This window comes from Sinohyriopsis cumingii, unplaced genomic scaffold, assembly GCF_028554795.1.
Source record: "Sinohyriopsis cumingii isolate HCF-2022 unplaced genomic scaffold, ASM2855479v2 utg002914l, whole genome shotgun sequence".
Taxonomy (NCBI): domain Eukaryota; kingdom Metazoa; phylum Mollusca; class Bivalvia; order Unionida; family Unionidae; genus Sinohyriopsis; species Sinohyriopsis cumingii.
The window spans coordinates 1-54281 of NW_028316335.1; the positions used below are offsets into that span (position 1 = coordinate 1).

General features: G+C 35.8%; 7 non-coding genes across 7 annotated transcripts; all 7 read left to right on the forward strand.

Annotated features, from left to right (window-relative positions):
* Window positions 1-3136: 3136 nt before the first annotated feature.
* On the forward strand, window positions 3137-3218 carry Trnas-gcu (transfer RNA serine (anticodon GCU)). The gene has a single exon. It is a non-coding gene; the product is annotated as a tRNA-Ser (tRNA).
* A 7664-nt stretch (window positions 3219-10882) lies between these two features.
* On the forward strand, window positions 10883-10964 carry Trnas-gcu (transfer RNA serine (anticodon GCU)). The gene has a single exon. It is a non-coding gene; the product is annotated as a tRNA-Ser (tRNA).
* A 7660-nt stretch (window positions 10965-18624) lies between these two features.
* Trnas-gcu (transfer RNA serine (anticodon GCU)) lies at window positions 18625-18706 on the forward strand. Its single transcript has one exon. It is a non-coding gene; the product is annotated as a tRNA-Ser (tRNA).
* Window positions 18707-26456: 7750 nt separating this feature from the next.
* Window positions 26457-26538, forward strand: Trnas-gcu (transfer RNA serine (anticodon GCU)). Its single transcript has one exon. It is a non-coding gene; the product is annotated as a tRNA-Ser (tRNA).
* Window positions 26539-34158: 7620 nt separating this feature from the next.
* Trnas-gcu (transfer RNA serine (anticodon GCU)) lies at window positions 34159-34240 on the forward strand. Its single transcript has one exon. It is a non-coding gene; the product is annotated as a tRNA-Ser (tRNA).
* A 7631-nt stretch (window positions 34241-41871) lies between these two features.
* On the forward strand, window positions 41872-41953 carry Trnas-gcu (transfer RNA serine (anticodon GCU)). The gene has a single exon. It is a non-coding gene; the product is annotated as a tRNA-Ser (tRNA).
* Window positions 41954-49591: 7638 nt separating this feature from the next.
* On the forward strand, window positions 49592-49673 carry Trnas-gcu (transfer RNA serine (anticodon GCU)). Its single transcript has one exon. It is a non-coding gene; the product is annotated as a tRNA-Ser (tRNA).
* Window positions 49674-54281: the final 4608 nt, after the last annotated feature.

The following is a 54281-nucleotide window of genomic DNA, read 5'->3' on the forward strand; positions in this document are numbered from 1 at the left end:
TGTAGTATCTATCCTGAATGGGAGATAGGAATTCCACTCCGTATTCTCTTATCTTGATACCTATCTCTTCGTCGGAAACGTGTGCAGGTAGGCGACGTATTTATACAATAATAGTGTCAGAATATGAGGAAGTACAGTCATAGTTATCACTGCCAATTCCACTTTAGATTATACTCTTTATTTGGCAACGTAACCTCATACAAATTTGAAACTTTCGGCACAACTACATAGAAAGACATTTTGTTTTTTCGTTGACTGATTGGATCGTGAAAGTTGTTATGTCCTAAGCATAGGTAGGGCGTATTTCTAAAGCTAGTCACATGATCACATCTATTCATTCCGCGCTGACGTAGATTTCTTGTGACCAGAGATTCATACTCCAAAACTCTCTTCAGTCAGTTTGTCTTTCGATGTCAATGCGTCTCACAAATAACTGAATGTCCAATTTGCCGTAATTATAGACAGGGTAGCTTGAATCGAACAACACATTGCAGATAGCTCTCGATCGGATTATGCAAAGTCACATATTGTTTCATTGAGAAAGACACATTTCCTTGTTTAAAATAATCCGATATCGAGTAGTAGAAAATAATTGATACATCTTATTTATGACAATGATATATGGGCGTGTTTGGGATTTAAGGCAGTCATAAAGTCTAGTACACCCCGGTAAAACATTTTATGGAAACAACAACACTAACCTCTTAGCTGCATTAGTTGACTACCTAATCAATTGTTTATAATGAACGTTCTAGTTCCATTAGTTGCCTCCCTTGGTTCGACAAAAGAAAAACGATTGACCCCCTCCTGCAACAATTGAATAAATGGCGAATCCGAAAGGAGGATTGCGTTTTACTAAGGAGCATATATCAGATGGGACTTTCACAACCAAATGTGCATTTCTTCTTAATTTATTATTCTTTCACAACCAAATGTGCCATTCTTCTTAATTTATTATTATTATTATTATTATTATTATTATTATTATTATTATTATTCTTATACCCTTGATAACTGTTTATCTACTGTTCTAAATATGAAGTTGAAAGGGACTTATTTTTCATGTCCTTAAATAAGCAGCACTTAAATGTCCTCCATATGTTTCACAGACAAATGTTTTTGTGCATGGGAACACATTAGATATAATGTCAACATGAATATCGATGTTTCTGGCTGTATTTGAACAACCTCTCATTTTAAATTCTGATAATTCATGTGGTTGGAAAATATTCATGTTCACATAACTTATAAAGGCAGGAATTGTTTGTGTTTAGGACGTTGTTTGTGAATCAAATCCTGAGATCAAAGCGAAAAATACAGAAAACTTACAATTGTATAATAGAAAGTATACCTTTAGAATGACACAAAAGAATCAAACCCCACCGTGACCAATTGAAGAAATACTATGTATCCCAAAATTGATAGCAAATTGTATGACCTCTATTCATATACACCACAATTATTTTACAGGCTCATCTAAAGTTTAATTTTCGAGAACCAGCCTCCGTTTCCTTCCGGAGCAGGATGTCAAGTTTGGAAACATGTAATCACTGGAAATGTGTAAATTTGCCTTTTAAGAGCACATATTGTACGGATTAACGAAAAATTGAAACAAAATAAATTCCATTTTTAATATGGCAATGTCATGTCAGAGGTCAAAACTTTTCGGCACTTTTGGGTGGGATCGCAGGGGTGGTTCAGTATGTATTTTTCACAGGGAGCGCAAAGAAGACCGCAAGCTGACTGTGGGATTTAGCAGCTAGTGAGGGCCAGGGAGACAAACACTCATTTTTGTCTGGGGGTGGGGAAGGGTGATGCCGGCGGTGGGGTGGGAAACACGGGGAGGCTTGTCCACCTGATCACTGTCGAACGTTCCAATGCTATATCATTACATGCCACATTGTTTTTCTTTTGCTTGTATCATGTCCTTGACAAATTGTTTTCTGTACCTTTAAATTCTCTACAATAATTGATACAGTGCCAAAGAAAAGAACTTAATATTTTACATGCATGTATCAACTTCTATATAGGATCTCAACAAAATACATGGCTTAAGGGTGAAAGTAATGTTACCTTGACCTTTTGTTATATTTCACTTTAGCTGCATGTACATTTGACATTTTATTATTGCTAGAACGGTGTAGAAGGTCCAAATTCGCACCAAAAAAGCCGTCATTGAAGCGTGAAAAGTAAATTACATTGACCCACATTTTATATATGAAATCAGATACATATTTACTGAATGTGCCTTTTATTTATATTTTTGTGCCTGAAGATAAATGATAATTTGATGTTATGAATTTAAAATTAAAAACAAAAAACAAAAACCAAATAAAAGTGATTAGCAGAGCGTGGTTTCGATCCACGGACCTCTGGGTTATGGGCCCAGCACGCTTCCACTGCGCCACTCTGCTGTTAGTTGTTATTGTTGTTGTTATAGGGTTTAACGCCATTTTTCAGCACAAGATAGGCTATACATGGCGGCCAGTATTAATGGTGGAGGAAGAACCCGGGAAAACCCCGGAAAGAACCACCGACCCACGAGAAGCTACCGGCAAGCTTTCTCACATGTCCACATTGGCCGAGCCCGAGACTCGAACCCACGCAGACAGAGGTGAGATGGCAGTGATCCGTGACGGAGAGCGCTTTAGACCACTCGGCCACTCGGCTCTGCTGTTAGAAAACATTGATTTTTATAACTTTAAAAAAAAATGGAACTGATATTCACTTATCTGATGTAATACTTACCGAAGTGATGAATACAACGACTGTTCGTACGAGTTTTTTCCCTTGCCTAACAATCCATTGATATGAACATGCTTGCTCACTAAGGGACCGACCATGTATTTGTTTCTGTTTATTGGGTGGGTAGGTGGGTAATGTTGAGTTTTCTCCCAGTCAGGAGATTTGTTTTAATTTACCTGAAGATATATATTTCTTCTTTGAAAGAATATCATGCACTAGGTTCTTTATGTGCACATCAGTTAGAGCTAGGATGGTTCGACGGTTAGAATTTTTTTCTGTCTGAAAAAGACATATATTGAATCGTGAATATCAGACAAAAGTTGTGTGTGGTTTAGGCCAGGTAGCTATAGATCACTCCCTACATAAATAGTGTACTCATCAAAATACACCGGACGAGGTGGCCGAGTGGTTAAGGCGATGGACTGCTAATCCATTGGGGTCTCCCCGCGTGGGTTCGAATCCCATCTTCGTCGATATACATTTTATCTGATGTGTAGAACTTTTAGTTATGACTACAAACCGTATTCATCAATATTGTAATGTGATATCGTCACGTCAGAAAGAAAACACGCCTAATGATGTCTCCATGATTTTTTTTGGTGGTTTGTGTCTTGAATGGACTGACGTTTTGTGCATGTTTGTGACAGGTTTGTGTATTGACCTGTTCCGGCTGCATCTTTATAATCGAGTTGTACTTTTTGTGCGTGTGGAACATTTTATCTCCCACAGGAGAAAAAAAAAACAACAACATTTCTTGGCATTGAAATAAAGTCCCAGTAGTGCTAACATGCATGCGGGAAGTGTAGCCAAATATCAATGCCGCGAATCGGCCGATTAGCAGAAACATTTAAGGTTGCGAGCAAGGCAAAAGGGATCAAGCTAAGGTTTGGGAGGGTAAGGGGTGAGGTGTTTCCAAAATTCCAAAACGGCACCAAAGCACACGCGTATGTGTCTGTTTACTAGAAGTGTGTGTAATACCCATTAAAACGATGGTCAAATTTTAAGTAACAGGAGACTGTACGTTTGTATACTCGGATAGTCTTGGACAACAATCTACAATTGCGGTTAATGTTATGAAGATCAAATAAACTGATGTTATCAGAAGTGTAGAAGAAATGACGGGGAAAATGTTCGTTTATGTAGCTGTCCTTTCACCTGTTCATACTTTAAGTACCTGTGTACCAAACTGATTAAAATCAGATCTCCGCTGTTACCAAATGAAGATCTGACAGCCATCGCTTAGAAGGCATATTCTGGTACCTATGCTATTACCATAATTGCTAATTTTATCAACCAGTCAGATGAGGTCTAATATCTTTGCGTTTTGAGAAAGAGCACCGTGGGTGAAAAGGATGAATGTGTATCGAACGATTTGATTCACTTTCAGATTTTTTGAAAGTTGCATTTCCATTGGCTAATTTAATGGTCACCTGAATGTCATTCTTCAGTGGTCGTCGTCACATCTTCACGTAGGACAGCGGAGATCTGATTTTATCAGATTGGTGTCTATGTTGACCGGGGTATAGATATTCCTCTTCATATTCTTTCTAATTTCTACTTATTTCTTCTTCTAAAAGGTACACAGGTACATCAAGTATGAACATGTGAACGTAATACCTTCCAGATGTATAGCGCACAAGCAATGGACTCTCTCCAGTTCACTTATATTCTGAGGGCTAGGGTTAAATTAAGTTTCACAATAATACAACGTTCATGGAATCGCGGTAGTTTCATGGAAAATATAATTTGTGAGCCGACTAATTCCATACCTGTGTACTCCAATATTAATAAAACCAATAACGTACTTGCAAGTTTATCTTTAACCTCTTTAAGTTTTGTATATAATCTGCTATACTTAGACACGTTAACACCAAAATGTCTACATAACTGCTGTTTCTGGAGCACTCTCAAAATCCAAGAACCATTTTCACTTGTTTCGTTTGTAGTCAGACGACTTTTCGGTGAACACAACGATCTTAGGTTTCTAGAAGTTATATCCAAATGCCGACTTTATGGAGTGCACGTTGCATATAAAACAGTATCTGATCCACTAATACCGTGTGCAACAATTGTGGAGACCAATACGAGTTATAGCACTACCTTGGTAGGTGGTTACAATAGCTGCAATTGATCAGCATAACAAACACATACGTATCGATGATATTGCTATTCGAGAGCTTCATAATTACAGTTGATAGCAATATTTACGATCTTTGGAGATCAAGAGAGAATGGTACTATGCGAACTATGGCAGTGCAGGATGGATTATATCTTAAATTCCTCCAAATTATATATTGGTATGCAAAATATTTTGTTATGCATGTACATCATTATGAGATCGATCCTAAAATAACTACATGCAACGAAGAAATTAGGCACTTACTTAAATTAGATAATGTTTGTAATGATGAATAGGTATGTAGAGTGAAATCTATTATTATTGAGGGAAAGAGTAAAATATTTTAGTGAACAACTCACTTAGTGGATAATGCAAAATATAAAAGTAAGAATTCTCGCTCCTATACAGTACGAAGAGAAAGAAAGAAAGTTTCCAAGAATTGTATAGATGTCAAGACAAAATGATTCTATTTTCTGTAAAATTTACCGCTAAAGATTCATTTGATATCAATACATAGGAAGAACTCGAACAACAATGAAGTGACTAAGAAATAAAATTGTTTTGAGGTGTTATACCGAGATTTTAATCCAGTTTGGTGATTGAAAGTGACGCAAATAGCAAATACTTTCCAAATCCTGAAAAATATCAACAAAAGCGAAATGTTATTAATGAATCCATTGATGACTTTGGCTCACTTGTTTCAAATGAAAATCAAATATTAAAATGCATTTATAAGTTTTATTGTATTTTGTAATTATCGAACACAGTTGATGAGAGTTGTAAAGAATCAGTTTTAATCTTGGTAAATTCATCCGTACCTGCTGATGATACGTATTTGAGTAGGGTCATACAAGGGTTGATAAAATACATGCAGCTATAAATATAATGTCTAAAATTAGATATTTTGGTCTGGTTAAATCGATAAAGTAGTTGTATTTTACAACGTTTTAAATTATGAATATGATAACCTGTTAGAGATTTTTTCTTCTTCAGATCGTTAACAAGGAATCAATTACGTCATGGACAGTGAGATTTGATACAATATCATTTTTTACAACACCAAGAGCGACTAAAGAAGCTGGAAATATTGGCGACCTATGAGACTATTTAATGTAGATGATACTATTTTGACGAGGGTTATGGCTCATGGTTTGAAATGGGTATTACCCAAAATTATGCCTCTAATTCAGACATGCTCTATAATTTGAAGGGATATTGCTGATACAGCATTCACTGTAGGAGATGTCATTGCTATGACCTAGAGGGACAACATCGAGGGATATACCTTAAAAATTGATAAAAGCAACGTTTTTGACAGAGTCAAAAGTTTGTCTCATTCACATAAATTTTGGATTTGGTCAAATTTTTATTCAGCCGATATTAAAGACAGTGTTAAATGCAGTGTGCATCTAACACCATTCTTTCCGATTAAAACTTCTCTCTGATAAGGCTGTTCTCTATCGGTAATGCTATATATAATACCAGTTGAACGTTAAGGGTGATACTAGAGTGGCAAATGTATTTTTTCTAGTGAGTAAATGTTTCCAAAACAAAATACCCTACTCCAAAAGGAAACAGCGGCTGGTTTACGGACAATCAAGCTACTTAAAAGCGAGTAAAACATTTGTGCTATACATGAACAGAAGTCATACAATTTAGTATCACCTCTGTGTAATAAGTTTTAATTTTAGACAAAGTGTTATTCTAACTGAGCTCCAGCACTAGTTCCCAAAATTAAGATAACGTGATCACAATGTTGAAATTGGAGCTGTCTGCAGAATTCAACAGAGACTGCTTGATGAATTAAATAAAAGTTCCGTTTGTTTTCTTTATTCCCTTTTGAACCAGATCCTTTACAATATAAACCAAGTACAATAAATGATTGATTAATAGATTCTTTCTTTGCTAATGTCATGGTTGTACCATCGGCATGTTGAAAGACTTTACTTGTACTGCTAGACAATAGAAATAGAGCAACATTGACATAATAATTTATAATTATAGCGAGCCCTAAATGTTCCGCTTCAAATAAATATAGTATAGTTAGTATAGGGCAACTTTGGAGGACTGAATGTTTAATTGAAAAGGCTTTCATTAAATGCATTTAACACTGTTTCTAATTTCAATATAAAATATTTGTATCCATTAAATAAAACTGTCACCAAACCCGAATTGTCGTTAAAGAGATACCAGTATGAATGGTTGACTCTGTGAAAAGCTTTTTCTTGATCAGTTTCATCACCTCTTTCTTCACCATCTGCACCCTGTATTACTTCATCAACCTCGTGTTCATCATCTTCTACAACTTGAATCCCCAATCTATCTTCCTTTGTGGCAACGTCAGCAATTCGGTAATTAATTTCTTCAATTTAATCATTTAGCATGTAACATCTTTAGGCAGTTGTATTTCTTAAGTCATATTTCCCACATGAACACAAATAAAGAAAATTTCCACAATTGTCAGAGCTTTGCCTTTTGTACTTCCTAGGAACATGACGCTGTTTCCAACACTTGTGGCACACGAAATCTGTGCAATCTGTCATCATGCGACCCGGGTCAAGACAAAAAGAGCGCACCTTTACTTGATTATCATGCAATAACTTAACGAACTAATGGTCACTTACAGTTTGATGCTTCCGACTGTAGGGCTAAGATTTTATCTCTTTTGGAAAACTGTATTTTACATAATATTACAAATCTATGTTCTTAACCTAAGTAATAGAAAAGATGTAAAACCAGCAAGTATTGTAAAATGTAACAAATAATTTCTCTAGAATACGAAATAAAACATGAAATAACAAATAATAAATATTTAAAAAATAACAAACAATCAAAATTAAATATCCAAAACAAAAATGCGTCACGTCTGTCACACGATTTCTAGGGTAGTATCTATCCTGAATGGGAGATAGGAATTCCACTCCGTATTCTCTTATCTTGATACCTATCTCTTCGTCGGAAACGTGTGCAGGTAGGCGACGTATTTATACAATAATAGTGTCAGAATATGAGGAAGTACAGTCATAGTTATCACTGCCAATTCCACTTTAGATTATACTCTTTATTTGGCAACGTAACCTCATACAAATTTGAAACTTTCGGCACAACTACATAGAAAGACATTTTGTTTTTTCGTTGACTGATTGGATCGTGAAAGTTGTTATGTCCTAAGCATAGGTAGGGCGTATTTCTAAAGCTAGTCACATGATCACATCTATTCATTCCGCGCTGACGTAGATTTCTTGTGACCAGAGATTCATACTCCAAAACTCTCTTCAGTCAGTTTGTCTTTCGATGTCAATGCGTCTCACAAATAACTGAATGTCCAATTTGCCGTAATTATAGACAGGGTAGCTTGAATCGAACAACACATTGCAGATAGCTCTCGATCGGATTATGCAAAGTCACATATTGTTTCATTGAGAAAGACACATTTCCTTGTTTAAAATAATCCGATATCGAGTAGTAGAAAATAATTGATACATCTTATTTATGACAATGATATATGGGCGTGTTTGGGATTTAAGGCAGTCATAAAGTCTAGTACACCCCGGTAAAACATTTTATGGAAACAACAACACTAACCTCTTAGCTGCATTAGTTGACTACCTAATCAATTGTTTATAATGAACGTTCTAGTTCCATTAGTTGCCTCCCTTGGTTCGACAAAAGAAAAACGATTGACCCCCTCCTGCAACAATTGAATAAATGGCGAATCCGAAAGGAGGATTGCGTTTTACTAAGGAGCATATATCAGATGGGACTTTCACAACCAAATGTGCATTTCTTCTTAATTTATTATTCTTTCACAACCAAATGTGCCATTCTTCTTAATTTATTATTATTATTATTATTATTATTATTATTATTATTATTATTATTCTTATACCCTTGATAACTGTTTATCTACTGTTCTAAATATGAAGTTGAAAGGGACTTATTTTTCATGTCCTTAAATAAGCAGCACTTAAATGTCCTCCATATGTTTCACAGACAAATGTTTTTGTGCATGGGAACACATTTGATATAATGTCAACATGAATATCGATGTTTCTGGCTGTATTTGAACAACCTCTCATTTTAAATTCTGATAATTCATGTGGTTGGAAAATATTCATGTTCACATAACTTATAAAGGCAGGAATTGTTTGTGTTTAGGACGTTGTTTGTGAATCAAATCCTGAGATCAAAGCGAAAAATACAGAAAACTTACAATTGTATAATAGAAAGTATACCTTTAGAATGACACAAAAGAATCAAACCCCACCGTGACCAATTGAAGAAATACTATGTATCCCAAAATTGATAGCAAATTGTATGACCTCTATTCATATACACCACAATTATTTTACAGGCTCATCTAAAGTTTAATTTTCGAGAACCAGCCTCCGTTTCCTTCCGGAGCAGGATATCAAGTTTGGAAACATGTAATCACTGAAAATGTGTAAATTTGCCTTTTAAGAGCACATATTGTACGGATTAACGAAAAATTGAAACAAAATAAATCCATTTTTAATATGGCAATGTCATGTCAGAGGTCAAAACTTTTCGGCACTTTTGGGTGGGATCGCAGGGGTGGTTCAGTATGTATTTTTCACAGGGAGCGCAAAGAAGACCGCAAGCTGACTGTGGGATTTAGCAGCTAGTGAGGGCCAGGGAGACAAACACTCATTTTTGTCTGGGGGTGGGGAAGGGTGATGCCGGCGGTGGGGTGGGAAACACGGGGAGGCTTGTCCACCTGATCACTGTCGAACGTTCCAATGCTATATCATTACATGCCACATTGTTTTTCTTTTGCTTGTATCATGTCCTTGACAAATTGTTTTCTGTACCTTTAAATTCTCTACAATAATTGATACAGTGCCAAAGAAAAGAACTTAATATTTTACATGCATGTATCAACTTCTATATAGGATCTCAACAAAATACATGGCTTAAGGGTGAAAGTAATGTTACCTTGACCTTTTGTTATATTTCACTTTAGCTGCATGTACATTTGACATTTTATTATTGCTAGAACGGTGTAGAAGGTCCAAATTCGCACCAAAAAAGCCGTCATTGAAGCGTGAAAAATAAATTACATTGACCCACATTTTATATATGAAATCAGATACATATTTACTGAATGTGCCTTTTATTTATATTTTTGTGCCTGAAGATAAATGATAATTTGATGTTATGAATTTAAAATTAAAAACAAAAAACAAAAACCAAATAAAAGTGATTAGCAGAGCGTGGTTTCGATCCACGGACCTCTGGGTTATGGGCCCAGCACGCTTCCACTGCGCCACTCTGCTGTTAGTTGTTATTGTTGTTGTTATAGGGTTTAACGCCATTTTTCAACACAAGATAGGCTATACATGGCGGCCAGTATTAATGGTGGAGGAAGAACCCGGGAAAACCCCGGAAAGAACCACCGACCCACGAGAAGCTACCGGCAAGCTTTCTCACATGTCCACATTGGCCGAGCCCGAGACTCGAACCCACGCAGACAGAGGTGAGATGGCAGTGATCCGTGACGGAGAGCGCTTTAGACCACTCGGCCACTCGGCTCTGCTGTTAGAAAACATTGATTTTTATAACTTTAAAAAAAATGGAACTGATATTCACTTATCTGATGTAATACTTACCGAAGTGATGAATACAACGAATGTTCGTACGAGTTTTTTCCCTTGCCTAACAATCCATTGATATGAACATGCTTGCTCACTAAGGGACCGACCATGTATTTGTTTCTGTTTATTGGGTGGGTAGGTGGGTAATGTTGAGTTTTCTCCCAGCCAGGAGAATTGTTTTAATTTACCTGAAGATATATATTTCTTCTTTGAAAGAATATCATGCACTAGGTTCTTTATGTGCACATCAGTTAGAGCTAGGATGGTTCGACGGTTAGAATTTTTTTCTGTCTGAAAAAGACATATATTGAATCGTGAATATCAGACAAAAGTTGTGTGTGGTTTAGGCCAGGTAGCTATAGATCACTCCCTACATAAATAGTGTACTCATCAAAATACACCGGACGAGGTGGCCGAGTGGTTAAGGCGATGGACTGCTAATCCATTGGGGTCTCCCCGCGTGGGTTCGAATCCCATCTTCGTCGATATACATTTTATCTGATGTGTAGAACTTTTAGTTATGACTACAAACCGTATTCATCAATATTGTAATGTGATATCGTCACGTCAGAAAGAAAACACGCCTAATGATGTCTCCATGATTTTTTTTGGTGGTTTGTGTCTTGAATGGACTGACGTTTTGTGCATGTTTGTGACAGGTTTGTGTATTGACCTGTTCCGGCTGCATCTTTATAATCGAGTTGTACTTTTTGTGCGTGTGGAACATTTTATCTCCCACAGGAGAAAAAAAAAAACAACAACATTTCTTGGCATTGAAATAAAGTCCCAGTAGTGCTAACATGCATGCGGGAAGTGTAGCCAAATATCAATGCCGCGAATCGGCCGATTAGCAGAAACATTTAAGGTTGCGAGCAAGGCAAAAGGGATCAAGCTAAGGTTTGGGAGGGTAAGGGGTGAGGTGTTTCCAAAATTCCAAAACGGCACCAAAGCACACGCGTATGTGTCTGTTTACTAGAAGTGTGTGTAATACCCATTAAAACGATGGTCAAATTTTAAGTAACAGGAGACTGTACGTTTGTATACTCGGATAGTCTTGGACAACAATCTACAATTGCGGTTAATGTTATGAAGGTCAAATAAACTGATGTTATCAGAAGTGTAGAAGAAATGACGGGGAAAATGTACGTTTATGTAGCTGTCCTTTCACCTGTTCATACTTTAAGTACCTGTGTACCAAACTGATTAAAATCAGATCTCCGCTGTTACCAAATGAAGATCTGACAGCCATCGCTTAGAAGGCATATTCTGGTACCTATGCTATTACCATAATTGCTAATTTTATCAACCAGTCAGATGAGGTCTAATATCTTTGCGTTTTGAGAAAGAGCACCGTGGGTGAAAAGGATGAATGTGTATCGAACGATTTGATTCACTTTCAGATTTTTTGAAAGTTGCATTTCCATTGGCTAATTTAATGGTCACCTGAATGTCATTCTTCAGTGGTCGTCGTCACATCTTCACGTAGGACAGCGGAGATCTGATTTTATCAGATTGGTGTCTATGTTGACCGGGGTATAGATATTCCTCTTCATATTCTTTCTAATTTCTACTTATTTCTTCTTCTAAAAGGTACACAGGTACATCAAGTATGAACATGTGAACGTAATACCTTCCAGATGTATAGCGCACAAGCAATGGACTCTCTCCAGTTCACTTATATTCTGAGGGCTAGGGTTAAATTAAGTTTCACAATAATACAACGTTCATGGAATCGCGGTAGTTTCATGGAAAATATAATTTGTGAGCCGACTAATTCCATACCTGTGTACTCCAATATTAATAAAACCAATAACGTACTTGCAAGTTTATCTTTAACCTCTTTAAGTTTTGTATATAATCTGCTATACTTAGACACGTTAACACCAAAATGTCTACATAACTGCTGTTTCTGGAGCACTCTCAAAATCCAAGAACCATTTTCACTTGTTTCGTTTGTAGTCAGACGACTTTTCGGTGAACACAACGATCTTAGGTTTCTAGAAGTTATATCCAAAGGCCGACTTTATGGAGTGCACGTTGCATATAAAACAGTATCTGATCCACTAATACCGTGTGCAACAATTGTGGAGACCAATACGAGTTATAGCACTACCTTGGTAGGTGGTTACAATAGCTGCAATTGATCAGCATAACAAACACATACGTATCGATGATATTGCTATTCGAGAGCTTCATAATTACAGTTGATAGCAATATTTACGATCTTTGGAGATCAAGAGAGAATGGTACTATGCGAACTATGGCAGTGCAGGATGGATTATATCTTAAATTCCTCCAAATTATATATTGGTATGCAAAATATTTTGTTATGCATGTACATCATTATGAGATCGATCCTAAAATAACTACATGCAACGAAGAAATTAGGCACTTACTTAAATTAGATAATGTTTGTAATGATGAATAGGTATGTAGAGTGAAATCTATTATTATTGAGGGAAAGAGTAAAATATTTTAGTGAACAACTCACTTAGTGGATAATGCAAAATATAAAAGTAAGAATTCTCGCTCCTATACAGTACGAAGAGAAAGAAAGAAAGTTTCCAAGAATTGTATAGATGTCAAGACAAAATGATTCTATTTTCTGTAAAATTTACCGCTAAAGATTCATTTGATATCAATACATAGGAAGAACTCGAACAACAATGAAGTGACTAAGAAATAAAATTGTTTTGAGGTGTTATACCGAGATTTTAATCCAGTTTGGTGATTGAAAGTGACGCAAATAGCAAATACTTTCCAAATCCTGAAAAATATCAACAAAAGCGAAATGTTATTAATGAATCCATTGATGACTTTGGCACACTTGTTTCAAATGAAAATCAAATATTAAAATGCATTTATAAGTTTTATTGTATTTTGTAATTATCGAACACAGTTGATGAGAGTTGTAAAGAATCAGTTTTAATCTTGGTAAATTCATCCGTACCTGCTGATGATACGTATTTGAGTAGGGTCATACAAGGGTTGATAAAATACATGCAGCTATAAATATAATGTCTAAAATTAGATATTTTGGTCTGGTTAAATCGATAAAGTAGTTGTATTTTACAACGTTTTAAATTATGAATATGATAACCTGTTAGAGATTTTTTCTTCTTCAGATCGTTAACAAGGAATCAATTACGTCATGGACAGTGAGATTTGATACAATATCATTTTTTACAACACCAAGAGCGACTAAAGAAGCTGGAAATATTGGCGACCTATGAGACTATTTAATGTAGATGATACTATTTTGACGAGGGTTATGGCTCATGGTTTGAAATGGGTATTACCCAAAATTATGCCTCTAATTCAGACATGCTCTATAATTTGAAGGGATATTGCTGATACAGCATTCACTGTAGGAGATGTCATTGCTATGACCTAGAGGGACAACATCGAGGGATATACCTTAAAAATTGATAAAAGCAACGTTTTTGACAGAGTCAAAAGTTTGTCTCATTCACATAAATTTTGGATTTGGTCAAATTTTTATTCAGCCGATATTAAAGACAGTGTTAAATGCAGTGTGCATCTAACACCATTCTTTCCGATTAAAACTTCTCTCTGATAAGGCTGTTCTCTATCGGTAATGCTATATATAATACCAGTTGAACGTTAAGGGTGATACTAGAGTGGCAAATGTATTTTTTCTAGTGAGTAAATGTTTCCAAAACAAAATACCCTACTCCAAAAGGAAACAGCGGCTGGTTTACGGACAATCAAGCTACTTAAAAGCGAGTAAAACATTTGTGCTATACATGAACAGAAGTCATACAATTTAGTATCACCTCTGTGTAATAAGTTTTAATTTTAGACAAAGTGTTATTCTAACTGAGCTCCAGCACTAGTTCCCAAAATTAAGATAACGTGATCACAATGTTGAAATTGGAGCTGTCTGCAGAATTCAACAGAGACTGCTTGATGAATTAAATAAAAGTTCCGTTTGTTTTCTTTATTCCCTTTTGAACCAGATCCTTTACAATATAAACCAAGTACAATAAATGATTGATTAATAGATTCTTTCTTTGCTAATGTCATGGTTGTACCATCGGCATGTTGAAAGACTTTACTTGTACTGCTAGACAATAGAAATAGAGCAACATTGACATAATAATTTATAATTATAGCGAGCCCTAAATGTTCCGCTTCAAATAAATATAGTATAGTTAGTATAGGGCAACTTTGGAGGACTGAATGTTTAATTGAAAAGGCTTTCATTAAATGCATTTAACACTGTTTCTAATTTCAATATAAAATATTTGTATCCATTAAATAAAACTGTCACCAAACCCGAATTGTCGTTAAAGAGATACCAGTATGAATGGTTGACTCTGTGAAAAGCTTTTTCTTGATCAGTTTCATCACCTCTTTCTTCACCATCTGCACCCTGTATTACTTCATCAACCTCGTGTTCATCATCTTCTACAACTTGAATCCCCAATCTATCTTCCTTTGTGGCAACGTCAGCAATTCGGTAATTAATTTCTTCAATTTAATCATTTAGCATGTAACATCTTTAGGCAGTTGTATTTCTTAAGTCATATTTCCCACATGAACACAAATAAAGAAAATTTCCACAATTGTCAGAGCTTTGCCTTTTGTACTTCCTAGGAACATGACGCTGTTTCCAACACTTGTGGCACACGAAATCTGTGCAATCTGTCATCATGCGACCCGGGTCAAGACAAAAAGAGCGCACCTTTACTTGATTATCATGCAATAACTTAACGAACTAATGGTCACTTACAGTTTGATGCTTCCGACTGTAGGGCTAAGATTTTATCTCTTTTGGAAAACTGTATTTTACATAATATTACAAATCTATGTTCTTAACCTAAGTAATAGAAAAGATGTAAAACCAGCAAGTATTGTAAAATGTAACAAATAATTTCTCTAGAATACGAAATAAAACATGAAATAACAAATAATAAATATTTAAAAAATAACAAACAATCAAAATTAAATATCCAAAACAAAAATGCGTCACGTCTGTCACACGATTTCTAGGGTAGTATCTATCCTGAATGGGAGATAGGAATTCCACTCCGTATTCTCTTATCTTGATACCTATCTCTTCGTCGGAAACGTGTGCAGGTAGGCGACGTATTTATACAATAATAGTGTCAGAATATGAGGAAGTACAGTCATAGTTTTCACTGCCAATTCCACTTTAGATTATACTCTTTATTTGGCAACGTAACCTCATACAAATTTGAAACTTTCGGCACAACTACATAGAAAGACATTTTGTTTTTTCGTTGACTGATTGGATCGTGAAAGTTGTTATGTCCTAAGCATAGGTAGGGCGTATTTCTAAAGCTAGTCACATGATCACATCTATTCATTCCGCGCTGACGTAGATTTCTTGTGACCAGAGATTCATACTCCAAAACTCTCTTCAGTCAGTTTGTCTTTCGATGTCAATGCGTCTCACAAATAACTGAATGTCCAATTTGCCGTAATTATAGACAGGGTAGCTTGAATCGAACAACACATTGCAGATAGCTCTCGATCGGATTATGCAAAGTCACATATTGTTTCATTGAGAAAGACACATTTCCTTGTTTAAAATAATCCGATATCGAGTAGTAGAAAATAATTGATACATCTTATTTATGACAATGATATATGGGCGTGTTTGGGATTTAAGGCAGTCATAAAGTCTAGTACACCCCGGTAAAACATTTTATGGAAACAACAACACTAACCTCTTAGCTGCATTAGTTGACTACCTAATCAATTGTTTATAATGAACGTTCTAGTTCCATTAGTTGCCTCCCTTGGTTCGACAAAAGAAAAACGATTGACCCCCTCCTGCAACAATTGAATAAATGGCGAATCCGAAAGGAGGATTGCGTTTTACTAAGGAGCATATATCAGATGGGACTTTCACAACCAAATGTGCCATTCTTCTTAATTTATTATTCTTTCACAACCAAATGTGCCATTCTTCTTAATTTATTATTATTATTATTATTATTATTATTATTATTATTATTATTATACCCTTGATAACTGTTTATCTACTGTTCTAAATATGAAGTTGAAAGGGACTTATTTTTCATGTCCTTAAATAAGCAGCACTTAAATGTCCTCCATATGTTTCACAGACAAATGTTTTTGTGCATGGGAACACATTTGATATAATGTCAACATGAATATCGATGTTTCTGGCTGTATTTGAACAACCTCTCATTTTAAATTCTGATAATTCATGTGGTTGGAAAATATTCATGTTCACATAACTTATAAAGGCAGGAATTGTTTGTGTTTAGGACGTTGTTTGTGAATCAAATCCTGAGATCAAAGCGAAAAATACAGAAAACTTACAATTGTATAATAGAAAGTATACCTTTAGAATGACACAAAAGAATCAAACCCCACCGTGACCAATTGAAGAAATACTATGTATCCCAAAATTGATAGCAAATTGTATGACCTCTATTCATATACACCACAATTATTTTACAGGCTCATCTAAAGTTTAATTTTCGAGAACCAGCCTCCGTTTCCTTCCGGAGCAGGATATCAAGTTTGGAAACATGTAATCACTGGAAATGTGTAAATTTGCCTTTTAAGTGCACATATTGTACGGATTAACGAAAAATTGAAACAAAATAAATTCCATTTTTAATATGGCAATGTCATGTCAGAGGTCAAAACTTTTCGGCACTTTTGGGTGGGATCGCAGGGGTGGTTCAGTATGTATTTTTCACAGGGAGCGCAAAGAAGACCGCAAGCTGACTGTGGGATTTAGCAGCTAGTGAGGGCCAGGGAGACAAACACTCATTTTTGTCTGGGGGTGGGGAAGGGTGATGCCGGCGGTGGGGTGGGAAACACGGGGAGGCTTGTCCACCTGATCACTGTCGAACGTTCCAATGCTATATCATTACATGCCACATTGTTTTTCTTTTGCTTGTATCATGTCCTTGACAAATTGTTTTCTGTACCTTTAAATTCTCTACAATAATTGATACAGTGCCAAAGAAAAGAACTTAATATTTTACATGCATGTATCAACTTCTATATAGGATCTCAACAAAATACATGGCTTAAGGGTGAAAGTAATGTTACCTTGACCTTTTGTTATATTTCACTTTAGCTGCATGTACATTTGACATTTTATTATTGCTAGAACGGTGTAGAAGGTCCAAATTCGCACCAAAAAAGCCGTCATTGAAGCGTGAAAAATAAATTACATTGACCCACATTTTATATATGAAATCAGATACATATTTACTGAATGTGCCTTTTATTTATATTTTTGTGCCTGAAGATAAATGATAATTTGATGTTATGAATTTAAAATTAAAAACAAAAAACAAAAACCAAATAAAAGTGATTAGCAGAGCGTGGTTTCGATCCACGGACCTCTGGGTTATGGGCCCAGCACGCTTCCACTGCGCCACTCTGCTGTTAGTTGTTATTGTTGTTGTTATAGGGTTTAACGCCATTTTTCAACACAAGATAGGCTATACATGGCGGCCAGTATTAATGGTGGAGGAAGAACCCGGGAAAACCCCGGAAAGAACCACCGACCCACGAGAAGCTACCGGCAAGCTTTCTCACATGTCCACATTGGCCGAGCCCGAGACTCGAACCCACGCAGACAGAGGTGAGATGGCAGTGATCCGTGACGGAGAGCGCTTTAGACCACTCGGCCACTCGGCTCTGCTGTTAGAAAACATTGATTTTTATAACTTTAAAAAAAATGGAACTGATATTCACTTATCTGATGTAATACTTACCGAAGTGATGAATACAACGAATGTTCGTACGAGTTTTTTCCCTTGCCTAACAATCCATTGATATGAACATGCTTGCTCACTAAGGGACCGACCATGTATTTGTTTCTGTTTATTGGGTGGGTAGGTGGGTAATGTTGAGTTTTCTCCCAGCCAGGAGAATTGTTTTAATTTACCTGAAGATATATATTTCTTCTTTGAAAGAATATCATGCACTAGGTTCTTTATGTGCACATCAGTTAGAGCTAGGATGGTTCGACGGTTAGAATTTTTTTCTGTCTGAAAAAGACATATATTGAATCGTGAATATCAGACAAAAGTTGTGTGTGGTTTAGGCCAGGTAGCTATAGATCACTCCCTACATAAATAGTGTACTCATCAAAATACACCGGACGAGGTGGCCGAGTGGTTAAGGCGATGGACTGCTAATCCATTGGGGTCTCCCCGCGTGGGTTCGAATCCCATCTTCGTCGATATACATTTTATCTGATGTGTAGAACTTTTAGTTATGACTACAAACCGTATTCATCAATATTGTAATGTGATATCGTCACGTCAGAAAGAAAACACGCCTAATGATGTCTCCATGATTTTTTTTGGTGGTTTGTGTCTTGAATGGACTGACGTTTTGTGCATGTTTGTGACAGGTTTGTGTATTGACCTGTTCCGGCTGCATCTTTATAATCGAGTTGTACTTTTTGTGCGTGTGGAACATTTTATCTCCCACAGGAGAAAAAAAAAACAACAACATTTCTTGGCATTGAAATAAAGTCCCAGTAGTGCTAACATGCATGCGGGAAGTGTAGCCAAATATCAATGCCGCGAATCGGCCGATTAGCAGAAACATTTAGGGTTGCGAGCAAGGCAAAAGGGATCAAGTTAAGGTTTGGGAGGGTAAGGGGTGAGTTGTTTCCAAAATTCCAAAACGGCACCAAAGCACACGCGTATGTGTCTGTTTACTAGAAGTGTGTGTAATACCCATTAAAACGATGGTCAAATTTTAAGTAACAGGAGACTGTACGTTTGTATACTCGGATAGTCTTGGACAACAATCTACAATTGCGGTTAATGTTAAGAAGGTCAAATAAACTGATGTTATCAGAAGTGTAGAAGAAATGACGGGGAAAATGTTCGTTTATGTAGCTGTCCTTTCACCTGTTCATACTTTAAGTACCTGTGTACCAAACTGATTAAAATCAGATCTCCGCTGTTACCAAATGAAGATCTGACAGCGATCGCTTAGAAGGCATATTCTGGTACCTATGCTATTACCATAATTGCTAATTTTATCAACCAGTCAGATGAGGTCTAATATCTTTGCGTTTTGAGAAAGAGCACCGTGGGTGAAAAGGATGAATGTGTATCGAACGATTTGATTCACTTTCAGATTTTTTGAAAGTTGCATTTCCATTGGCTAATGTAATGGTCACCTGAATGTCATTCTTCAGTGGTCGTCGTCACATCTTCACCTAGGACAGCGGAGATCTGATTTTATCAGATTGGTGTCTATGTTGACCGGGGTATAGATATTCCTCTTCATATTCTTTCTAATTTCTACTTATTTCTTCTTCTAAAAGGTACACAGGTACATCAAGTATGAACATGTGAACGTAATACCTTCCAGATGTATAGCGCACAAGCAATGGACTCTCTCCAGTTCACTTATATTCTGAGGGCTAGGGTTAAATTAAGTTTCACAATAATACAACGTTCATGGAATCGCGGTAGTTTCATGGAAAATATAATTTGTGAGCCGACTAATTCCATACCTGTGTACTCCAATATTAATAAAACCAATAACGTACTTGCAAGTTTATCTTTAACCTCTTTAAGTTTTGTATATAATCTGCTATACTTAGACACGTTAACACCAAAATGTCTACATAACTGCTGTTTCTGGAGCACTCTCAAAATCCAAGAACCATTTTCACTTGTTTCGTTTGTAGTCAGACGACTTTTCGGTGAACACAACGATCTTAGGTTTCTAGAAGTTATATCCAAAGGCCGACTTTATGGAGTGCACGTTGCATATAAAACAGTATCTGATCCACTAATACCGTGTGCAACAATTGTGGAGACCAATACGAGTTATAGCACTACCTTGGTAGGTGGTTACAATAGCTGCAATTGATCAGCATAACAAACACATACGTATCGATGATATTGCTATTCGAGAGCTTCATAATTACAGTTGATAGCAATATTTACGATCTTTGGAGATCAAGAGAGAATGGTACTATGCGAACTATGGCAGTGCAGGATGGATTATATCTTAAATTCCTCCAAATTATATATTGGTATGCAAAATATTTTGTTATGCATGTACATCATTATGAGATCGATCCTAAAATAACTACATGCAACGAAGAAATTAGGCACTTACTTAAATTAGATAATGTTTGTAATGATGAATAGGTATGTAGAGTGAAATCTATTATTATTGAGGGAAAGAGTAAAATATTTTAGTGAACAACTCACTTAGTGGATAATGCAAAATATAAAAGTAAGAATTCTCGCTCCTATACAGTACGAAGAGAAAGAAAGAAAGTTTCCAAGAATTGTATAGATGTCAAGACAAAATGATTCTATTTTCTGTAAAATTTACCGCTAAAGATTCATTTGATATCAATACATAGGAAGAACTCGAACAGCAATGAAGTGACTAAGAAATAAAATTGTTTTGAGGTGTTATACCGAGATTTTAATCCAGTTTGGTGATTGAAAGTGACGCAAATAGCAAATACTTTCCAAATCCTGAAAAATATCAACAAAAGCGAAATGTTATTAATGAATCCATTGATGACTTTGGCTCACTTGTTTCAAATGAAAATCAAATATTAAAATGCATTTATAAGTTTTATTGTATTTTGTAATTATCGAACACAGTTGATGAGAATTGTAAAGAATCAGTTTTAATCTTGGTAAATTCATCCGTACCTGCTGATGATACGTATTTGAGTAGGGTCATACAAGGGTTGATAAAATACATGCAGCTATAAATATAATGTCTAAAATTAGATATTTTGGTCTGGTTAAATCGATAAAGTAGTTGTATTTTACAACGTTTTAAATTATGAATATGATAACCTGTTAGAGATTTTTTCTTCTTCAGATCGTTAACAAGGAATCAATTACGTCATGGACAGTGAGATTTGATACAATATCATTTTTTACAACACCAAGAGCGACTAAAGAAGCTGGAAATATTGGCGACCTATGAGACTATTTAATGTAGATGATACTATTTTGACGAGGGTTATGGCTCATGGTTTGAAATGGGTATTACCCAAAATTATGCCTCTAATTCAGACATGCTCTATAATTTGAAGGGATATTGCTGATACAACATTCACTGTAGGAGATGTCATTGCTATGACCTAGAGGGACAACATCGAGGGATATACCTTAAAAATTGATAAAAGCAACGTTTTTGACAGAGTCAAAAGTTTGTCTCATTCACATAAATTTTGGATTTGGTCAAATTTTTATTCAGCCGATATTAAAGACAGTGTTAAATGCAGTGTGCATCTAACACCATTCTTTCCGATTAAAACTTCTCTCTGATAAGGCTGTTCTCTATCGGTAATGCTATATATAATACCAGTTGAACGTTAAGGGTGATACTAGAGTGGCAAATGTATTTTTTCTAGTGAGTAAATGTTTCCAAAACAAAATACCCTACTCCAAAAGGAAACAGCGGCTGGTTTACGGACAATCAAGCTACTGAAAAGCGAGTAAAACATTTGTGCTATACATGAACAGAAGTCATACAATTTAGTATCACCTCTGTGTAATAAGTTTTAATTTTAGACAAAGTGTTATTCTAACTGAGCTCCAGCACTAGTTCCCAAAATTAAGATAACGTGATAACAATGTTGAAATTGGAGCTGTCTGCAGAATTCAACAGAGACTGCCTGATGAATTAAATAAAAGTTCCGTTTGTTTTCTTTATTCCCTTTTGAACCAGATCCTTTACAATATAAACCAAGTACAATAAATGATTGATTAATAGATTCTTTCTTTGCTAATGTCATGGTTGTACCATCGGCATGTTGAAAGACTTTACTTGTACTGCTAGACAATAGAAATAGAGCAACATTGACATAATAATTTATAATTATAGCGAGCCCTAAATGTTCCGCTTCAAATAAATATAGTATAGTTAGTATAGGGCAACTTTGGAGGACTGAATGTTTAATTGAAAAGGCTTTCATTAAATGCATTTAACACTGTTTCTAATTTCAATATAAAATATTTGTATCCATTAAATAAAACTGTCACCAAACCCGAATTGTCGTAAAAGAGATACCAGTATGAATGGTTAACTCTGTGAAAAGCTTTTTCTTGATCAGTTTCATCACCTCTTTCTTCACCATCTGCACCCTGTATTACTTCATCAACCTCGTGTTCATCATCTTCTACAACTTGAATCCCCAATCTATCTTCCTTTGTGGCAACGTCAGCAATTCGGTAATTAATTTCTTCAATTTAATCATTTAGCATGTAACATCTTTAGGCAGTTGTATTTCTTAAGTCATATTTCCCACATGAACACAAATAAAGAAAATTTCCACAATTGTCAGAGCTTGGCCTTTTGTACTTCCTAGGAACATGACGCTGTTTCCAACACTTGTGGCACACGAAATCTGTGCAATCTGTCATCATGCGACCCGGGTCAAGACAAAAAGAGCGCACCTTTACTTGATTATCATGCAATAACTTAACGAACTAATGGTCACTTACAGTTTGATGCTTCCGACTGTAGGGCTAAGATTTTATCTCTTTTGGAAAACTGTATTTTACATAATATTACAAATCTATGTTCTTAACCTAAGTAATAGAAAAGATGTAAAACCAGCAAGTATTGTAAAATGTAACAAATAATTTCTCTAGAATACGAAATAAAACATGAAATAACAAATAATAAATATTTAAAAAATAACAAACAATCAAAATTAAATATCCAAAACAAAAATGCGTCACGTCTGTCACACGATTTCTAGGGTAGTATCTATCCTGAATGGGAGATAGGAATTCCACTCCGTATTCTCTTATCTTGATACCTATCTCTTCGTCGGAAACGTGTGCAGGTAGGCGACGTATTTATACAATAATAGTGTCAGAATATGAGGAAGTACAGTCATAGTTATCACTGCCAATTCCACTTTAGATTATACTCTTTATTTGGCAACGTAACCTCATACAAATTTGAAACTTTCGGCACAACTACATAGAAAGACATTTTGTTTTTTCGTTGACTGATTGGATCGTGAAAGTTGTTATGTCCTAAGCATAGGTAGGGCGTATTTCTAAAGCTAGTCACATGATCACATCTATTCATTCCGCGCTGACGTAGATTTCTTGTGACCAGAGATTCATACTCCAAAACTCTCTTCAGTCAGTTTGTCTTTCGATGTCAATGCGTCTCACAAATAACTGAATGTCCAATTTGCCGTAATTATAGACAGGGTAGCTTGAATCGAACAACACATTGCAGATAGCTCTCGATCGGATTATGCAAAGTCACATATTGTTTCATTGAGAAAGACACATTTCCTTGTTTAAAATAATCCGATATCGAGTAGTAGAAAATAATTGATACATCTTATTTATGACAATGATATATAGGCGTGTTTGGGATTTAAGGCAGTCATAAAGTCTAGTACACCCCGGTAAAACATTTTATGGAAACAACAACACTAACCTCTTAGCTGCATTAGTTGACTACCTAATCAATTGTTTATAATGAACGTTCTAGTTCCATTAGTTGCCTCCCTTGGTTCGACAAAAGAAAAACGATTGACCCCCTCCTGCAACAATTGAATAAATGGCGAATCCGAAAGGAGGATTGCGTTTTACTAAGGAGCATATATCAGATGGGACTTTCACAACCAAATGTGCCATTCTTCTTAATTTATTATTATTATTATTATTATTATTATTATTATTATTATACCCTTGATAACTGTTTATCTACTGTTCTAAATATGAAGTTGAAAGGGACTTATTTTTCATGTCCTTAAATAAGCAGCACTTAAATGTCCTCCATATGTTTCACAGACAAATGTTTTTGTGCATGGGAACACATTAGATATAATGTCAACATGAATATCGATGTTTCTGGCTGTATTTGAACAACCTCTCATTTTAAATTCTGATAATTCATGTGGTTGGAAAATATTCATGTTCACATAACTTATAAAGGCAGGAATTGTTTGTGTTTAGGACGTTGTTTGTGAATCAAATCCTGAGATCAAAGCGAAAAATACAGAAAACTTACAATTGTATAATAGAAAGTATACCTTTAGAATGACACAAAAGAATCAAACCCCACCGTGACCAATTGAAGAAATACTATGTATCCCAAAATTGATAGCAAATTGTATGACCTCTATTCATATACACCACAATTATTTTACAGGCTCATCTAAAGTTTAATTTTCGAGAACCAGCCTCCGTTTCCTTCCGGAGCAGGATATCAAGTTTGGAAACATGTAATCACTGGAAATGTGTAAATTTGCCTTTTAAGAGCACATAGTGTACGGATTAACGAAAAATTGAAACAAAATAAATTCCATTTTTAATATGGCAATGTCATGTCAGAGGTCAAAACTTTTCGGCACTTTTGGGTGGGATCGCAGGGGTGGTTCAGTATGTATTTTTCACAGGGAGCGCAAAGAAGACCGCAAGCTGACTGTGGGATTTAGCAGCTAGTGAGGGCCAGGGAGACAAACACTCATTTTTGTCTGGGGGTGGGGAAGGGTGATGCCGGCGGTGGGGTGGGAAACACGGGGAGGCTTGTCCACCTGATCACTGTCGAACGTTCCAATGCTATATCATTACATGCCACATTGTTTTTCTTTTGCTTGTATCATGTCCTTGACAAATTGTTTTCTGTACCTTTAAATTCTCTACAATAATTGATACAGTGCCAAAGAAAAGAACTTAATATTTTACATGCATGTATCAACTTCTATATAGGATCTCAACAAAATACATGGCTTAAGGGTGAAAGTAATGTTACCTTGACCTTTTGTTATATTTCACTTTAGCTGCATGTACATTTGACATTTTATTATTGCTAGAACGGTGTAGAAGGTCCAAATTCGCACCAAAAAAGCCGTCATTGAAGCGTGAAAAGTAAATTACATTGACCCACATTTTATATATGAAATCAGATACATATTTACTGAATGTGCCTTTTATTTATATTTTTGTGCCTGAAGATAAATGATAATTTGATGTTATGAATTTAAAATTAAAAACAAAAAACAAAAACCAAATAAAAGTGATTAGCAGAGCGTGGTTTCGATCCACGGAGCTCTGGGTTATGGGCCCAGCACGCTTCCACTGCGCCACTCTGCTGTTAGTTGTTATTGTTGTTGTTATAGGGTTTAACGCCATTTTTCAGCACAAGATAGGCTATACATGGCGGCCAGTATTAATGGTGGAGGAAGAACCCGGGAAAACCCCGGAAAGAACCACCGACCCACGAGAAGCTACCGGCAAGCTTTCTCACATGTCCACATTGGCCGAGCCCGAGACTCGAACCCACGCAGACAGAGGTGAGATGGCAGTGATCCGTGACGGAGAGCGCTTTAGACCACTCGGCCACTCGGCTCTGCTGTTAGAAAACATTGATTTTTATAACTTTAAAAAAAAATGGAACTGATATTCACTTATCTGATGTAATACTTACCGAAGTGATGAATACAACGAATGTTCGTACATATATATCGTATATATCTTCAGGTAAATTAAAACAATTCTCCTGGCTGGGAGAAAACTCAACATTACCCACCTACCCACCCAATAAACAGAAACAAATACATGGTCGGTCCCTTAGTGAGCACGAGTAGAAGTACGAGTTTTTTCCCTTGCCTAACAATCCATTGATATGAACATGCTTGCTCACTAAGGGACCGACCATGTATTTGTTTCTGTTTATTGGGTGGGTAGGTGGGTAATGTTGAGTTTTCTCCCAGCCAGGAGAATTGTTTTAATTTACCTGAAGATATATATTTCTTCTTTGAAAGAATATCATGCACTAGGTTCTTTATGTGCACATCAGTTAGAGCTAGGATGGTTCGACGGTTAGAATTTTTTTCTGTCTGAAAAAGACATATATTGAATCGTGAATATCAGACAAAAGTTGTGTGTGGTTTAGGCCAGGTAGCTATAGATCACTCCCTACATAAATAGTGTACTCATCAAAATACACCGGACGAGGTGGCCGAGTGGTTAAGGCGATGGACTGCTAATCCATTGGGGTCTCCCCGCGTGGGTTCGAATCCCATCTTCGTCGATATACATTTTATCTGATGTGTAGAACTTTTAGTTATGACTACAAACCGTATTCATCAATATTGTAATGTGATATCGTCACGTCAGAAAGAAAACACGCCTAATGATGTCTCCATGATTTTTTTTGGTGGTTTGTGTCTTGAATGGACTGACGTTTTGTGCATGTTTGTGACAGGTTTGTGTATTGACCTGTTCCGGCTGCATATTTATAATCGAGTTGTACTTTTTGTGCGTGTGGAACATTTTATCTCCCACAGGAGAAAAAAAAAACAACAACATTTCTTGGCATTGAAATAAAGTCCCAGTAGTGCTAACATGCATGCGGGAAGTGTAGCCAAATATCAATGCCGCGAATCGGCCGATTAGCAGAAACATTTAAGGTTGCGAGCAAGGCAAAAGGGATCAAGCTAAGGTTTGGGAGGGTAAGGGGTGAGGTGTTTCCAAAATTCCAAAACGGCACCAAAGCACACGCGTATGTGTCTGTTTACTAGAAGTGTGTGTAATACCCATTAAAACGATGGTCAAATTTTAAGTAACAGGAGACTGTACGTTTGTATACTCGGATAGTCTTGGACAACAATCTAAAATTGCGGTTAATGTTATGAAGATCAAATAAACTGATGTTATCAGAAGTGTAGAAGAAATGACGGGGAAAATGTTCGTTTATGTAGCTGTCCTTTCACCTGTTCATACTTTAAGTACCTGTGTACCAAACTGATTAAAATCAGATCTCCGCTGTTACCAAATGAAGATCTGACAGCGATCGCTTAGAAGGCATATTCTGGTACCTATGCTATTACCATAATTGCTAATTTTATCAACCAGTCAGATGAGGTCTAATATCTTTGCGTTTTGAGAAAGAGCACCGTGGGTGAAAAGCATGAATGTGTATCGAACGATTTGATTCACTTTCAGATTTTTTGAAAGTTGTATTTCCATTGGCTAATTTAATGGTCACCTGAATGTCATTCTTCAGTGGTCATCGTCAGATCTTCACGTAGGACAGCGGAGATCTGATTTTATCAGATTGGTGTCTATGTTGACCGGGGTATATATATTCCTCTTCATATTCTTTCTAATTTCTACTTATTTCTTCTTCTAAAAGGTACACAGGTACATCAAGTATGAACATGTGAACGTAATACCTTCCAGATGTATAGCGCACAAGCAATGGACTCTCTCCAGTTCACTTATATTCTGAGGGCTAGGGTTAAATTAAGTTTCACAATAATACAACGTTCATGGAATCGCAGTAGTTTCATGTAAAATATAATCTGTGAGCCGACTAATTCCATACCTGTGTACTCCAATATTAATAAAACCAATAACGTACTTGCAAGTTTATCTTTAACCTCTTTAAGTTTTGTATATAATCTGCTATACTTAGACACGTTAACACCAAAATGTCTACATAACTGCTGTTTCTGGAGCACTCTCAAAATCCAAGAACCATTTTCACTTGTTTCGTTTGTAGTCAGACGACTTTTCGGTGAACACAACGATCTTAGGTTTCTAGAAGTTATATCCAAATGCCGACTTTATGGAGTGCACGTTGCACATAAAACAGTATCTGATCCACTAATACCGTGTGTAACAATTGTGGAGACCAATACGAGTTATAGCACTACCTTGGTAGGTGGTTACAATAGCTGCAATTGATCGGCATAAGAAACACATACATATCGATGATATTGCTATTCGAGAGCTTCATAATTACTGTTTGATAGCAATATTTACGATCATTGGAGATCAAGAGAGAATGGTACTATGCGAACTATGGAAGTGCAGGATGGACTATATCTTAAATTCCTCCAAATTGCAAAATATTTTGTTATGCATGTACATCATTATGAGATCGATCCTAAAATAACTACATGCAACGAAGAAATTAGGCACTTACTTAAATTAGATAATGTTTGTAATGATGAATAGGTATGTAGAGTGAAATCTATTATTATTGAGGGAAAGAGTAAAATATTTTAGTGAACAACTCACTTAGTGGATAATGCAAAATATAAAAGTAAGAATTCTCGCTCCTATACAGTACGAAGAGAAAGAAAGAAAGTTTCCAAGAATTGTATAGATGTCAAGACAAAATGATTCTATTTTCTGTAAAATTTACCGCTAAAGATTCATTTGATATCAATACATAGGAAGAACTCGAACAACAATGAAGTGACTAAGAAATAAAATTGTTTTGAGGTGTTATACCGAGATTTTAATCCAGTTTGGTGATTGAAAGTGACGCAAATAGCAAATACTTTCCAAATCCTGAAAAATATCAACAAAAGCGAAATGTTATTAATGAATCCATTGATGACTTTGGCTCACTTGTTTCAAATGAAAATCAAATATTAAAATGCATTTATAAGTTTTATTGTATTTTGTAATTATCGAACACAGTTGATGAGAGTTGTAAAGAATCAGTTTTAATCTTGGTAAATTCATCCGTACCTGCTGATGATACGTATTTGAGTATTGTCATACAAGGGTTGATAAAATACATGCAGCTATAAATATAATGTCTAAAATTAGATATTTTGGTCTGGTTAAATCGATAAAGTAGTTGTATTTTACAACGTTTTAAATTATGAATATGATAACCTGTTAGAGATTTTTTCTTCTTCAGATCGTTAACAAGGAATCAATTACGTCATGGACAGTGAGATTTGATACAATATCATTTTTTACAACACCAAGAGCGACTAAAGAAGCTGGAAATATTGGCGACCTATGAGACTATTTAATGTAGATGATACTATTTTGACGAGGGTTATGGCTCATGGTTTGAAATGGGTATTACCCAAAATTATGCCTCTAATTCAGACATGCTCTATAATTTGAAGGGATATTGCTGATACAGCATTCACTGTAGGAGATGTCATTGCTATGACCTAGAGGGACAACATCGAGGGATATACCTTAAAAATTGATAAAAGCAACGTTTTTGACAGAGTCAAAAGTTTGTCTCATTCACATAAATTTTGGATTTGGTCAAATTTTTATTCAGCCGATATTAAAGACAGTGTTAAATGCAGTGTGCATCTAACACCATTCTTTCCGATTAAAACTTCTCTCTGATAAGGCTGTTCTCTATCGGTAATGCTATATATAATACCAGTTGAACGTTAAGGGTGATACTAGAGTGGCAAATGTATTTTTTCTAGTGAGTAAATGTTTCCAAAACAAAATACCCTACTCCAAAAGGAAACAGCGGCTGGTTTACGGACAATCAAGCTACTTAAAAGCGAGTAAAACATTTGTGCTATACATGAACAGAAGTCATACAATTTAGTATCACCTCTGTGTAATAAGTTTTAATTTTAGACAAAGTGTTATTCTAACTGAGCTCCAGTACTAGTTCCCAAAATTAAGATAACGTGATCACAATGTTGAAATTGGAGCTGTCTGCAGAATTCAACAGAGACTGCCTGATGAATTAAATAAAAGTTCCGTTTGTTTTCTTTATTCCCTTTTGAACCAGATCCTTTACAATATAAACCAAGTACAATAAATGATTGATTAATAGATTCTTTCTTTGCTAATGTCATGGTTGTACCATCGGCATGTTGAAAGACTTTACTTGTACTGCTAGACAATAGAAATAGAGCAACATTGACATAATAATTTATAATTATAGCGAGCCCTAAATGTTCCGCTTCAAATAAATATAGTATAGTTAGTATAGGGCAACTTTGGAGGACTGAATGTTTAATTGAAAAGGCTTTCATTAAATGCATTTAACACTGTTTCTAATTTCAATATAAAATATTTGTATCCATTAACTAAAACTGTCACCAAACCCGAATTGTCGTAAAAGAGATACCAGTATGAATGGTTGACTCTGTGAAAAGCTTTTTCTTGATCAGTTTCATCACCTCTTTCTTCACCATCTGCACCCTGTATTACTTCATCAACCTCGTGTTCATCATCTTCTACAACTTGAATCCCCAATCTATCTTACTTTGTGGCAACGTCAGCAATTCGGTAATTAATTTCTTCAATTTAATCATTTAGCATGTAACATCTTTAGGCAGTTGTATTTCTTAAGTCATATTTCCCACATGAACACAAATAAAGAAAATTTCCACAATTGTCAGAGCTTGGCCTTTTGTACTTCCTAGGAACATGACGCTGTTTCCAACACTTGTGGCACACGAAATCTGTGCAATCTGTCATCATGCGACCCGGGTCAAGACAAAAAGAGCGCACCTTTACTTGATTATCATGCAATAACTTAACGAACTAATGGTCACTTACAGTTTGATGCTTCCGACTGTAGGGCTAAGATTTTATCTCTTTTGGAAAACTGTATTTTACATAATATTACAAATCTATGTTCTTAACCTAAGTAATAGAAAAGATGTAAAACCAGCAAGTATTGTAAAATGTAACAAATAATTTCTCTAGAATACGAAATAAAACATGAAATAACAAATAATAAATATTTAAAAAATAACAAACAATCAAAATTAAATATCCAAAACAAAAATGCGTCACGTCTGTCACACGATTTCTAGGGTAGTATCTATCCTGAATGGGAGATAGGAATTCCACTCCGTATTCTCTTATCTTGATACCTATCTCTTCGTCGGAAACGTGTGCAGGTAGGCGACGTATTTATACAATAATAGTGTCAGAATATGAGGAAGTACAGTCATAGTTATCACTGCCAATTCCACTTTAGATTATACTCTTTATTTGGCAACGTAACCTCATACAAATTTGAAACTTTCGGCACAACTACATAGAAAGACATTTTGTTTTTTCGTTGACTGATTGGATCGTGAAAGTTGTTATGTCCTAAGCATAGGTAGGGCGTATTTCTAAAGCTAGTCACATGATCACATCTATTCATTCCGCGCTGACGTAGATTTCTTGTGACCAGAGATTCATACTCCAAAACTCTCTTCAGTCAGTTTGTCTTTCGATGTCAATGCGTCTCACAAATAACTGAATGTCCAATTTGCCGTAATTATAGACAGGGTAGCTTGAATCGAACAACACATTGCAGATAGCTCTCGATCGGATTATGCAAAGTCACATATTGTTTCATTGAGAAAGACACATTTCCTTGTTTAAAATAATCCGATATCGAGTAGTAGAAAATAATTGATACATCTTATTTATGACAATGATATATGGGCGTGTTTGGGATTTAAGGCAGTCATAAAGTCTAGTACACCCCGGTAAAACATTTTATGGAAACAACAACACTAACCTCTTAGCTGCATTAGTTGACTACCTAATCAATTGTTTATAATGAACGTTCTAGTTCCATTAGTTGCCTCCCTTGGTTCGACAAAAGAAAAACGATTGACCCCCTCCTGCAACAATTGAATAAATGGCGAATCCGAAAGGAGGATTGCGTTTTACTAAGGAGCATATATCAGATGGGACTTTCACAACCAAATGTGCCATTCTTCTTAATTTATTATTATTATTATTATTATTATTATTATTATTATTATTAGTATTATTATTCTTATACCCTTGATAACTGTTTATCTACTGTTCTAAATATGAAGTTGAAAGGGACTTATTTTTCATGTCCTTAAATAAGCAGCACTTAAATGTCCTCCATATGTTTCACAGACAAATGTTTTTGTGCATGGGAACACATTAGATATAATGTCAACATGAATATCGATGTTTCTGGCTGTATTTGAACAACCTCTCATTTTAAATTCTGATAATTCATGTGGTTGGAAAATATTCATGTTCACATAACTTATAAAGGCAGGAATTGTTTGTGTTTAGGACGTTGTTTGTGAATCAAATCCTGAGATCAAAGCGAAAAATACAGAAAACTTACAATTGTATAATAGAAAGTATACCTTTAGAATGACACAAAAGAATCAAACCCCACCGTGACCAATTGAAGAAATACTATGTATCCCAAAATTGATAGCAAATTGTATGACCTCTATTCATATACACCACAATTATTTTACAGGCTCATCTAAAGTTTAATTTTCGAGAACCAGCCTCCGTTTCCTTCCGGAGCAGGATATCAAGTTTGGAAACATGTAATCACTGGAAATGTGTAAATTTGCCTTTTAAGAGCACATAGTGTACGGATTAACGAAAAATTGAAACAAAATAAATTCCATTTTTAATATGGCAATGTCATGTCAGAGGTCAAAACTTTTCGGCACTTTTGGGTGGGATCGCAGGGGTGGTTCAGTATGTATTTTTCACAGGGAGCGCAAAGAAGACCGCAAGCTGACTGTGGGATTTAGCAGCTAGTGAGGGCCAGGGAGACAAACACTCATTTTTGTCTGGGGGTGGGGAAGGGTGATGCCGGCGGTGGGGTGGGAAACACGGGGAGGCTTGTCCACCTGATCACTGTCGAACGTTCCAATGCTATATCATTACATGCCACATTGTTTTTCTTTTGCTTGTATCATGTCCTTGACAAATTGTTTTCTGTACCTTTAAATTCTCTACAATAATTGATACAGTGCCAAAGAAAAGAACTTAATATTTTACATGCATGTATCAACTTCTATATAGGATCTCAACAAAATACATGGCTTAAGGGTGAAAGTAATGTTACCTTGACCTTTTGTTATATTTCACTTTAGCTGCATGTACATTTGACATTTTATTATTGCTAGAACGGTGTAGAAGGTCCAAATTCGCACCAAAAAAGCCGTCATTGAAGCGTGAAAAATAAATTACATTGACCCACATTTTATATATGAAATCAGATACATATTTACTGAATGTGCCTTTTATTTATATTTTTGTGCCTGAAGATAAATGATAATTTGATGTTATGAATTTAAAATTAAAAACAAAAAACAAAAACCAAATAAAAGTGATTAGCAGAGCGTGGTTTCGATCCACGGACCTCTGGGTTATGGGCCCAGCACGCTTCCACTGCGCCACTCTGCTGTTAGTTGTTATTGTTGTTGTTATAGGGTTTAACGCCATTTTTCAGCACAAGATAGGCTATACATGGCGGCCAGTATTAATGGTGGAGGAAGAACCCGGGAAAACCCCGGAAAGAACCACCGACCCACGAGAAGCTACCGGCAAGCTTTCTCACATGTCCACATTGGCCGAGCCCGAGACTCGAACCCACGCAGACAGAGGTGAGATGGCAGTGATCCGTGACGGAGAGCGCTTTAGACCACTCGGCCACTCGGCTCTGCTGTTAGAAAACATTGATTTTTATAACTTTAAAAAAAATGGAACTGATATTCACTTATCTGATGTAATACTTACCGAAGTGATGAATACAACGAATGTTCGTACGAGTTTTTTCCCTTGCCTAACAATCCATTGATATGAACATGCTTGCTCACTAAGGGACCGACCATGTATTTGTTTCTGTTTATTGGGTGGGTAGGTGGGTAATGTTGAGTTTTCTCCCAGCCAGGAGAATTGTTTTAATTTACCTGAAGATATATATTTCTTCTTTGAAAGAATATCATGCACTAGGTTCTTTATGTGCACATCAGTTAGAGCTAGGATGGTTCGACGGTTAGAATTTTTTTCTGTCTGAAAAAGACATATATTGAATCGTGAATATCAGACAAAAGTTGTGTGTGGTTTAGGCCAGGTAGCTATAGATCACTCCCTACATAAATAGTGTACTCATCAAAATACACCGGACGAGGTGGCCGAGTGGTTAAGGCGATGGACTGCTAATCCATTGGGGTCTCCCCGCGTGGGTTCGAATCCCATCTTCGTCGATATACATTTTATCTGATGTGTAGAACTTTTAGTTATGACTACAAACCGTATTCATCAATATTGTAATGTGATATCGTCACGTCAGAAAGAAAACACGCCTAATGATGTCTCCATGATTTTTTTTGGTGGTTTGTGTCTTGAATGGACTGACGTTTTGTGCATGTTTGTGACAGGTTTGTGTATTGACCTGTTCCGGCTGCATATTTATAATCGAGTTGTACTTTTTGTGCGTGTGGAACATTTTATCTCCCACAGGAGAAAAAAAAAAACAACAACATTTCTTGGCATTGAAATAAAGTCCCAGTAGTGCTAACATGCATGCGGGAAGTGTAGCCAAATATCAATGCCGCGAATCGGCCGATTGGCAGAAACATTTAGGGTTGCGAGCAAGGCAAAAGGGATCAAGTTAAGGTTTGGGAGGGTAAGGGGTGAGTTGTTTCCAAAATTCCAAAACGGCACCAAAGCACACGCGTATGTGTCTGTTTACTAGAAGTGTGTGTAATACCCATTAAAACGATGGTCAAATTTTAAGTAACAGGAGACTGTACGTTTGTATACTCGGATAGTCTTGGACAACAATCTACAATTGCGGTTAATGTTAAGAAGGTCAAAGAAACTGATGTTATCAGAAGTGTAGAAGAAATGACGGGGAAAATGTTCGTTTATGTAGCTGTCCTTTCACCTGTTCATACTTTAAGTACCTGTGTACCAAACTGATTAAAATCAGATCTCCGCTGTTACCAAATGAAGATCTGACAGCGATCGCTTAGAAGGCATATTCTGGTACCTATGCTATTACCATAATTGCTAATTTTATCAACCAGTCAGATGAGGTCTAATATCTTTGCGTTTTGAGAAAGAGCACCGTGGGTGAAAAGGATGAATGTGTATCGAACGATTTGATTCACTTTCAGATTTTTTGAAAGTTGCATTTCCATTGGCTAATGTAATGGTCACCTGAATGTCATTCTTCAGTGGTCGTCGTCACATCTTCACCTAGGACAGCGGAGATCTGATTTTATCAGATTGGTGTCTATGTTGACCGGGGTATAGATATTCCTCTTCATATTCTTTCTAATTTCTACTTATTTCTTCTTCTAAAAGGTACACAGGTACATCAAGTATGAACATGTGAACGTAATACCTTCCAGATGTATAGCGCACAAGCAATGGACTCTCTCCAGTTCACTTATATTCTGAGGGCTAGGGTTAAATTAAGTTTCACAATAATACAACGTTCATGGAATCGCGGTAGTTTCATGGAAAATATAATTTGTGAGCCGACTAATTCCATACCTGTGTACTCCAATATTAATAAAACCAATAACGTACTTGCAAGTTTATCTTTAACCTCTTTAAGTTTTGCATATAATCTGCTATACTTAGACACGTTAACACCAAAATGTCTACATAACTGCTGTTTCTGGAGCACTCTCAAAATCCAAGAACCATTTTCACTTGTTTCGTTTGTAGTCAGACGACTTTTCGGTGAACACAACGATCTTAGGTTTCTAGAAGTTATATCCAAATGCCGACTTTATGGAGTGCACGTTGCATATAAAACAGTATCTGATCCACTAATACCGTGTGCAACAATTGTGGAGACCAATACGAGTTATAGCACTACCTTGGTAGGTGGTTACAATAGCTGCAATTGATCAGCATAACAAACACATACGTATCGATGATATTGCTATTCGAGAGCTTCATAATTACAGTTGATAGCAATATTTACGATCTTTGGAGATCAAGAGAGAATGGTACTATGCGAACTATGGCAGTGCAGGATGGATTATATCTTAAATTCCTCCAAATTATATATTGGTATGCAAAATATTTTGTTATGCATGTACATCATTATGAGATCGATCCTAAAATAACTACATGCAACGAAGAAATTAGGCACTTACTTAAATTAGATAATGTTTGTAATGATGAATAGGTATGTAGAGTGAAATCTATTATTATTGAGGGAAAGAGTAAAATATTTTAGTGAACAACTCACTTAGTGGATAATGCAAAATATAAAAGTAAGAATTCTCGCTCCTATACAGTACGAAGAGAAAGAAAGAAAGTTTCCAAGAATTGTATAGATGTCAAGACAAAATGATTCTATTTTCTGTAAAATTTACCGCTAAAGATTCATTTGATATCAATACATAGGAAGAACTCGAACAACAATGAAGTGACTAAGAAATAAAATTGTTTTGAGGTGTTATACCGAGATTTTAATCCAGTTTGGTGATTGAAAGTGACGCAAATAGCAAATACTTTCCAAATCCTGAAAAATATCAACAAAAGCGAAATGTTATTAATGAATCCATTGATGACTTTGGCTCACTTGTTTCAAATGAAAATCAAATATTAAAATGCATTTATAAGTTTTATTGTATTTTGTAATTATCGAACACAGTTGATGAGAGTTGTAAAGAATCAGTTTTAATCTTGGTAAATTCATCCGTACCTGCTGATGATACGTATTTGAGTATTGTCATACAAGGGTTGATAAAATACATGCAGCTATAAATATAATGTCTAAAATTAGATATTTTGGTCTGGTTAAATCGATAAAGTAGTTGTATTTTACAACGTTTTAAATTATGAATATGATAACCTGTTAGAGATTTTTTCTTCTTCAGATCGTTAACAAGGAATCAATTACGTCATGGACAGTGAGATTTGATACAATATCATTTTTTACAACACCAAGAGCGACTAAAGAAGCTGGAAATATTGGCGACCTATGAGACTATTTAATGTAGATGATACTATTTTGACGAGGGTTATGGCTCATGGTTTGAAATGGGTATTACCCAAAATTATGCCTCTAATTCAGACATGCTCTATAATTTGAAGGGATATTGCTGATACAGCATTCACTGTAGGAGATGTCATTGCTATGACCTAGAGGGACAACATCGAGGGATATACCTTAAAAATTGATAAAAGCAACGTTTTTGACAGAGTCAAAAGTTTGTCTCATTCACATAAATTTTGGATTTGGTCAAATTTTTATTCAGCCGATATTAAAGACAGTGTTAAATGCAGTGTGCATCTAACACCATTCTTTCCGATTAAAACTTCTCTCTGATAAGGCTGTTCTCTATCGGTAATGCTATATATAATACCAGTTGAACGTTAAGGGTGATACTAGAGTGGCAAATGTATTTTTTCTAGTGAGTAAATGTTTCCAAAACAAAATACCCTACTCCAAAAGGAAACAGCGGCTGGTTTACGGACAATCAAGCTACTTAAAAGCGAGTAAAACATTTGTGCTATACATGAACAGAAGTCATACAATTTAGTATCACCTCTGTGTAATAAGTTTTAATTTTAGACAAAGTGTTATTCTAACTGAGCTCCAGTACTAGTTCCCAAAATTAAGATAACGTGATCACAATGTTGAAATTGGAGCTGTCTGCAGAATTCAACAGAGACTGCCTGATGAATTAAATAAAAGTTCCGTTTGTTTTCTTTATTCCCTTTTGAACCAGATCCTTTACAATATAAACCAAGTACAATAAATGATTGATTAATAGATTCTTTCTTTGCTAATGTCATGGTTGTACCATCGGCATGTTGAAAGACTTTACTTGTACTGCTAGACAATAGAAATAGAGCAACATTGACATAATAATTTATAATTATAGCGAGCCCTAAATGTTCCGCTTCAAATAAATATAGTATAGTTAGTATAGGGCAACTTTGGAGGACTGAATGTTTAATTGAAAAGGCTTTCATTAAATGCATTTAACACTGTTTCTAATTTCAATATAAAATATTTGTATCCATTAACTAAAACTGTCACCAAACCCGAATTGTCGTAAAAGAGATACCAGTATGAATGGTTGACTCTGTGAAAAGCTTTTTCTTGATCAGTTTCATCACCTCTTTCTTCACCATCTGCACCCTGTATTACTTCATCAACCTCGTGTTCATCATCTTCTACAACTTGAATCCCCAATCTATCTTCCTTTGTGGCAACGTCAGCAATTCGGTAATTAATTTCTTCAATTTAATCATTTAGCATGTAACATCTTTAGGCAGTTGTATTTCTTAAGTCATATTTCCCACATGAACACAAATAAAGAAAATTTCCACAATTGTCAGAGCTTGGCCTTTTGTACTTCCTAGGAACATGACGCTGTTTCCAACACTTGTGGCACACGAAATCTGTGCAATCTGTCATCATGCGACCCGGGTCAAGACAAAAAGAGCGCACCTTTACTTGATTATCATGCAATAACTTAACGAACTAATGGTCACTTACAGTTTGATGCTTCCGACTGTAGGGCTAAGATTTTATCTCTTTTGGAAAACTGTATTTTACATAATATTACAAATCTATGTTCTTAACCTAAGTACTAGAAAAGATGTAAAACCAGCAAGTATTGTAAAATGTAACAAATAATTTCTCTAGAATACGAAATAAAACATGAAATAACAAATAATAAATATTTAAAAAATAACAAACAATCAAAATTAAATATCCAAAACAAAAATGCGTCACGTCTGTCACACGATTTCTAGGGTAGTATCTATCCTGAATGGGAGATAGGAATTCCACTCCGTATTCTCTTATCTTGATACCTATCTCTTCGTCGGAAACGTGTGCAGGTAGGCGACGTATTTATACAATAATAGTGTCAGAATATGAGGAAGTACAGTCATAGTTATCACTGCCAATTCCACTTTAGATTATACTCTTTATTTGGCAACGTAACCTCATACAAATTTGAAACTTTCGGCACAACTACATAGAAAGACATTTTGTTTTTTCGTTGACTGATTGGATCGTGAAAGTTGTTATGTCCTAAGCATAGGTAGGGCGTATTTCTAAAGCTAGTCACATGATCACATCTATTCATTCCGCGCTGACGTAGATTTCTTGTGACCAGAGATTCATACTCCAAAACTCTCTTCAGTCAGTTTGTCTTTCGATGTCAATGCGTCTCACAAATAACTGAATGTCCAATTTGCCGTAATTATAGACAGGGTAGCTTGAATCGAACAACACATTGCAGATAGCTCTCGATCGGATTATGCAAAGTCACATATTGTTTCATTGAGAAAGACACATTTCCTTGTTTAAAATAATCCGATATCGAGTAGTAGAAAATAATTGATACATCTTATTTATGACAATGATATATGGGCGTGTTTGGGATTTAAGGCAGTCATAAAGTCTAGTACACCCCGGTAAAACATTTTATGGAAACAACAACACTAACCTCTTAGCTGCATTAGTTGACTACCTAATCAATTGTTTATAATGAACGTTCTAGTTCCATTAGTTGCCTCCCTTGGTTCGACAAAAGAAAAACGATTGACCCCCTCCTGCAACAATTGAATAAATGGCGAATCCGAAAGGAGGATTGCGTTTTACTAAGGAGCATATATCAGATGGGACTTTCACAACCAAATGTGCCATTCTTCTTAATTTATTATTATTATTATTATTATTATTATTATTATTATTATTAGTATTATTATTCTTATACCCTTGATAACTGTTTATCTACTGTTCTAAATATGAAGTTGAAAGGGACTTATTTTTCATGTCCTTAAATAAGCAGCACTTAAATGTCCTCCATATGTTTCACAGACAAATGTTTTTGTGCATGGGAACACATTAGATATAATGTCAACATGAATATCGATGTTTCTGGCTGTATTTGAACAACCTCTCATTTTAAATTCTGATAATTCATGTGGTTGGAAAATATTCATGTTCACATAACTTATAAAGGCAGGAATTGTTTGTGTTTAGGACGTTGTTTGTGAATCAAATCCTGAGATCAAAGCGAAAAATACAGAAAACTTACAATTGTATAATAGAAAGTATACCTTTAGAATGACACAAAAGAATCAAACCCCACCGTGACCAATTGAAGAAATACTATGTATCCCAAAATTGATAGCAAATTGTATGACCTCTATTCATATACACCACAATTATTTTACAGGCTCATCTAAAGTTTAATTTTCGAGAACCAGCCTCCGTTTCCTTCCGGAGCAGGATATCAAGTTTGGAAACATGTAATCACTGGAAATGTGTAAATTTGCCTTTTAAGAGCACATAGTGTACGGATTAACGAAAAATTGAAACAAAATAAATTCCATTTTTAATATGGCAATGTCATGTCAGAGGTCAAAACTTTTCGGCACTTTTGGGTGGGATCGCAGGGGTGGTTCAGTATGTATTTTTCACAGGGAGCGCAAAGAAGACCGCAAGCTGACTGTGGGATTTAGCAGCTAGTGAGGGCCAGGGAGACAAACACTCATTTTTGTCTGGGGGTGGGGAAGGGTGATGCCGGCGGTGGGGTGGGAAACACGGGGAGGCTTGTCCACCTGATCACTGTCGAACGTTCCAATGCTATATCATTACATGCCACATTGTTTTTCTTTTGCTTGTATCATGTCCTTGACAAATTGTTTTCTGTACCTTTAAATTCTCTACAATAATTGATACAGTGCCAAAGAAAAGAACTTAATATTTTACATGCATGTATCAACTTCTATATAGGATCTCAACAAAATACATGGCTTAAGGGTGAAAGTAATGTTACCTTGACCTTTTGTTATATTTCACTTTAGCTGCATGTACATTTGACATTTTATTATTGCTAGAACGGTGTAGAAGGTCCAAATTCGCACCAAAAAAGCCGTCATTGAAGCGTGAAAAATAAATTACATTGACCCACATTTTATATATGAAATCAGATACATATTTACTGAATGTGCCTTTTATTTATATTTTTGTGCCTGAAGATAAATGATAATTTGATGTTATGAATTTAAAATTAAAAACAAAAAACAAAAACCAAATAAAAGTGATTAGCAGAGCGTGGTTTCGATCCACGGACCTCTGGGTTATGGGCCCAGCACGCTTCCACTGCGCCACTCTGCTGTTAGTTGTTATTGTTGTTGTTATAGGGTTTAACGCCATTTTTCAGCACAAGATAGGCTATACATGGCGGCCAGTATTAATGGTGGAGGAAGAACCCGGGAAAACCCCGGAAAGAACCACCGACCCACGAGAAGCTACCGGCAAGCTTTCTCACATGTCCACATTGGCCGAGCCCGAGACTCGAACCCACGCAGACAGAGGTGAGATGGCAGTGATCCGTGACGGAGAGCGCTTTAGACCACTCGGCCACTCGGCTCTGCTGTTAGAAAACATTGATTTTTATAACTTTAAAAAAATGGAACTGATATTCACTTATCTGATGTAATACTTACCGAAGTGATGAATACAACGAATGTTCGTACGAGTTTTTTCCCTTGCCTAACAATCCATTGATATGAACATGCTTGCTCACTAAGGGACCGACCATGTATTTGTTTCTGTTTATTGGGTGGGTAGGTGGGTAATGTTGAGTTTTCTCCCAGCCAGGAGAATTGTTTTAATTTACCTGAAGATATATATTTCTTCTTTGAAAGAATATCATGCACTAGGTTCTTTATGTGCACATCAGTTAGAGCTAGGATGGTTCGACGGTTAGAATTTTTTTCTGTCTGAAAAAGACATATATTGAATCGTGAATATCAGACAAAAGTTGTGTGTGGTTTAGGCCAGGTAGCTATAGATCACTCCCTACATAAATAGTGTACTCATCAAAATACACCGGACGAGGTGGCCGAGTGGTTAAGGCGATGGACTGCTAATCCATTGGGGTCTCCCCGCGTGGGTTCGAATCCCATCTTCGTCGATATACATTTTATCTGATGTGTAGAACTTTTAGTTATGACTACAAACCGTATTCATCAATATTGTAATGTGATATCGTCACGTCAGAAAGAAAACACGCCTAATGATGTCTCCATGATTTTTTTTTGGTGGTTTGTGTCTTGAATGGACTGACGTTTTGTGCATGTTTGTGACAGGTTTGTGTATTGACCTGTTCCGGCTGCATATTTATAATCGAGTTGTACTTTTTGTGCGTGTGGAACATTTTATCTCCCACAGGAGAAAAAAAAAAACAACAACATTTCTTGGCATTGAAATAAAGTCCCAGTAGTGCTAACATGCATGCGGGAAGTGTAGCCAAATATCAATGCCGCGAATCGGCCGATTAGCAGAAACATTTAGGGTTGCGAGCAAGGCAAAAGGGATCAAGTTAAGGTTTGGGAGGGTAAGGGGTGAGTTGTTTCCAAAATTCCAAAACGGCACCAAAGCACACGCGTATGTGTCTGTTTACTAGAAGTGTGTGTAATACCCATTAAAACGATGGTCAAATTTTAAGTAACAGGAGACTGTACGTTTGTATACTCGGATAGTCTTGGACAACAATCTACAATTGCGGTTAATGTTAAGAAGGTCAAAGAAACTGATGTTATCAGAAGTGTAGAAGAAATGACGGGGAAAATGTTCGTTTATGTAGCTGTCCTTTCACCTGTTCATACTTTAAGTACCTGTGTACCAAACTGATTAAAATCAGATCTCCGCTGTTACCAAATGAAGATCTGACAGCGATCGCTTAGAAGGCATATTCTGGTACCTATGCTATTACCATAATTGCTAATTTTATCAACCAGTCAGATGAGGTCTAATATCTTTGCGTTTTGAGAAAGAGCACCGTGGGTGAAAAGGATGAATGTGTATCGAACGATTTGATTCACTTTCAGATTTTTTGAAAGTTGCATTTCCATTGGCTAATGTAATGGTCACCTGAATGTCATTCTTCAGTGGTCGTCGTCACATCTTCACGTAGGACAGCGGAGATCTGATTTTATCAGATTGGTGTCTATGTTGACCGGGGTATAGATATTCCTCTTCATATTCTTTCTAATTTCTACTTATTTCTTCTTCTAAAAGGTACACAGGTACATCAAGTATGAACATGTGAACGTAATACCTTCCAGATGTATAGCGCACAAGCAATGGACTCTCTCCAGTTCACTTATATTCTGAGGGCTAGGGTTAAATTAAGTTTCACAATAATACAACGTTCATGGAATCGCGGTAGTTTCATGGAAAATATAATTTGTGAGCCGACTAATTCCATACCTGTGTACTCCAATATTAATAAAACCAATAACGTACTTGCAAGTTTATCTTTAACCTCTTTAAGTTTTGTATATAATCTGCTATACTTAGACACGTTAACACCAAAATGTCTACATAACTGCTGTTTCTGGAGCACTCTCAAAATCCAAGAACCATTTTCACTTGTTTCGTTTGTAGTCAGACGACTTTTCGGTGAACACAACGATCTTAGGTTTCTAGAAGTTATATCCAAAGGCCGACTTTATGGAGTGCACGTTGCATATAAAACAGTATCTGATCCACTAATACCGTGTGCAACAATTGTGGAGACCAATACGAGTTATAGCACTACCTTGGTAGGTGGTTACAATAGCTGCAATTGATCAGCATAACAAACACATACGTATCGATGATATTGCTATTCGAGAGCTTCATAATTACAGTTGATAGCAATATTTACGATCTTTGGAGATCAAGAGAGAATGGTACTATGCGAACTATGGCAGTGCAGGATGGATTATATCTTAAATTCCTCCAAATTATATATTGGTATGCAAAATATTTTGTTATGCATGTACATCATTATGAGATCGATCCTAAAATAACTACATGCAACGAAGAAATTAGGCACTTACTTAAATTAGATAATGTTTGTAATGATGAATAGGTATGTAGAGTGAAATCTATTATTATTGAGGGAAAGAGTAAAATATTTTAGTGAACAACTCACTTAGTGGATAATGCAAAATATAAAAGTAAGAATTCTCGCTCCTATACAGTACGAAGAGAAAGAAAGAAAGTTTCCAAGAATTGTATAGATGTCAAGACAAAATGATTCTATTTTCTGTAAAATTTACCGCTAAAGATTCATTTGATATCAATACATAGGAAGAACTCGAACAACAATGAAGTGACTAAGAAATAAAATTGTTTTGAGGTGTTATACCGAGATTTTAATCCAGTTTGGTGATTGAAAGTGACGCAAATAGCAAATACTTTCCAAATCCTGAAAAATATCAACAAAAGCGAAATGTTATTAATGAATCCATTGATGACTTTGGCTCACTTGTTTCAAATGAAAATCAAATATTAAAATGCATTTATAAGTTTTATTGTATTTTGTAATTATCGAACACAGTTGATGAGAGTTGTAAAGAATCAGTTTTAATCTTGGTAAATTCATCCGTACCTGCTGATGATACGTATTTGAGTAGGGTCATACAAGGGTTGATAAAATACATGCAGCTATAAATATAATGTCTAAAATTAGATATTTTGGTCTGGTTAAATCGATAAAGTAGTTGTATTTTACAACGTTTTAAATTATGAATATGATAACCTGTTAGAGATTTTTTCTTCTTCAGATCGTTAACAAGGAATCAATTACGTCATGGACAGTGAGATTTGATACAATATCATTTTTTACAACACCAAGAGCGACTAAAGAAGCTGGAAATATTGGCGACCTATGAGACTATTTAATGTAGATGATACTATTTTGACGAGGGTTATGGCTCATGGTTTGAAATGGGTATTACCCAAAATTATGCCTCTAATTCAGACATGCTCTATAATTTGAAGGGATATTGCTGATACAGCATTCACTGTAGGAGATGTCATTGCTATGACCTAGAGGGACAACATCGAGGGATATACCTTAAAAATTGATAAAAGCAACGTTTTTGACAGAGTCAAAAGTTTGTCTCATTCACATAAATTTTGGATTTGGTCAAATTTTTATTCAGCCGATATTAAAGACAGTGTTAAATGCAGTGTGCATCTAACACCATTCTTTCCGATTAAAACTTCTCTCTGATAAGGCTGTTCTCTATCGGTAATGCTATATATAATACCAGTTGAACGTTAAGGGTGATACTAGAGTGGCAAATGTATTTTTTCTAGTGAGTAAATGTTTCCAAAACAAAATACCCTACTCCAAAAGGAAACAGCGGCTGGTTTACGGACAATCAAGCTACTTAAAAGCGAGTAAAACATTTGTGCTATACATGAACAGAAGTCATACAATTTAGTATCACCTCTGTGTAATAAGTTTTAATTTTAGACAAAGTGTTATTCTAACTGAGCTCCAGCACTAGTTCCCAAAATTAAGATAACGTGATCACAATGTTGAAATTGGAGCTGTCTGCAGAATTCAACAGAGACTGCCTGATGAATTAAATAAAAGTTCCGTTTGTTTTCTTTATTCCCTTTTGAACCAGATCCTTTACAATATAAACCAAGTACAATAAATGATTGATTAATAGATTCTTTCTTTGCTAATGTCATGGTTGTACCATCGGCATGTTGAAAGACTTTACTTGTACTGCTAGACAATAGAAATAGAGCAACATTGACATAATAATTTATAATTATAGCGAGCCCTAAATGTTCCGCTTCAAATAAATATAGTATAGTTAGTATAGGGCAACTTTGGAGGACTGAATGTTTAATTGAAAAGGCTTTCATTAAATGCATTTAACACTGTTTCTAATTTCAATATAAAATATTTGTATCCATTAACTAAAACTGTCACCAAACCCGAATTGTCGTAAAAGAGATACCAGTATGAATGGTTGACTCTGTGAAAAGCTTTTTCTTGATCAGTTTCATCACCTCTTTCTTCACCATCTGCACCCTGTATTACTTCATCAACCTCGTGTTCATCATCTTCTACAACTTGAATCCCCAATCTATCTTCCTTTGTGGCAACGTCAGCAATTCGGTAATTAATTTCTTCAATTTAATCATTTAGCATGTAACATCTTTAGGCAGTTGTATTTCTTAAGTCATATTTCCCACATGAACACAAATAAAGAAAATTTCCACAATTGTCAGAGCTTGGCCTTTTGTACTTCCTAGGAACATGACGCTGTTTCCAACACTTGTGGCACACGAAATCTGTGCAATCTGTCATCATGCGACCCGGGTCAAGACAAAAAGAGCGCACCTTTACTTGATTATCATGCAATAACTTAACGAACTAATGGTCACTTACAGTTTGATGCTTCCGACTGTAGGGCTAAGATTTTATCTCTTTTGGAAAACTGTATTTTACATAATATTACAAATCTATGTTCTTAACCTAAGTAATAGAAAAGATGTAAAACCAGCAAGTATTGTAAAATGTAACAAATAATTTCTCTAGAATACGAAATAAAACATGAAATAACAAATAATAAATATTTAAAAAATAACAAACAATCAAAATTAAATATCCAAAACAAAAATGCGTCACGTCTGTCACACGATTTCTAGGGTAGTATCTATCCTGAATGGGAGATAGGAATTCCACTCCGTATTCTCTTATCTTGATACCTATCTCTTCGTCGGAAACGTGTGCAGGTAGGCGACGTATTTATACAATAATAGTGTCAGAATATGAGGAAGTACAGTCATAGTTATCACTGCCAATTCCACTTTAGATTATACTCTTTATTTGGCAACGTAACCTCATACAAATTTGAAACTTTCGGCACAACTACATAGAAAGACATTTTGTTTTTTCGTTGACTGATTGGATCGTGAAAGTTGTTATGTCCTAAGCATAGGTAGGGCGTATTTCTAAAGCTAGTCACATGATCACATCTATTCATTCCGCGCTGACGTAGATTTCTTGTGACCAGAGATTCATACTCCAAAACTCTCTTCAGTCAGTTTGTCTTTCGATGTCAATGCGTCTCACAAATAACTGAATGTCCAATTTGCCGTAATTATAGACAGGGTAGCTTGAATCGAACAACACATTGCAGATAGCTCTCGATCGGATTATGCAAAGTCACATATTGTTTCATTGAGAAAGACACATTTCCTTGTTTAAAATAATCCGATATCGAGTAGTAGAAAATAATTGATACATCTTATTTATGACAATGATATATGGGCGTGTTTGGGATTTAAGGCAGTCATAAAGTCTAGTACACCCCGGTAAAACATTTTATGGAAACAACAACACTAACCTCTTAGCTGCATTAGTTGACTACCTAATCAATTGTTTATAATGAACGTTCTAGTTCCATTAGTTGCCTCCCTTGGTTCGACAAAAGAAAAACGATTGACCCCCTCCTGCAACAATTGAATAAATGGCGAATCCGAAAGGAGGATTGCGTTTTACTAAGGAGCATATATCAGATGGGACTTTCACAACCAAATGTGCCATTCTTCTTAATTTATTATTATTATTATTATTATTATTATTATTATTATTATTAGTATTAGTATTATTATTCTTATACCCTTGATAACTGTTTATCTACTGTTCTAAATATGAAGTTGAAAGGGACTTATTTTTCATGTCCTTAAATAAGCAGCACTTAAATGTCCTCCATATGTTTCACAGACAAATGTTTTTGTGCATGGGAACACATTTGATATAATGTCAACATGAATATCGATGTTTCTGGCTGTATTTGAACAACCTCTCATTTTAAATTCTGATAATTCATGTGGTTGGAAAATATTCATGTTCACATAACTTATAAAGGCAGGAATTGTTTGTGTTTAGGACGTTGTTTGTGAATCAAATCCTGAGATCAAAGCGAAAAATACAGAAAACTTACAATTGTATAATAGAAAGTATACCTTTAGAATGACACAAAAGAATCAAACCCCACCGTGACCAATTGAAGAAATACTATGTATCCCAAAATTGATAGCAAATTGTATGACCTCTATTCATATACACCACAATTATTTTACAGGCTCATCTAAAGTTTAATTTTCGAGAACCAGCCTCCGTTTCCTTCCGGAGCAGGATATCAAGTTTGGAAACATGTAATCACTGGAAATGTGTAAATTTGCCTTTTAAGAGCACATAGTGTACGGATTAACGAAAAATTGAAACAAAATAAATTCCATTTTTAATATGGCAATGTCATGTCAGAGGTCAAAACTTTTCGGCACTTTTGGGTGGGATCGCAGGGGTGGTTCAGTATGTATTTTTCACAGGGAGCGCAAAGAAGACCGCAAGCTGACTGTGGGATTTAGCAGCTAGTGAGGGCCAGGGAGACAAACACTCATTTTTGTCTGGGGGTGGGGAAGGGTGATGCCGGCGGTGGGGTGGGAAACACGGGGAGGCTTGTCCACCTGATCACTGTCGAACGTTCCAATGCTATATCATTACATGCCACATTGTTTTTCTTTTGCTTGTATCATGTCCTTGACAAATTGTTTTCTGTACCTTTAAATTCTCTACAATAATTGATACAGTGCCAAAGAAAAGAACTTAATATTTTACATGCATGTATCAACTTCTATATAGGATCTCAACAAAATACATGGCTTAAGGGTGAAAGTAATGTTACCTTGACCTTTTGTTATATTTCACTTTAGCTGCATGTACATTTGACATTTTATTATTGCTAGAACGGTGTAGAAGGTCCAAATTCGCACCAAAAAAGCCGTCATTGAAGCGTGAAAAATAAATTACATTGACCCACATTTTATATATGAAATCAGATACATATTTACTGAATGTGCCTTTTATTTATATTTTTGTGCCTGAAGATAAATGATAATTTGATGTTATGAATTTAAAATTAAAAACAAAAAACAAAAACCAAATAAAAGTGATTAGCAGAGCGTGGTTTCGATCCACGGACCTCTGGGTTATGGGCCCAGCACGCTTCCACTGCGCCACTCTGCTGTTAGTTGTTATTGTTGTTGTTATAGGGTTTAACGCCATTTTTCAGCACAAGATAGGCTATACATGGCGGCCAGTATTAATGGTGGAGGAAGAACCCGGGAAAACCCCGGAAAGAACCACCGACCCACGAGAAGCTACCGGCAAGCTTTCTCACATGTCCACATTGGCCGAGCCCGAGACTCGAACCCACGCAGACAGAGGTGAGATGGCAGTGATCCGTGACGGAGAGCGCTTTAGACCACTCGGCCACTCGGCTCTGCTGTTAGAAAACATTGATTTTTATAACTTTAAAAAAATGGAACTGATATTCACTTATCTGATGTAATACTTACCGAAGTGATGAATACAACGAATGTTCGTACGAGTTTTTTCCCTTGCCTAACAATCCATTGATATGAACATGCTTGCTCACTAAGGGACCGACCATGTATTTGTTTCTGTTTATTGGGTGGGTAGGTGGGTAATGTTGAGTTTTCTCCCAGCCAGGAGAATTGTTTTAATTTACCTGAAGATATATATTTCTTCTTTGAAAGAATATCATGCACTAGGTTCTTTATGTGCACATCAGTTAGAGCTAGGATGGTTCGACGGTTAGAATTTTTTTCTGTCTGAAAAAGACATATATTGAATCGTGAATATCAGACAAAAGTTGTGTGTGGTTTAGGCCAGGTAGCTATAGATCACTCCCTACATAAATAGTGTACTCATCAAAATACACCGGACGAGGTGGCCGAGTGGTTAAGGCGATGGACTGCTAATCCATTGGGGTCTCCCCGCGTGGGTTCGAATCCCATCTTCGTCGATATACATTTTATCTGATGTGTAGAACTTTTAGTTATGACTACAAACCGTATTCATCAATATTGTAATGTGATATCGTCACGTCAGAAAGAAAACACGCCTAATGATGTCTCCATGATTTTTTTTTGGTGGTTTGTGTCTTGAATGGACTGACGTTTTGTGCATGTTTGTGACAGGTTTGTGTATTGACCTGTTCCGGCTGCATATTTATAATCGAGTTGTACTTTTTGTGCGTGTGGAACATTTTATCTCCCACAGGAGAAAAAAAAAAACAACAACATTTCTTGGCATTGAAATAAAGTCCCAGTAGTGCTAACATGCATGCGGGAAGTGTAGCCAAATATCAATGCCGCGAATCGGCCGATTAGCAGAAACATTTAGGGTTGCGAGCAAGGCAAAAGGGATCAAGTTAAGGTTTGGGAGGGTAAGGGGTGAGTTGTTTCCAAAATTCCAAAACGGCACCAAAGCACACGCGTATGTGTCTGTTTACTAGAAGTGTGTGTAATACCCATTAAAACGATGGTCAAATTTTAAGTAACAGGAGACTGTACGTTTGTATACTCGGATAGTCTTGGACAACAATCTACAATTGCGGTTAATGTTAAGAAGGTCAAAGAAACTGATGTTATCAGAAGTGTAGAAGAAATGACGGGGAAAATGTTCGTTTATGTAGCTGTCCTTTCACCTGTTCATACTTTAAGTACCTGTGTACCAAACTGATTAAAATCAGATCTCCGCTGTTACCAAATGAAGATCTGACAGCGATCGCTTAGAAGGCATATTCTGGTACCTATGCTATTACCATAATTGCTAATTTTATCAACCAGTCAGATGAGGTCTAATATCTTTGCGTTTTGAGAAAGAGCACCGTGGGTGAAAAGGATGAATGTGTATCGAACGATTTGATTCACTTTCAGATTTTTTGAAAGTTGCATTTCCATTGGCTAATGTAATGGTCACCTGAATGTCATTCTTCAGTGGTCGTCGTCACATCTTCACGTAGGACAGCGGAGATCTGATTTTATCAGATTGGTGTCTATGTTGACCGGGGTATAGATATTCCTCTTCATATTCTTTCTAATTTCTACTTATTTCTTCTTCTAAAAGGTACACAGGTACATCAAGTATGAACATGTGAACGTAATACCTTCCAGATGTATAGCGCACAAGCAATGGACTCTCTCCAGTTCACTTATATTCTGAGGGCTAGGGTTAAATTAAGTTTCACAATAATACAACGTTCATGGAATCGCGGTAGTTTCATGGAAAATATAATTTGTGAGCCGACTAATTCCATACCTGTGTACTCCAATATTAATAAAACCAATAACGTACTTGCAAGTTTATCTTTAACCTCTTTAAGTTTTGTATATAATCTGCTATACTTAGACACGTTAACACCAAAATGTCTACATAACTGCTGTTTCTGGAGCACTCTCAAAATCCAAGAACCATTTTCACTTGTTTCGTTTGTAGTCAGACGACTTTTCGGTGAACACAACGATCTTAGGTTTCTAGAAGTTATATCCAAATGCCGACTTTATGGAGTGCACGTTGCATATAAAACAGTATCTGATCCACTAATACCGTGTGCAACAATTGTGGAGACCAATACGAGTTATAGCACTACCTTGGTAGGTGGTTACAATAGCTGCAATTGATCAGCATAACAAACACATACGTATCGATGATATTGCTATTCGAGAGCTTCATAATTACAGTTGATAGCAATATTTACGATCTTTGGAGATCAAGAGAGAATGGTACTATGCGAACTATGGCAGTGCAGGATGGATTATATCTTAAATTCCTCCAAATTATATATTGGTATGCAAAATATTTTGTTATGCATGTACATCATTATGAGATCGATCCTAAAATAACTACATGCAACGAAGAAATTAGGCACTTACTTAAATTAGATAATGTTTGTAATGATGAATAGGTATGTAGAGTGAAATCTATTATTATTGAGGGAAAGAGTAAAATATTTTAGTGAACAACTCACTTAGTGGATAATGCAAAATATAAAAGTAAGAATTCTCGCTCCTATACAGTACGAAGAGAAAGAAAGAAAGTTTCCAAGAATTGTATAGATGTCAAGACAAAATGATTCTATTTTCTGTAAAATTTACCGCTAAAGATTCATTTGATATCAATACATAGGAAGAACTCGAACAACAATGAAGTGACTAAGAAATAAAATTGTTTTGAGGTGTTATACCGAGATTTTAATCCAGTTTGGTGATTGAAAGTGACGCAAATAGCAAATACTTTCCAAATCCTGAAAAATATCAACAAAAGCGAAATGTTATTAATGAATCCATTGATGACTTTGGCTCACTTGTTTCAAATGAAAATCAAATATTAAAATGCATTTATAAGTTTTATTGTATTTTGTAATTATCGAACACAGTTGATGAGAGTTGTAAAGAATCAGTTTTAATCTTGGTAAATTCATCCGTACCTGCTGATGATACGTATTTGAGTAGGGTCATACAAGGGTTGATAAAATACATGCAGCTATAAATATAATGTCTAAAATTAGATATTTTGGTCTGGTTAAATCGATAAAGTAGTTGTATTTTACAACGTTTTAAATTATGAATATGATAACCTGTTAGAGATTTTTTCTTCTTCAGATCGTTAACAAGGAATCAATTACGTCATGGACAGTGAGATTTGATACAATATCATTTTTTACAACACCAAGAGCGACTAAAGAAGCTGGAAATATTGGCGACCTATGAGACTATTTAATGTAGATGATACTATTTTGACGAGGGTTATGGCTCATGGTTTGAAATGGGTATTACCCAAAATTATGCCTCTAATTCAGACATGCTCTATAATTTGAAGGGATATTGCTGATACAGCATTCACTGTAGGAGATGTCATTGCTATGACCTAGAGGGACAACATCGAGGGATATACCTTAAAAATTGATAAAAGCAACGTTTTTGACAGAGTCAAAAGTTTGTCTCATTCACATAAATTTTGGATTTGGTCAAATTTTTATTCAGCCGATATTAAAGACAGTGTTAAATGCAGTGTGCATCTAACACCATTCTTTCCGATTAAAACTTCTCTCTGATAAGGCTGTTCTCTATCGGTAATGCTATATATAATACCAGTTGAACGTTAAGGGTGATACTAGAGTGGCAAATGTATTTTTTCTAGTGAGTAAATGTTTCCAAAACAAAATACCCTACTCCAAAAGGAAACAGCGGCTGGTTTACGGACAATCAAGCTACTTAAAAGCGAGTAAAACATTTGTGCTATACATGAACAGAAGTCATACAATTTAGTATCACCTCTGTGTAATAAGTTTTAATTTTAGACAAAGTGTTATTCTAACTGAGCTCCAGCACTAGTTCCCAAAATTAAGATAACGTGATCACAATGTTGAAATTGGAGCTGTCTGCAGAATTCAACAGAGACTGCCTGATGAATTAAATAAAAGTTCCGTTTGTTTTCTTTATTCCCTTTTGAACCAGATCCTTTACAATATAAACCAAGTACAATAAATGATTGATTAATAGATTCTTTCTTTGCTAATGTCATGGTTGTACCATCGGCATGTTGAAAGACTTTACTTGTACTGCTAGACAATAGAAATAGAGCAACATTGACATAATAATTTATAATTATAGCGAGCCCTAAATGTTCCGCTTCAAATAAATATAGTATAGTTAGTATAGGGCAACTTTGGAGGACTGAATGTTTAATTGAAAAGGCTTTCATTAAATGCATTTAACACTGTTTCTAATTTCAATATAAAATATTTGTATCCATTAACTAAAACTGTCACCAAACCCGAATTGTCGTAAAAGAGATACCAGTATGAATGGTTGACTCTGTGAAAAGCTTTTTCTTGATCAGTTTCATCACCTCTTTCTTCACCATCTGCACCCTGTATTACTTCATCAACCTCGTGTTCATCATCTTCTACAACTTGAATCCCCAATCTATCTTCCTTTGTGGCAACGTCAGCAATTCGGTAATTAATTTCTTCAATTTAATCATTTAGCATGTAACATCTTTAGGCAGTTGTATTTCTTAAGTCATATTTCCCACATGAACACAAATAAAGAAAATTTCCACAATTGTCAGAGCTTGGCCTTTTGTACTTCCTAGGAACATGACGCTGTTTCCAACACTTGTGGCACACGAAATCTGTGCAATCTGTCATCATGCGACCCGGGTCAAGACAAAAAGAGCGCACCTTTACTTGATTATCATGCAATAACTTAACGAACTAATGGTCACTTACAGTTTGATGCTTCCGACTGTAGGGCTAAGATTTTATCTCTTTTGGAAAACTGTATTTTACATAATATTACAAATCTATGTTCTTAACCTAAGTAATAGAAAAGATGTAAAACCAGCAAGTATTGTAAAATGTAACAAATAATTTCTCTAGAATACGAAATAAAACATGAAATAACAAATAATAAATATTTAAAAAATAACAAACAATCAAAATTAAATATCCAAAACAAAAATGCGTCACGTCTGTCACACGATTTCTAGGGTAGTATCTATCCTGAATGGGAGATAGGAATTCCACTCCGTATTCTCTTATCTTGATACCTATCTCTTCGTCGGA